A 72,089-nucleotide genomic window follows, 5' to 3' on the forward strand; every position below is an offset into this window, starting at 1 on the left:
TCAGAGAAATAGCCTCATCTTAAGGATGTGGCTTGTAAGCTATTTGTCAATGAGAAAATGCAGATTCTCAAACTTCTACCTAGGAAATCCAGTTACCAACCAAAGCATAGCACCTGAGGAATGTGCTCAGAAGAGCATAACTGGGATCTCATAATTATTAGAGAGAGTTATGATCATCTCAATGATGCTATAATGTACCTAGCAAGTAGCACATCACAATAATATTGTCTTATGTCTGAGGTAGAAAGGGTATTGATTAATAAAACTTTGTGTTTAGCAAAGTTGGGGTGAAAAATAATTACATTTGGTGGACACAAGTATCCTCATCATTGGAAAATTATACTCTATGACAAAGGCGAAATAATTCACTAAACTTTAATACAATTTAAGCAACATGTTACTATTATAGAATAATAGTCCTTAAAGTGGACCTCCAAGCCACAGCATCAGCATCATGTGGGAATTTGTTAGAAAGGCAAATTCTCAGGCTCCTCTCCTGACCTACTACATCAGAAACTCTGGGGATAAGACCCAGCAATATATGTTTTACAGGGCCACTAGGTGATTCTAAGACATACTAAAATTTAAGAACCACACTATAGACCATGCATATGTGCTCTGATTCTGTGCTCATAAGGAACCTGGAGATGAAGGAGTTGATTTGACAAGCTAGTTTAAGAGGACTCTACTTACTAGAAAACTGTATTTCGCTCCTTAAGTAATTGGCATTCTGGTGCATAATAATCCCTGAAACTTTTTAGTGTGCAAAAAATTCCAAGAGCCTGACAATCCTAAATATATTGACAAGCTTCCTTCTCAACCTACTAAATCTTCTGATAGCATCTCTCTCTTTGGTCAACCTTATATAATGATCCTTTCTGTTGAAATTAAAATAAGAAAAAAGTCAACTAAGGTAATACGCATAAAGAGTAAAAGATGGGTATCTCGCCATAACTGCCACCATCCATACACACATACCCACCCCCCGAAAGAAATTATATTTGGTGCTGATAAGAAGAACCAAAACTAACTGTATCCCCTACACCTGTTTCCAAATTCACTGCACACGATAAATTCAATGGGAAAGGATTCAGCTTGACTTAAACATGCCCATGGTCTAAAGTGTGTGTGTGTGTGTGTGTGTGTGTGTGTGTGTTTGTATGTATAACAAGATACCATTACAGGGAAGCAATGTTCTTTCCTAATATACCAAATAAGAACAAACAGTCTCAGGATCATCACAATAATAAATAAATAACTTCTAATTATTCTAATAAATAAATAACTTCCTTGTATGCCATTTTTACTGATGAGGAAATGAAGGACAGTGGCAGAGATGATGTCAAGAAAAAAAAGCACCATTTTAACTAAATCTGTTGCATCACATTGGTTTACTTCCTTTCGAACTGTGTTTTAATCAAAGCAGGTTGATTTCCACTTCGTGGAAATGTTTCATTTCAAGCCACTGGAGTTTTATGAGTTTTTCTACCACATTTTACTGGAGCCTTGTAAATCTTATGAAATTCTGGAATGTCTAGACCATAAAACCTGTCACTTGAACGTGTTTTCTATAGAGATGTTTCTCCCCTATACAGACTCACATGCTTTGCAAAGATTCATGGAAGAAAAAAAAAAAAAAAAAAAAAAACCTTTAAGATATGTCCCATAGTACCTGAGTTAAAAGATCACCTTTTCAGTTGACTGGAATTTCACCTGTCACAGAAAAACCTTTTATAGAACTATCTAAAAGACTGAAGCCATTCATAATAATCATGATCTTAAAGTCTATTACCTTTACCCTGAATGCCTCTTGCATTCAATCCTGTTAAAGACACATAGTGAAGGAACATTCATCGCCATTATTAAAGGAGGTAAGTGCAGCAAGAACTGAGAACCAGCTTCCAAGATTGCTGAAAAGAGGCCTCCCCAAATACAGACACTGCTACAAGGAAAAACTTCTACACACTTTAATGAAATAGTACCAATTTCTGAATACTGCTAAATGAATCACTCCTTCTTACTCATGAACTTTATCAATTTGGCCTCAAAGTAAACAGAAACAAATTAGCATTATTTTCTATTTATTCTTCTAAAACATCGAGGACTGCTAATCATGCATGAGAGTTTCTGTATCGAGATTCCTAAAGCTGTTTGCGTCAAATCCCTCAGTCACCCATGTAAATAGTTTCAATGCATGGGCAAATGCTGATGGATGAATCCAAACATTTATTTCATGCTAATTTTATGAATTCTATGTGAAACCACTTTTTTATACTAAATATGAAGAGAAAGGTGCTAACATTGGTTACACTTTCTTCAGATGGTTGGTGGTTGGGTTTAGGGAAGTCCTTTGTAACAGGAATTAATTCTCTTCCTGGAAAGGAGGGAATAACGGAAACCCTGTCACTGAGGCAGTAACCTGGCAGTAGTTACATCAGCTAAGAGTGGACCAGAATGTCTAGGTTAAGACAATTGGAAACTTGTTTTACCCTAAAGAAACAACCTTACATTGTTTCATGTGGGACACTTGTGAGTCCTCACCCTGGGAATAGGTGTGAAAGCCCTGAAAATAAACATGTTAATTGAGTTATCTCTGAACTAGGATATACTTAGTACCATGTGATTTCCAGATCCTTGCTCATTTCACTAAGGATGTTGCCCGTCAATTTGGAAACAGAAACCTAAGTTTTTTTTCTCTAACTTAACTTGTTCTGTGACTTCAAATCACTTACTACTACTCTGAGCTTGATTTCCTCATCTGAACCAAAATAAGGTTGGCAGTTTTTAAGATATCAATGAACTAACTGAAAAGCTCATTGAATGACCTCTGATTCCCTTAAGCCAATGGCCAAAAGCTCTGGAGTGCTGTTTGATCTTGAAGTGACACAATTAAGTGCTCTGTGATGAACATAAAAACTGTTAATCCCATAACTCTTATAAATCTACCTCATAAATAATATACAGTCTGAATGCAATAATAATATCACATGTGATTGCATTTTATATGTTGCATCAAATCCTCACAGCCACTCACTGTAGTATGATATTAAATGAGGAAAACAAGTTCAAAAAAGGTTATGAAAATTGTTCAAAATCACAGGAAGGCACAGACTACAATTTCTCTGATTTTTACTATATCAAAACTAAAGGAGGTGGGAAGAGAAATTAAGAAGTGCTTAATCTTAAGACTAGACAGGCAAGGAGCACCTGGGTGGCTCAGTCAGTTGGGCATCTGCCTTGGGCTCAGGTCATAATCCCAGGGCCCTGGGATGGAGCCCCACATCAGGCTCCTTGCTCCTTGTGGAGTCTGCTTCTCCCACTCCCTCTGCCCCACCCCACCCACTCGTGCTCACTCTCTCTCTCCCTCTCAAAATAAAATAAATAAAATCTTAAAAAACAAAAAGGACTAGAGAGACAAGGTTATGTCTACTTAGCACCATATGCAAGTGAGCCCGAAACTAAATGTTACATTTTTACTAAAGAGGGAGTCTCAGATAAATGAGTGATCTTGATCTCGTAGTTCTCCATAAGATTCACCTATTTTTACCTATACATAAATATAATCTAACTCTCAAAAAAAGCATTGTGGTATATTGGAAAAAAATATTCTGGAGTTATAAGGCCCATCTTGACATTACTACCCTGCTATTTACCAATCATCTCTCACTTAGTGTCATTTTCCAATCATTTCCCATTTTGGTGAGTCAAAAGCACTCACCAACTATATCTTCTATTATAAGTATTGATGATTATTATTAATAACTGTGAACACTAATAAAATACATGGAGTAATAACACAACAATAATTTCTTTTAACATATGTTTATCTGTCATCAAAACACATATAAAATAAATTACATTAACTTAAATGAAGGGGAGGGGAGGAAAAGAATCATGTAGGAACTAGAAAACGTCCAAATTATAAAGCACATTTGGAAAAATTAACTTATTAGTTTTAAATACTACTTTAAGTCTGGGAACTACAGAAGAATTACTGTTATTCAATTTTCAAAGAACCAAAATTAATGAAATTCTATTGAACAGTTTTAAATTTATGGCCCTCCAAATGCATAAAGTAACCCTAAAATGGATATTTGAGTATGGAGTAAATAATACATCTTGGCATAGTAAAATAAATAAAGTATCCTTAATATTGTATTAAATTAGGTTATAAAACACACAGGAAACAATGAAGTTACTAAAGCAGCTTCTCTAACTGCTCAACACGCCTTTTATAATGCATGATCTATAGTCATCACAGTCCCAAAGTAAGATGTGCGCCAAAGTAGGTGTCAGAAAGGAACAAATACCTGACACCACTGAAAATGAATATACATAGAAGATAAACTGGGGGAACAGTAGCAGCCAACTGGAATGTGACACGTGGTGGACAATGGAGAATAGGAAAAGAGAGGCTGAATTTCAATCTGTAACTGACATTAAAAACAAAACAAAACAAAAAAAAGGTCTGGCCCAAAGTGAAGTAATAGGAAATATATATCGGTCTCTGCCACCCTCCATTTCCTGACACAGAGCTCGTAAAACCCCTGTAAACAGGGGTGTGATTTCCTCAGTGACAGTAGTGTGTTTTGTCCTATTGAGGTGGCTTTTGCTGGGCTCCTGGATAGCTTCTGGATATGAGCTGGTCACTAGAAAGGCCAAGCCATGATTAGGAACTTGAGCTTTCAGCCCCACATCCCATTCTCAGAGAGGGGAGAGGAGATGAAAATGGAGTTAATAAGCGATCATGCCTATACAACGAAGCCTCTATAAAAATCCCAATAATATGGGATTCAAGGAGCTCCTGAACTGGTGAACACGTCCGTGTACTGAAAAATGGCCCACCCCATCCCACAGGGACAGAGGTTCCCGGGCTTGGGACCCTTCCAGATCTCACCCTATGTATCTCGTCATCAGGCTGTTCATCTGTATCCTATATTATACAATAAACTGACATGTAAGAAAACTGTTTCTGAGTGTCCTAGCAAATAATCAGATTCAAGGAGAGGCGTCATGGGAACCTCCGTTTTGTAGCTAAGTAGGACAGATGTTGTGGGTGACCTGGGACTCTACTATAATAGTCCCCTCTTACCTACAGGGGATAAGTCCCAAGACCTCCAGTGGGTGCCTAAAACTTCAGACAGTTTTGAACCCTACACATATGATGTTTTTTTCCTGCACGTATATACCTAAGATAAAGTTTAATTTATAAATTAGGCACAGTAAGAGATCAGCAATAATAAAATAGAACAATTGTAACAATATAAAGGCACACCACAGCAATTCTGCAGGTCTGGTTCTAGATCATCACAATAAAGCAAATATCACAAGAAGGCAAGGCAAATGGATTTTTTGGTTTCTCAGTGCATGTGAAAGTTATGTTTACACTATTCTATAGTCTAATCAGTGTGCAATGGCATTACGTCTCTAAAAAATGTTTTTACATACCTTAATTCAAAAATACTTTGTGGCTAAAAAATGCTGAACCATCATCTGAACTTTCTGCGAGTCATAATCACTGATCACAGACAACCATAAACGAACACAGTCATAATGAAAAAATTTGAAATGTTGTGAGAATTGCCAAAATGTGACACAGAGGACACAAAGTGAGCAAACACTGTTGGAAAAAAACTGGAGCCAGTAGACTTGTCCACACCCGGTGGCTGTTAAGTCTCTGATTGGTGAAGAACACAGTACCTGCAAAGTGTAATAAAACAAGGTATGCCCGTACAATAATAAAAGTTGTGTAAACGTGATCTCTCTCTCTCTCGAAGTACCTTTTTATACTGTACTCCCCCCTTCTTGTGACTCAATGAGGTGATAAAATGTTGGGGTGATGAGATGAAGTGAGGGAACGACGCAGGCCCTGTGACTAGAGTTAGCCTACAATTGCCCTCCTGAGGATTCGACAGAAGGAGGCTCATCTGCCTCCTGGCCTGAGTGATGGTGGGCAGTTGAGACTGCGGAAATCGAAATCACAGGTAAGTGGGGCCACACTGCAGTCGGGATTGGCATCTGAAGCAGAGAGTCAGTTTTGTGTGACTGAGCCCTTAGCCTGTGGGGTCTGTGCTAACTCCAGTTAGCGTCGGGATTGAACAGATTTGCAGGGCACCAAGCTGGTATCACAGAGAATTGCCCGGTGTGGGAGAAAACCCTACACATCTGGCGTCAGAAGGGACTTCTCGCTCTTCTTCACCATGTTATCTTTTTGTCTCATACTGAAATTTTTTTCCAAATTGGACCAAACATAGAGAGAGAATATCCTCTGTGGAACATTCTCAAGTCACATCTTTTGTTATAAATTAGGACATCCTCCTATATGCTTTCCTGCCTAACCATAACACGTGCATTGCCTCATTGGCCCCAAATCTAATCCTACTTTAACAAAGCAATATTTCGATTCCTGGATCTGGTGGTCCTCTACCAAAATACAATAGGGCATCCTCATCTAAATGGCCTCCTTCACTATACAGAGACCAAGTAATTTAATTAGTAACTACACAAACTAATATTTAGAGAATATCCACTAGATGCATTATTATACTTGAGAAAGGACAGTAGTAGAGAAACCACAGTAATCAAAAAGCTTTCACTGTATCACCAGGAAATAGTGTCACTACCAGATAAGGGCCTACCATGAACTTAGGTCTCAGATAAACCTGGATGAAAAGCCAATTTCTACCACTTGCTGGCTGTGTTATCTTCAGCCTCTCAGAATTTCAGTCTTCACACTGAAGATTAATAATACCCATCTCTGAGATAATACAGATAAAGCCTTTTTTCGTACCAAAGACTGGTATAAAAAAAAAAAAAAGATCTGTTGTTTGGTATTATTATTAATGTGCTCTTTCTATGTAATCTCTTAAATATTCTTTCAAAAAATAGTTCATAAAAAGAGATTAGATTAAGTAGTCCTAATGAATTGCTAGAAGTATCTTTACCATAACGACGTTTTCATATTGTATGAGAAGAGTCTGAAGGAAAATACTCTTCAAAGAGATTATTTCCCTTCTTAAAAAACATGAATAATTTGGGATGTCTGGATGGCTCAGCGGTTGAATCTCTGCCTTTGGCCCAGGGCATGTTCCCAGGGTTCTGGGATACAGTCCTGTACTGGGCTGCTCGCAGGGAGCCTGCTTCTCCCTCTGCCTATGTCTTGGCCTCTCTCTGTGTGTCTCTAATGAATAAATAAAATATTTTTTAAAAAGCCACAAATAATTTAAACTGTTCTCCTACCTTCCATCTTCCCCTACATAAATCTACCCGGGCACAAGTAAGCACCATTATGCCAGAGTGGTTTGAAATAACTTAGGTATCCAGGGCTATCACACATTTCTCAACCCTTGAGACCTATGGTATACTGTATTTCCACAGAATAAAAAAGGAAATGTTGCATGCTGACAAACCTGGTATCATATGCATTGGCTATGGGCATTTCTAGTACAAGCAATGTCTCTTTAAATAAGTCTTACATTTAAACATTTTCACCAACTAGCATGATGCCAGGACTTTACCAGTTTGCCTCTGAATATCAAGACAAGAGTTTCCAAATCAGATAAGACACAAACTGTATTCCTTCCCCCAACACCCCGCACAACCCATCTCAGTAGGTATTTGTCCAGTAGTTGGTTTCCTCAGGGCAACAGAAAAGGCTTTAAGTAACTGACATTCACCACACCAGTTAGAACAAAACAATGAAGTCTCTCATTTCCTTCCAAGCATCATTCAGAAAGTATAGAAGAGGATTCTAAACTCCACACCAAAAAAAGAAAAAAAGAAAGAAAAAAAAAAAAGAAAAGAAGAAGAAAAAAATCCACCAAAAACAAAACAAAACAAACACACACACACACACATAAAACAAAAAAACAAAAGAGTACTATAACTGAGATCAAAGCTTATATGTTTCAAGAACATACTGTTAAGTGTTCAGGTTAAAAGAAAAGTGTTCACTCGTTTAGAAAATATTTACTGAGCATCTAGTGAATAAATATCAGACTCTAGTCCCCACTCTGGGAGTGTGCCAGTGAAGGAGACAGACAATAAGTGCTCTCCTTCTATTTAAAATGGCTTCGCCGTTGGAGCACTGGCCTTGTGAATCAGCAGCTGCAAGATCAGACTGGGCCAGGAAGGCAAATAATGGCAGTGGTGAACTTTGGACATGAAGTCTCGATGGTCAGGGTTCAGTTCCTGGCATCCCTTTATTGTAACCTTGGCCAAGTTGCTTAACATCTCTGAGTTTGAGTGTCTTCTGTTGTAAAAATCAGGATAGCGAGCATGCCTGCCTCATAGGACTATTGTGAGGACCAGCTGGTTCGGACTGTTGAAAGTGCCTAGAACATAGACAACACTAAACAAAACACTATTTCTTCCATGCCCTCGTTCAAGCCCAATTAGCCTCAACGGATAGTGGAAACACATAAAGACAAAACATTTGATGTAGTAACTTTGGGTTGTCTCTGAAATCAAAGTGGGGCTCACCTTAGATCAGGTACTGTTTAGGTTTGAGTCTTCTATGAGCCATGTGGAAGAGTGCAAAAGAAGAGGAGCACACCGCTTCCTTGCATCATTCTTTATTTTAACCACTGACGCTTTAAGAAGCTTAAAGTAGAAATTAGGAAGTCACAAAATTCCGAGATGCCTGAATCTATAAATGCTCACCAAAGAAAGTAAACTTCCATCGTCTTCTACTAGAGACCTACATGAGACCTGAGACACCACTTTCTTCTCACTAACCTTCCTCGGTTTTGAAAATAAAGCTCAAACACTTTGCCTCCGTTCAGCTCAGCAAAGGTAGCAGCTTAAACATAAAAGTGCAAACACTGCAAAGAAAAAAAAAAAAAAAAAAAAAAAAAACACCACCCGTGGCTGGCTGCCAGCTCTTGGCCAATCAGTCCTCACAAGGAAGGTTGCGTCAGAGGCTTCCAGCCTGCTGGAACCTCTGCAGCTGCCTGCAACGCAAGCTTGGACCACCCAGGCCGCAGTGGACTGGCATCTGGAGAAACACACAAACAATGGAGAACGTTAGAGCCTTGCATTTCCGAGCCAGAGATTCTGTCCTGGGCTGAGCCTGGTCTTTGAGAAGTCCTCGGCAAAGAAGAAATCTAGTATATGCTAAATGGCTCTACTATTAAATCACTGTCTCGGGTCGGCAGCATAACCCCCAGGATGGAAAAATATTTTTTCAGTGGAAAATCACCCGTATTGGTGTTCATGGATCTAGTTTTCAACTGGTGTTGGGCTCTCACCCAGTGTAATTAACGTCTTACCTGTGGGCGGCCGGTGGAATAGCTTTACACCTCTCTCATCATCCCAGCCCCAGTGCTTCCTGAAATGCTTTATACAAACAGATAGGAGGTGATGCTTCTAAAGACAGACTATTTGGTTGAGGGCTCTGTGGCAGCCCCTCCATTCTGCTCTCGGCAAATTTATTTTTCTAATTTAATGTCAGAAGGCAGGCCTACATCACTCAAAGGTTTGCTCAAACGCAAGCCATGCCAACTTGTTATAATTACAGTGAGCTACAATAGCGGACGTGGGGGACGCTAATTAAAGAGTTGGACCTCGAATCCCAGATGGAAAGCCAAGTACGTGGACTTCTATCAGATCTGAATGGAAACTCTGCCCCACTGATGATGGATGTCTCTGGGAAATACGCACCCTCCTCGCACCCAAAGTACAGATACTTGGGAAGGCGTAGGAGAGAAACATCCTGCTAAGATTGAAATTGAAACTAAAACCTGGGGGAAAGCACTGATCCCGATCCAGACACTTGGATTTAATTGGTCCGGATACAGCCCGGGCGTCAAGACTGTCTTTATTCACCAGGTGACACTAATGGCAGACAAAGTTGAGAAACCCTACAAAGATTCCTTAGATAATCCTTACTGCCTTAATGGAAAATCTAACTGGGAAGTCAGTGGATCACGGCACAGTAATTTACTAGATCTATCAGAACAAAACAAAGCAATAATTTACTACATTGCACTATATATGTTGACTTTGCCTCCTGAACTAGACTGGAGGCTTCAGGAGGGTGTTGTATCTCTAGCTCCTGGGAGAGATCTCTAGACATAGTAAATGGAATAGAAGCATTTGCCCAATCGTTGGACAGGTGCTCAGAAAATAGTACATTGTGTGTTTAAACAGAAAGACTAAGACTTTATAGAAACGTGTTTTCTACCATCCTCTAAAGCATTTATTTTCAAGTTTTAGTGTGCATGAGAATCTTATTAAATACGTAGTTTCTACGCCTCCCTCAGAAAGTAATGTCAGACCAAGAAAATTCAGTTCGTTTCAGCAATAATTTCATATGAATTCCTCTAGTGCCTAGGACAACCCAGGAATAAAACAACAAAATGGTACGATCTATGCATCATTATTATCAGAAGTAAAGGTACCAAGGACATAAATGAATTGTGTAGCTCAAGACAACTCAACACACAGAGAAAGCTGCTCTTACCGATTTAAGATAAATAGTAGAGAGTCGGTGGACTGAATAGTCTGGATGCTGTGTGGGATCCTTGGCATCAGAGGTAGTGTTTCTGGCTGAGGGCTGCACTTTCTACCCGGTGAAGGGAATCCAGATGAGTTCCCTTCTAGAGTGCATTGCGGAGCTCTAATTGAGGCTGCATTTCTTAGGATCTTAAGAAGTTCTGCAAGAGCCAAGTTACAGGAAAATCAAGAAATCAAGTAATCTTATGTTATCAGAAGAGATTGGGCAAAATACACTGTGGCATAAAGTTCTAATATTGTTGCAAAACAGAAAGGTTCCTGCTTACAGTTCTCCCTCTAGAGTTAATATGGTCCAGGATTTAAAGTTTTATCTTCTTTAAGTCACCGGCTTAGAACTTAATGATGCCTTTATAAGGACTCCATTCCAATGCCAGTCTACCTATATATTTGGTGTTTGACCTTGGATAAATTACTTAGCCTCTCTGAATCTTGGTTTACTCATTTTTATCACAGGGAAACTATTGGTTACCTCACAGAGTTATTGTGAGGATCAAATGTAATGTACCATATACAGTGCTGACACATGTTAGCTGATAATAATAATTATTATCATTATTATTATTTGTCTTCCTTGCCTCCCTCTGGTTCTAGGCAAAGTGAAGTTCTTCATGCCCAGTTGTCCAGGTGCAATATCTGTGCTTACCCTATATTATTTTATTTGATGCTTTGATTTATTTTCTCTCTCCCTCTTTGCACAGAGGACCACCCAGAATCAGCCCAAACGAAAGCTTTAGATTAGCTTCTGTAACAAATAAACCCCCCAATTTTAACAGCTTAACACCTTAAATGCTGATTTCTCAAATAGCAGTCCAAAACTGGTGTTCCTGTTTGGTATGTAGTTCTACTCGATGACTGGTGACTAAGGGACCTGCTCCCTTCATCTGTAGCTCACCATTCCCAAGGCTTCAAAGGATTCTGCACCCAACTGGCAGACAGGGAAATGAAAAAAGAAGAATCTCAACCTGTATCTTAAAAGCCCTTCCCAGAAGTGAGTCCCCTCCCTGCCAGGCCAGTTCCATGGGTAAGAAGTGTCATATGGCCACACCTAGAAGGGAAATAGAAAACAGAGCTGGGGCAGCCCCGGTGGCTCAGCGGTTTAGCGCTGCCTTCAGCCTGGGATGTGATCCTGGAGCCCCGGGATCGACTCCTACATCAGGATCCCTGCATGGAGCCTGCTTCTCCCTCTGCCTCTCTCTCTCTCTCTCTCTCTCTCTCTGACATGAATAAATAAATAAAATCTTAAAAAACAAAAACAAAAACCAAACAGAGCTGTTGGCTGAGCAGCTGCCCAGACCAACCACTCCACATCCTGCAAGAACACAAACGTTTGGTGGGTCATCACCCATGTCTACTGAAGAGCTTTTATTTAATTTGCATGAAGGTCGGGCCCTGGAAACCTAAATTGAAAGGAAAGTTAGAGATCTTCTCCTGCAGGTGCAACAAATGCAGATGTGCCTCAAACACCTCAGAATGGTCACCCAGGCAGCACAAGATCATTGTGAGAAACTTTGAGTAGAAAAGTTTTCCTTGGGGTTCCCTGGTTGGCTCAGTGGTTCAGCGCCTGCCTTTGGCCCAGGGTGTGATCCTGGAGTCCCCAGATTGAGTCCCACGTCGGGCTCCCAGCATGGAGCCTGCTTCTCCCTCTGCCTGTGTCTCTGCCTCTCTCTCTCTGTCTCTCTTTCTCTCTATCTATCATGAATAAATAAATAAAATCTTAAAAAGAAAAAAAGAAAAGTTTTTCTTTCTTTTCATGGTCCCCATTGAACCATCTGGTGTAACAGAATAAGCACGTACTTCACCAGACCTCAAATGAAATAAATGTAGCTGACTATTTGGTTCTTTTTCCCCAGTAAATGCCCATAGCTCTTCAAATGTTCTTAATATACCATGGTTTTCAGACTCTTCACCATCATGTCTTCTTCTCTCAATTGAAAGTGCACCATTTGTCATGGTCCCAAAAGTATTTGACCCCTGCCAGATGCATACAATATTCCAGACACATGACTGGATATCCCATTTGGAATCATCTTTTCTAAATTATACTAACCAGAGTCATAGTTCTTCCTTCACCTTTGGTTTCTTCTTTCTCCCACATTTTAATTTCTCGAGTCACAGTTATTTAACTGGTGGCTATCTTTAGCTTCAATTTGTCTGTTCCCATTGTCATTTAAATTCCTGCTGGTCACTTTCTGGCCCATCACCAAATTAGCATTCTTGCATCAAACACACAAGGGCTGCTCAGAAAGTGAATTTACAAGGTGTTTTTATGAAACTGATTTTAAGAGAAGGCAACTAATCCCTACAAGTATTTAAACAGCAGCTGATTGCCACTTTCCCACATAATCCAATAGATTCACACATTTGTTATACCACAGAACCAGCTTTTTTTCTGCCAGCTGAGTAAATTGCAAGGTCCTTGGTTATTAAATCAACTTCATATCACATCAGTGAACACAAACTTTATTCGAGTTCCAGGCTTGTTGCAAATAATGTCTCTAAGAGAAAGAATGAATTTTGCTTGAAACTGGGGTACAGTTACTTTTCCACATCTTTGAGTATTGATTTGTTCTGTGATTTGTCCTCTGTGTGTTTGCAGGTCTTCGGATTACAGGGCTTTGCTCCCTGCTGTTCTACTTCCTCTCCAGGACTGGGCATGTCATTCTGATACACTTTCAATTAAAAATGTTCTTGCCATAAATTTAAACAAGTTGACCATGAAATTCTGCAGCAGAAACCACTTTTTTTTCATTAAAAAAAAAATGGAAACACATGTTATAAAAGAACAACATTTAATGACATGGAAAAATATTCAAGATATATTGGTAGACGAAAAAAGCAGATTTCTAAAATGCAAACACAATATGAATCCATATTTGAAAAACAGAATATGTGTGTGTGTGCACATGCACGCCTATGCTTGCATCAGAAAATTCTAGAAGGATATTCACCAAAGTATTAACAGATATTCTTTGGGTGGTGAGTTTTCAAAATAATTTCTTTTTCCTTAGCCCTATTATTGAAATCTTCTATAATGACATTGGAACTTTATTAACGACAAAATTTAAGGTTACTTATTTCTTTAAAGCTTCATAAAGGTAGAAACATAACTCTAAACAATTAAATACCATACCACATGTCCAGAAAAAATGATTTTTTTTATATTCAGAATCCACATCTTTGGTGTCTTAAGAAACACTGTTTTGGACTAAATGTTTGTGTCCTCTGCCCCAACCCTCAATGTGACTGAAGCCCCAACCCTCAATGTGACTATATTTGCAGTAGGGCCTTTACAGAGGTAACTAGGGTTAAATGAGATCTTAAGGGTGGCACCCTGATCTGATAGGATTAGTGTCCTGAAAGAAAGAGACAAGAAAGAGCACTCTCTCCCTCTCTTTTCCCCTCCCCTTCTCCCTTTCTCTTTCCCCTTCCTCCCTTCATCCTGTGAGGACACAGCAAGAAGGTGGCTGGCTGCAAGCCAGGAAGAGAGTCCTCACCAGACACCAAATCTATAGGCACTTGGATCTTGGACTTCTCGGCCTCCAGAACTGTGAGAAAATAAATTTCTATTGTTCAAGCCACTCAGTCTATATGGCATTTTGTTATGATAGCCTGAGCTAATACAAACACCACAGTGCAACCAATTCTTTTTTATCATCATGCATAAGTATTTAACCTCATAGGTAATTTCTTGAGCAATCACAACACTTAGATAATCCTCATCCATTGTTATCAAGATGTTGAAGCAGAAATATTCTTCCACAAACACATGAATTACAAATGTTCCTGAACTACTTTTCTTTCCAGACTTTTTGGTTCTTCTCTATACACAACTTATGACATCCTTGGGGTCCTAGTGGTTCACACATGGTCACTCAAGAATTCAGGAGGCAATGAATTTAGCAAGCATGGACAGAACTGAGGACACACAGATGATGGTGGTGGCAAGAGGGATTTTTTTGTTATGTACCTGATGTCAAGGTAGAAATCAAAAAAGCAGGTAGAAATAAAGAAAGGAATGTGGAAGGGTCTTGCTGAGTACATCTTAATTTATGAACCCAAAGATATTTGCTGTAGGGCCAGAATATAAATTCAAGTTAAATTAAGCCCAGTTGCTCAAAGCAAAAACTCCTCCTACATGATCCCTCACCGACCTGAAAGGTAGACTGGAGCTGTAGCAGAGAGGTTACAAAATGTGCTTGAAGCTGTACTTAGAGTCAACAGAGTAGAATTAAAGTTGTGAAATCCTGGAGGTTGTGACCCCAGAGAACAGAGTAGACAGTCCCCTTCCTTAACACCCCCCCCCCCACATAAGCATCCCTCTGAAGGTTTGTTGGAGTGAGCGTCACTGGGTGTGCTCCCCAGTCCAAAGACTCCGGATGCATCAGTGGAAACAAAGCTTGCTACAGAGCATACCTCCCTCCCGCTCATTTCAGGAACACATTTCAAAATGCCACTTTATTAGCAGCTAAACAAAAACACCTCTTCGACAGGGATGAGGGAGCGTGGTGTAAACATGTCATCCCCACCTATTGTTCTGCAGAGTTGAAATTCTCCTATGACTGATTATAAAAGGCAGTTATAGAGGAAACTGTTTGAGTCTGCTGGATGAAAAACAAACAGAAAGGCATTCAATGACGAACAGATCTGATGGATTAAAATGCACCGAAGAAAGACATCTCAGGCGATGCCTGAATAGGCCAAGTCGGAATGAGAGGAAATTCGGCCTGCAACTTCCAATCAAGAGAAAACTGGCAAAGCAACAGAATTTGAGGCTCCCTCAGATTTACACTTTATCTGCTAATTAGCATTAACATGCGTGGTAGAGGTATCTCACCAGCTTGTGGCACAATAAAAAACGAAATGTGTTATCACCACAGAATGTGTAATTACTTTAAGCACTGGCTGAAAATTGCAGGGTACTTCATTTCAGAATTTGTATATATTTATTGTTAGAGATAAACTTGTTGAAGTATATCTAATCTAATTTTATGTTATAATTCCTGTTTAAGATAATTTTAGTGTCAGCAAGCCAAGGACTGAAGTAAACACTGCCATAAATTGTAATACATTAAAATACCAGAGCATTACATCCATTCGGCCGTGACTTGATTCGCTTATTGTTTAAAGACAAAAAAAAAAAAAAAATCTCAGATTACATCAAAATTAGAAATATATCCTGTGGGGTTGCTTCTACCCATGTCAGGTCATGCAGCCGATGGAGTCTGCCAACAGAGACTCCCTACTTCAGCTCCTTGGAAATGTGAATCACTGTTAAAAGAATTGTAGATTTCCGTTTCCCTTAGGTAGAATTTATTATTTTTGTAAAATCTCTTTAAATTGCCCCGTACCTCCCCACAAGGGAAATGCATTAGGACAGATTATTTGGCTTTAAATCATAACTAGGTTAATATTTGTTTTAAGTTTGAGTTAAGACCTAGTTTAAATTCCTCCTTAAATTGTTAAACAAGACAATTTGGGGCTATGGAAAGGAAACTATAGCATGTTTTTCAGTAATACGATATTATGGCAGAGGCTACCAAATCATGCAAAAGCAATTTCTTATTTTCCTACTAAATAGAGGATTATAGCAAAAGTGTTGCCTGCATACAGACTGTTCATTTTTGAGCAGCATTCTGTCGAGGCTGCTATACTTGGAAAGACATGAAGATAACACTGCCTCAGAGAAGGGAATGCTGGATCTAACACTATTTCTGTTCAGTAACTAGCAATCTCTCTGCCTTTTTATGCCCTTGTTTCTCTAGAAGAGAAAAAAAAGGGGGGGAATAGGGGAGGGGAGATGTAGATATATGGATATACAGATATTTGTGGTTGTGTTGTTCACAGCGGCAATGCTTTTATTCATGTAGTTTTGTGTTTATAAGATATAAAAGCCTTTGCAAATTTTCTCTCAGTTTTCTATCTACCATTTCCTTAGGAAAGCACTGAATTCAAGGATCCCATGGGATATATCTTACTATGATTTTTTTCAGAAAGAGCCCAAGGATTTTAATGTGTGCCCATTGGCCTGCCTGCGGTGTGAAAAATGGTGGGAGCTAATGAGGCCTTGAATGACTTGGCCCATCTCATAACACTGATGTATTGGTCCTCCAAGAGCCTTTCTACATGTTGCAATAATTAAAGCATATAGATTGGAAGTCTTGCAACTTTGAAATTCTTTGCCTGGGGAAGCAACTTCACTCAGCACATTCAAAACACAACTGGATTTTCCTTTTCATGGATGCCTTTTAACTTGGGAAATTGATATTTTATATTTAATGATTCCTAGAGATAACTTTGCACCAAGCTCAGCGTATTAAACATGGGGCCAGTATGTAAACAAAATCTAAGCTGCCCTATAATGTAAGAGGAATGGACAGAATGGAGGAATGCCCTGAGGCCAAGGGAACCGGGGAAGGGCAAGAAGCAGCAATTTACATGGTTTACCTCAAGTGGCCAAAAACACTGAACAGAGGTCTTGTCCCTGCTGCTCTGGCTAAGGACCAGTTAAGTATTTACAAGATGCTGCCTCTGATTCCTTCTATGGCTTTCAAACATTTGGGGGAGGAGGATCCTTTCTTCTCAGACCCCATTCCTTCCCTGTTGAGCCATGCTGTGAGGTTCCCTTGAAGGAGCTATCCTTGTTTCTGAAGTTGTTTCCACTCCAAAGACCTGTGATTCCTCTTCCTCTCTCCCTATGTGTGGAAAGTAGTCTGGAATCTTGCCAAATGAAAGCAACTAAAGACAACTGGAAGTCACGATTGTCCATACCATGTGAAAATGAACTCTCTTCTCCAACCAAGCTTCAACAAGGAGTTAACTTGTGTTGACCTGATGCTGATATGTAATTTTAAGGTCTTTTCTAGGGATGCATTCAGGTGAAAGATGTTTCCAAAGTAAGACTTTCTCTGTGTGCACCGGGACTTAGCACAATTTACAAGAAGCAGCATGAACCATTTGCAGTAGCTTGTGCTTTTTTCATCTGGAATCTTACCTTCTACCTTGTGCCATGGCATGTCCTAGAAGCCTAACACCAAATCTTTTTTTTTGGCCAACCCAACATTAACCAAAGGGACAAGGCAAAGTCTGCCATCAAACACCTGCTGGGTGTCCTGTGTCTGCCTCTTCTATAGACTCTCTAATGTAAACACCCACATGGCTTTGCTTTCATCTCATTCAAGGCAGTTTCCATATTTGCATTTTGGCCAATAGTATCTTTTATACTATTTTATTAGAATAATTTATAATAATTTGAAAAATTACTTAAAATCCTTTCTGTAGGCTCTTAGAAGGGCTCTGCAAAGTAGCCTGACCTGATCTGCTACACAAGGTCAAAGTTGAAGTTCAGTGAGTTAGCAGTCAGGAAACAGAGGGTACATTCAAATAGGGAATTTAAGGAGGGCTTTTATAAAGGGGCAAGATACAAAGATGCAGGAAGAATCAAAATGAAGCCCACTGGAGCTATCAAGCACTAGGAGGTCTTGCCATCCTTGGATGGTCGCATGAACTCATCCAGAGCTGTAAAAAGTACAACACTGATAACTGTGGCCCTTGGTAGAGAACTAAAGACACTGACAAACCAGTAGGGAGGTGGCCAGAAGAATTAACTTCCCGACTACACTCTTCTTCTGCCCTCTTCTCTCCTGCTACTGCCTCCATTACCCAAGCTCAAGTAGAAGACAGAGAGCAGGGGAATCTTGTTGATGCCATTTATACAGGTCAGCAATCCAGAGCATGTAGCAGGGTATAGAAGGTAGAAGCTAATCTAGAGGGGCAAACTAGGACTACCCAGCACGAATGGGTTGCTCGGGTCATTTAACTTATCAGAAGAAATGCTTGATGTAAAACAGGCTTCTCATGAGTTCCTATACTACTATAAAGCCCACCAGTAAAACAAATTTGTTACCACTTCTCACTTCTTATGGATTTTCATAATAGTCCTCAGAGACTAACAAATACTGTTAACTACTGTTGTCACCAACATCTTAATAGAAACACACATTCCTGTTTTACATATGTCCAAACACACTAAGTGGTCTTTTAACTACCTTTTATCAAGAGCTCCTTTTACAGGCTCTTAATTATTTCCTAATTATTTACATTTTCCTTTATGACAGTGCCTTGTTAATCACACATTAAAAGAAAGTTCTCTATCTTCGTGATTTCAGACATAATTAATTCCATCATCCTACGGATTTATTAATGGGACTTATTTGTTCCCCCTTTCTTTTTTATTTCTCTCTTGCTTTGTTCATAAGACATCCTCTCCCCTACACTGATACTTTTCTTATGATTAACTAACTCTCTCATTCTCTCTCTTTCCTTGGCAACCTATGTTAGATCTATCATAGACCATTTTCTTTCTACTCTTAACATCTCTTCAGTGGCTTTACTGAGAAGATATTTCTGCAGTTGAAGCACTGACATATCTCTTCTTCCTATGCAGCATTAGCTATGGCTTTGCTCTAAAAGATCAGGAATATACTATCGATTCTAACTGTAGTTTTAGCCCAGAAGGTTCATGTTGTATATGTTGAGCAGCCCTTGCTCAAACTCACCTGGATCTGCTCTTTGGCCTGTATTTCTACATTTGAGGGGTTAATATTCTTAGTGACTAAAACTAATTCCAACTTCTTCACTGGAAATCCTTTATTCAATAAAAGGGATAATTTAAGTTGCAATAATACACATTTATTCTATAGTACATGATAAAACTATTTTAAATCTACATTAAAAAGAATGTGATCAAGAAGTATTTTAATTTTCTCCAGGATTGGACTTGGTACAAAAACAAAAACAGAAACCATTATGATGACAATCAGTGTGGTAGGAAAGTGGGAAGAGTTTGGCTTTGGAGTCACATAGCCCTGGGCTTGAGACCCCAGTCTATAGCTAGTACTTATCATCTTGGGCAAATTATTTAACCTCCAAACCTCCCCTTCATAACTCTAACCTAATTGTAAGAATACCCCTTTGTGGGAGATCTTTATGTTTATTAAATGGGATAAGGAGAGTAAAATGCCTGGAATATCTAACAGCAATCAGTAACTTTTTCCTCTGGCTCCTTACTCTCCCTCCCTCCTGGGACCCCATGTTGTTTTTAGTGGACTTCTGCTCCAGGCCAAGCCGTCCACTCAATGGTTCCAATTCTTTGCATCCTAGGCAGTTCTAGCCTTCTCTTTTACTATCTCTGTTTGTTCTTATTCCTCTTTTTCCTTCCTATGTCTGTCAGAGCTAAGTGAAAGATCCATAAGACAGTCAACCAATATAAACATGTGAATTAAGGAGTAATAAGATAAAAGTGAGTGATAAATATTGTAGAAAACTAGAGAATGTTTGTTCTGTCTACAAACACTCAAACACAACACACACACACACACACACACACGCACGCACACAATTTGCCAAGCAAAATACACCAGTATGTTGGATTTGGCTCTCCAGCAGCCATTTTGTATACTGGCCTTCCAAAGGGGTCGATAGCCAGTCACTGTTCCCAAATCTCAGGTGCTGCTGACACCTGAATTTGAGTTTTAACTTTGAGTAGTTTTCTGATAAAATTCCCTTCTGAAAGCATTCACACATGATATATAAGAAATCCAGGCCAATTTGCAGGTATACAGGTATAATAATCAAGGTTTATATGCTTTTTTGTCTCCACAAAAAAAAAGCTGTAATTATAGACAAGGATTTTCCCAGTTACATGTAACCATATTTTTTAAAATTGAGGAAGCAAGCTGAATCTCTCAAGAAACAGACACACACCAGGCAGCTATGCAGTATCCATTCCAAGTACCTCTATAGGATGTCAACACTGCCATGACAACATTTCCATAAGGCAGGAATTGCAATAATTATGATGTCTTCTTCACCTTGCATCTGGGTTCATGATCAAGTTTTTCATAAACAGGTGCCTTGCACAGTGCCTGGCAATGGTAATCATTCTATAATTATTTCTAAGTGAATAAAGTCAAAGAATCCTTAGAGAACTCCCTCCAAGGGCAACATCAAGCTCCTGGACAAATGGATGTGGTGTGTGGTTAGTAAAAGGAGGTAGTCTCTTGCTCAGAGACTCAGCGCACTCTGGAATGTTGTGAAATGATATCAGGCTCTAAAGAAGCATCCATAATCACAAACTCAGAGCCAGACTCTTACTTGCGTGCCATGTGGAAAGGAATGTGGGTCTTACACCTGTGGTGTTTGCTTTTTTCAGACAAATATGCAAACTGATAACAAGACCATCTGCTTCTTCATCCTGATATAAAAGATGACTACACGTGCAGAGAACTAATCATTTTGCTCCCTCTCATTGCTTGTCTGATTTCATAAATATCTTTATACAGTTCATTTTAATAACTATTGCCTCAGAATTTTCTGATCCTCAGCTTTGTTTATATATTCTTAACTTCCCAAGAATGAAAAACTATCAAGTTTTTTCAATTACCATATCAACAACAACAAAACTGCCTTCTTAAGAGGAACTGAAATCCAAACTTCTATCTTTCCAGTATTTGCTTTCCAGGAATTATGGGGACTAATATTTGAAAGTTTCAAATGAAAATAGATGAGCAAGGGTGAATTGAGGATTTCTGACAAAGTAGTAGGAGCCTGAAAGAGGAAATCTTGTTGCCACCTCTGCTTGCTTCACTCCTTCGCTTGGGTTTTTCCTGTTCGGGTTGGCTCCAATCCCAGCTACGGTTCCTGGTACCCTAAGTCAAAAGGCTGCAGCACCAGCACAGCTGACATCCCTGAACCTCTGCTTATCCCCAACCAATCATGGTAGAAGAAATCCCCTTTCCTATTAGTTTTAGTAAGACTGTACTGGAATCTTTCAAAAGGGCATCTTAACAGGAAACCAAAAATAAAGAAAACAAATACAAAAGTATAGACCTCAAAACATTTGCAGAGTCCATGAGTGTTATCCAAAAGTAAGTCTGCTATACACAGGTACAGCCAATAAGATTCCCTACCACCACCTGTATTTTTTCCCCACCTCCGCTCTATCTCTCAAGGAGTTTGAGATGCAGAAAAAAAATAGGGTGCTGGAATCTTGTAAACAACCCCAACCATGCTAACTGTGGCTGGGCTTTGGTCAAGTCAGTTTAAGAGATTGTGTGTTTTCCTTTGTTTTTTTTTGTTTGTTTGTTTTTTTTCACTTAGTTTCCAAGTCAATACTACTTGGAAAATAGATATAACCTTACCTTTGTGAAATAAAGGAGAAAAGAGCTCTTGGTACAGATAACAGGAGCAGTAGGAACTGTCTAGAGTGGTGGTCTCCAAAATGGATCCATTCACCCTACGGAGTGACGCAGTAAGAAAACATTAGAACTTGTATGTTTATTTTATCTTATCCTTTTTAAATATTTTCTTAGCTTTTCCTTCAGTTACAAAACATATGTAATACGAAGTCCGGTGGAATATGTATATAATGTTTAAATAAATGCCCACGTGTCAGTTTGAAGACCACTGGCCACAAAGATTAATACTGTAATGACAGCTTCCATGGCAACTAGGATCTGGGGAAAATCAGGTGGAGCTAGAGCAGATCAGAAGTGAAAACCCAGGCAGGAATGAGCCCAAACACCTGACAGGCTGATCGCTTCCTTTTTGGTGTTTCCCATATACCATATTTTTTGCTTTCTGTAGAACCCTGTTAAGGGACCAGGCTCTGCAACCAGACAGACCCCTTCTACGTTCTCTGTAAACTTGGGCAAGTTCCACAACTTTTTACACCTCAATTTTGTTTCTGTAAAATGGGATTTGTGGTACTTACATCATATAAGGTATTCTAAAGACTAAATGAGATCATGTATATAAAATACTCCACATGGTGCTTAACACGTAGTGATCTCTCAATAAACAGTGGCTACTATTACTTCTACTTGTTCCCTACATTAAAGCCCCCTGAGCCCATAGCTCTAAGCAAGGGGAATTCCAAAATTTTAGCTTGAGATTTATAGGGTAGTAATTCCTTACTTCCCAAATAAGAGTAGGGGACTTGCCAGGGACAGTTCTGCTTTCACATGAGTTAACTGTTCAATCCCTACGAGTTAAGTAATATTTTCATTTAACTTATGACAAAACTCAAACACGAGGAAGTTGAGTAGTACCCTACTTAAGGTTGCATAGCTGCTTTGTGGTGGAGCTGGTATCTGGACCCAGGCAATCCAGGTCCAGAGATTTATTTACCGGCAACCAAAGGCTTTCTCAACCTTAGCATTATTGTCATTTGGGCTGATTAATTCACTATTTTTGAGGGGGGCTGTGCTGTGCATTGTAGGATCCTCACCTTCTGCCCATTAGATGCCATTAGCACTCTCTCCTCAGTCAGGACAATCAAAAATCTCTTCAGACACTGCCAAGTGTCCCCTTGAGGGCAAAATCACTCCTAGTTGATAACCATGCCCCACACCAACCAAACCTTTTATTATTCTAAAGGTTATTCTGCTGTGAGTTAGGTAATATTTTACTATTTTACTCACGACAAAACACGGGCGCAAAGCTCATTCTTGATCTTGGTTATACAGTAGAATCACTTGGGGAATTTTTAAAAGCCTTGATTCCCTCACTGCCTCCAAGGTTCCTTGCATCAGGATCTCTGGGGCAGTTTCCAAGGGGGAAGGAGAGGACCCAGGCATCTGTGCTTTCAGAGCTCCCCCAGGTAACACCTGTATGCCGCCAATGGTTAGAAACAAAGCTCTAGTCATTCTTTTTAAGAATCAATTCACAAAACTATTTATTTCCTATATAATTAGGAGACTAACTCCCTAATAACTATACCTGTACAGTCCCCTCTTCTTTTGAAATCCCTTCCTCTAAATGCTCCCACTCAAGGTCTCTTTCTCCAGTCACCTAGCTTGAACATGTCTTTTCTCCACCACACACCTCTCCCCTGCATACGCCTCCCTGTTTTTTCATGATAGTCCTTCTGAAATGCTCTTCCCATTTTTTCCTTCCCCGGACTCTGCCACCATCACCCTTCCTCTGACTTTAGCTGAAGTCAGCTTTGACATCACCCACTCTGAAAACCAGTTTTGATCTACCCTCTAGCTTTAATCTTCTATACCACCCTAAAAAGCCCTAGAATAGCTTCTATCCACATTACATTGCCATCTTTGATATTTCTCCATCTCCCTTCATCCTTCTTGCTTCTACAATCACAGTTCTCAGATGGATCTCCAAAAGGGCTAGATCCGCTTCCTTTGTCTCTGACCCCCTAGCACTTACCTGTGTCTGATACATTACAAATAGCTTAATGAATGTTTGCTGAATGAGTAAATGAGTTACCCACATCTTTTTTCCACCCTTCACCAATCTGTGTGGATCACCAACTCACTCTTTTGCTAGTTTCTCCTTGCACATTTCATCACTGTCAAACCTCCTTCCTAGTTCTGAGCCATCTGCTCACTGGTGCAAATAGTGGCTGACCTGGTTTCACTTCGTGGGACTCAGGAGCAGAGCCAGGGAGCTGTGGCTGGAACTCATCTCTGGCTTTGAAACCTAAATGAAGCTATCATCGGCAAGCTCCAAGTTGTGGTGAGCCTTGTTCATACTCAGATCATCTTCTGTCTTCACCACAATTCTAGGCTTGCACATTATAATACAAGAGTGTTAGTGAAACTGCCATGTTCTCTCCGCACTCCATAACTGAGGACAATCCAATTTGTTTCCCATAATGGAGATGCACATTACCTACTGGCTTTACTCTGTAGAAAAGTAATTTCCTTCTGCAAGATCCCTATCATTCAGAGGATTTTTAAAGATGCACTAGTCATGTGTGGGAAAACACTCAAGCTAAGTATTTTTCTTCTTATAATCAGCTCTCAGGGCAAAGTGCAGCATGCAAAACATCTGTGCAGAGGAGGAACTCATCCATATGAAGAAACTCCTCCTCATAGGTTCATAGGCCAGGGAAGGAATGGCGTAGGGGAACTAGTCATGTCAGTACAGTGAATAGGCAAGTGCTCATCTCTGAGACTCCCCTCCACTGCCAGTCTGACCATTGCCCCTGACCAGATGACTCTAAAACTGGGCAAGGATTGATCTAAACTCAAGTGGGGCTCTGAGAATGGCTAATTCCTAAATCTTGCTTAGTCAGGAACTCCTCACAAACCTGTTTCTAGAACAGTCCTCCCCATTCTTCAATTCTCACAAATATTGATAAAGTGCCCCTGAATTCATAACCCTTTAATCCTCAAAATAGAGTGATTTCTCCCCATGTGGAGAAAAATTTTACTTCAGATTTATCAAGTATCATGTTGATCATACTCTATGTTATCTGACAGACATGTTCTAAAGAAATCATAATTAAAGTTACCATTTATCACCTAAGGTAGAATTATTCTAGCTAGTGTTTTTGGTATGATTGCTAATTCTAATAATGTTTGTTTCACTGGTCACCCTTTGAACAAAAAGAATCGATGAAGTTGGTGATTTTTAAATAAGGTAACATTTACAAGAAAGAGCAAGATTAAATCATGAGTAAAACCCTTCCAATTTTTTTTTTTACCATTTAAATGGAAACTATTCTGTGAAGATTAGATAATTAGATAAATAACAGTTTCAGTAAAATCAACAATGAGTAATATATCAAATGAAAGTTTCTTCACTTTATAGAGAAGTCACAAAAGCTGCTCTATCAGATAACTGCCAAATACTCCCCAACTTTTCCCAAAGTTAATAAACTATAACCTACTGGGTATTTCAAAACTGTAAACTAAGGAACTAAATAAAGTGACTATTTCTATCTTTTCTGTACTTGTTCTTTGGGCTCTTTTCTTCTCTAAGGCATGATTGTTTCAGTTGTCTTGAATGCATTTCAGTGTTTTTTAACCCAAAGAGATAACTAGCTGCTTTTGTACAGATTTGTTCAAGAATAAACATTAGCTGGCATTAGCTGGTAATACAGCTTTCATAGTATATTATGCATACTACTACTTGCCAGAATAAAGTTTCAGTTATTGCATGTACATTTATAGATATACACATATGTGTGTCTATATACAGACAAGTGGAATTTTATATAGAGAGACTCTGTGTATATGAAAATGAGACCTTTATTTGCTTGTGTAATGTGCCAAAATATTAAAATTAGATAATTCAGCCAAGTTCTTCATGGTTTTGCTTGAAAATACCTTTTAAAATTCATGTAAAGTTGATACACTTTCTTGAGACTTTCAGAAGAATTATGGGTCAGTCTCAGTTTCAAAAATAATCTATTTGATCCTCAAGAATACAAGAAGAAAAAGAGGTGGAGGAGGAAGAGTTGGAGGTGGAGGAAAAGAAAGCGGGTGGGGGGATCCCTGGGTGGCGCAGCGGTTTGGCGCCTGCCTTTGGCCCAGGGCGCGATCCTGGAGACCCGGGATCGAATCCCACGTCGGGCTCCTGGTGCATGGAGCCTGCTTCTCCCTCTGCCTGTGTCTCTGCCTCTCTCTCTCTGACTATCATAAATAAATTAAAAAAAAAAAAAAAAAGAAAAGAAAGCGGGTGGGGAGGGGAGGAAAATGAGCCACAGAAGAAAGAAGTAGAAACTAATCAGTGCCAATTTGTTAAAAGATTTTATTCATTTCAGATAGAGAGGGAGAGGGAGAGAGAGCACACAAGAGGTGGGGGAAGGCACAGAGGATGAGGGAAAAGCAGATTCCCCACTAAGCAAGGAGCCTGCCAATGCAGGGCTGGATCCCAGGACCCCAGGGATCATGACCTGAGCTGAAGGCAGCCACTTAACCAACTAAGCCACCCAGGCGCCCCTAATCAGTGCCAATTTACAGTAGAAGGAAATCACTCCTAAATAATCATGATTCTCCTCTTTGATCAGAGAAGTGGGGACCAGATTTTTCTGTTTCTCTAAAGTTCTCCCAACTTCCTTACACAAATCTTATCTGAAGGAACTAATACCCAGCTGGTAATATAAATCTTGAAAATGAGACTAGATCAATTAAATCCCCAGAAAAGTCATTCATCCCCACACAACATCCCTTGAAAACTTGCCCGGCCCCTGCTGCTCATCTTTCCTCTCCAGACTTTCATCACACACTTTCAGCTGGTTTACTATGTTGCGCATCTTCACAGATGTAAATTGTTTGTGCATATGCTACTCCAACGGGACTAAGAGTATAGGTAAAATCTGAATCAGGTCAGCTTTATAAAAAGACTTAAAAGAGTGCCTGCCTCCTTTGCCAGAGCATTCAGAAATTCATACTGGAAAAAAACTGGAAATACAGCTGACATCTATGTCTTCAGATGGCATAGTTCACTGCCATCAGACATTGCCGTTAGTAGTTGCAGTCCTAGGACACTGAAAGGCACACCGAGGGTTGGTCATCATTTCAACACTGATTAACACATTTTTGGAAGAGTAGAAACTCCCCTATTAGTTAATTGCAACATCCTTCCTCATCCTACTATCTCCATAAATTCAGTTTTACCTACCTAAGTAAATTACACCAGGAAAGAGCCTTGTCGTGAGATCAACCTATAAAAAACTATGCTACAAGAAAGTGCAACGTACGGAGCATATCCATCTGCTCACTCATTCATTCTGTTGATTATTCTTTTATTTGTTCCTTTCTTTGTTTCCTAATTTATTTTTCTAATAATCAGATACACAGAATTGCAGTAATCCTAATCTTCAGTTCACACATGTCATCACCTGTGTTTCATGCAAGGCTCTATTTCATCTCCTTTAATTGTTGGTTTGTTCTAACAATACACGAATTCCCTTGATCCTAACACCCAACTACAGAACTAGAATATTGACAATGACTTCTATCTAAGTATTCCCTCCCTATTTTGTTTCCCTTCTCTCCCATGTGAGGAAATTACCCAGAATTTATTAACCTCTTATTTTTTTTAGTTTTATCACAATTTATGCATTCTAAAGAATATCTTCATTGTTATCTACTCAAAAGTACTTCTATTAATGTTTCCATGTCATAAAATAGCAGTGATTTTGTTTTAAAGAGATACATAGGAGCTTTAGTCGATGTATGCATGGCGCATAGGCATGGTTCAGCAATCTCTGGGTGAAGGCTTCAAGCCTGGGGAGAATAAAACCAGTCTGCATTTTGGCTGGCCCCTTGTCCCGATGCCACAGCTTCACATGCCCAGGAGCATGATGGGAGCCTGCATCTCTCGCAAAAAGCACACTTCCCTTTGTTTTGTCATTGCTAGTCCTCTTAGGTGGATGACTTTTTTTTTAAGTTTATTTATTTAAGTAATCTCTGCACCCAATGTGAGGCTCAAACTCATGACCCTGAGATCAAGAGTTGCATCCTCTTCCAACTGAGCCAGCCAGGCACCCCTCAGGTGGATGACTGTTAATGAGGGCTAAATAAACTTATATATGCCATGCAAATGCTTGGTCTATAGTGTCATACTCAGTCCATATTACTTCCTCCCTGCCCCCTTTTTATATTACTGCTCTAGAAAGGTGCCTCCATGCATACTAGTATTGAATCTTACAATTTAAAAATATAATAACCGATCACCTGCAAAAGCAGAAGTGTTCCAAATGATATAAACAAATGCTTAAAGAAAGAATAATCCACTGTGGAGTGATACCACACCACTCTTCATCCTAGTTCTTTTCTTCTTGGACACTGTCAGCTCAGTCCTGGCCAGGCTCCAGTGGCCATCTGAGGCTCCAGCGGCTTGGGTGTCTGTCTGTCCTCTCTTGTCTCTCTTTCTGTCTATGGTTCTACTTGGATAAATAGTACCTGAGACTTGTAGCAAGAGGCAAGAGCTGACAGCAACTTAAACCATATGAACAGGGACACCTGGGTGGCTCATCAGTTGAGTGTCTGCCTTTGACTCAGGGCATGATCCCAGGGTCCCAGGATCAAGTCCCACATCAGGCTCCTGCATGGAGCCTGCTTCTCCCTCTGCCTATGTCTCTGCCTCTCTCTGTCTCTCATGTATAAATAAATAAAATATTTTTTAAAAGCCTTATGAACAATATTGTTCTCCTCTGTATTTGAATCTCACTTTACAACTTTTCAGTACATTATTTGAGGTTCACAAAGGTCTTTGTGACACATGGATGTGAACAATGTAGGCATTTTATAGGAGACAAAACCAAAGCTCAGGGCGGTGAAGACATTTGACCAAGGTCACATGGTGACAAGAGTAGGTAGGATCTAGACTTTCCAACTCCTGTAGAATTCTTTTTCTTTCTACCCTCTTCTCTACCTGCTCCAGGCCCGTATCAACAAACCGGTGATAGTCATCAACCTACAGCCCTCTCATGGAGGTTTGGAACTGTGCCTTCCTCATTCAGCTATTGTTCTTACAACATTTACAAGAGAAATGCTATGGGGCAAAACAATCTTTGAAAAACTGTCTCAGTTCATTTGCAATTTCACTCCTGGCTCCTTTACATCAGCCTTCCCATTGTCACCTTTGAAAGACCCTCCTCAAAGTAATGTAACAAACAATCCTGAGAGACAGTTTAAAGCCATCTATTCCTCTAGAACCAAAGGAAATCGAATTTATTCTATTAATCCAGCCTGTGGGGGTTAATGGAGTCCCCTCATTCATCTTATCACAACTGGAAAGACTCATGATGGGTCCCCCCAGCACAGACAACAAAACCACTCTCTCAACTTCACCTCAGCCCTGATCCAGCTCCCTACCACTGTCGTTTCTTGGTTCATAGAGTCTTTCACCAAGAACAGTACTCTTTAATTATTCTCCACAACTCGTAACTAATCACTGGCATTGTACAAAGGAATGAAATATAAAGATTCATTTGAAAACACGGATAATATGAACCATTATATTTCTGTACCTTGAACATCATCAACATTCTGGATTGATTTCACTTGGGTTTCCATTTTTAATACTAGCATTGCATGTACCGGAGGCATAAAAATCTGCCGTTAAATGCAGCATTAATCTGCACTTGCTAAGTGCCCAACCCACTCACAGCTGACTCAATCTAGGGCATTACCTGACATTCAGCTCCGTGTCCTTCTGGCCTCCACTGGCTATGGAAGCCCCCACAGGGCACCTGCACTTGCCTAGCATCTGCGAAACTACCCTGATTCCCCAGGGCTCTCCAGGCTCATGTGGGCCTGAGTAAACCAGGCAGGCGGGTGTGCCAAGCAGCCGGTTTTTATTCCGGCATTTGCCAGAAGGGAAATTGCTAAAATGTTTTAGGGCCCCCTCAGGAGAATAAAAATGTCACACTGCCTTTAGCTTTTATCCCTCAGCTAAAATCAATGTTTTCTAAAGGAGAGAAGCTTTTAATACTCTTATAAGAATATTGCTTCAGATCCAGCTTATATTAATTAAGCACATACTTTTGGCAAGACTCTTAAATAACTTCGTTCCCATAGCAATCAGCTATTAATCGTCTTCACCTCACATTGGTGGAAACTGAACCTGAGGGACTGACTGGTCCCTGAAGGTCACACAGCCTAAGGGACAGAAGCAGAATTTGCACTTGGCTCCTGCAATTCTCTACTCGATGTCCCATTCTATGTCACAGCATCTCACCATAAATCTGATCAGACATCTATAGAGGTTAGGCTAAAATGAAACATGCTATGGCTGAGCCCTATATGGAACTGTCGTGACTCACTTACTCATTCTTTCAACAAATATTAATTGAGAAACTACTGTGCACCAGGACTTCTTTTAGGTGCCAAAGATCCAGCTGGGATTAAAAGAAACAAAATTCCCTGCCCTCGAAGAGTTTATATCTACTGTCAGTTACAGTCAACAAACAAGATGCGAAAAGTCAAGTGTAGAGATGTTAGTGTGCATTAAGTACTAAGGAGAAAACATAAAACATGAATTAGGGAAGAGGGATGAAATGCCACAAGTTGGAAGGGGGGCAAATTTTCAGCAGCATGGACAGAGAAGGCCTCGCTGAGACGGAAACTTAAAATATTTCTTTGGTATTTCAGTTGCGTTTGATTATTTCATTGATATTTGCCTTTCAGGATTGTTGTAAGGAATCACATCATTTCATTTCTGGGAGATACACCGTCAGAATCAACTTGATAGTATTGATCAACTGTCCTATTATTTGCATATTAATTTTGCCCTAGCTGGTGACTTATGACACATCTAATGACCAAAAACTTGGGTTCTTGGGTTGTGGTTTGGATAGTTCTTGGCCATTGCAGAGAATGCAGAGTGGACAAACATGAATTTGTGTCTCACCCTTTCTACAGTCATGTTCTGATGGCTCCGCTACCAGCTTGTAACTTTCAGCATGTTACACAACTTTTTGGTCCATTAAGCTAGAGACATTATGGCCACTCACCACGTAGGACTGCTATGGGGGTTACATGAGAGCAATCCTGATGAGTCTCTACTCAGATGGGAGTCTGCTATGTCACTTATACATGTAATGTACATGTACAAGTGTTAATTAATGTAAGAGACATTACTCTTGATGACATATTCCTTAAAAATAAAGCAGTAACGCTACCCATACAATCCTATTGCTTTAAAAGAACACTGATGTGAGTATGGATCTCATGTGGCAAATATCCAGCACTATGGAAATGTTTTTAATTTAAGGTGTGAACATAAAATAAAAAGGCAGAGTTTCTTTAAAAAGAGTTTTGAAGGCAATTTCATAATCATCTTAAAGCCTAACTGACCTCAGATCAGCATGTTGAAAAATACTATGCATTGAGACACAGGTATAACCGTGGAGGTGATTATTTTTCGTTAGTTAAAAAAAAAAAAAGGAGCAAACCCATCAACAGTAAGGGCTGCATATGGCCATCATCTGCATATCCCTGGTCACCAGAGCAGTGCTCACCAGACAAGTATGAGGAGACCCAGGAAGTGTCTGATGACAGCCGGTATCTGAGCATGGCAAGCCAAAGCTTAGCTGTAGGTCTGTGGTTTCAAGTTCTGTTCCAGATTGCCCCAGGGTTTCACAGGGAAGCCTGGGGACTCTAACTGGCCCAGGCGCTGAGAGCAGTCCTCCAGAATCCTGCCTGTGCTCTGACTACCTCTGCACCTCCACTTTTGTTGATTTTTATATGCCGGAACCCAGGTCAGAATTTATTATTTTTTTAAAGTCCTACTGCTTAAAAAAAAAAGTTTGAAATCTCTGAAAACCATTTTTTTATAACTAGCACATGGTTTCCATACTCCCATACTTTCAGTATCCAGCTCAATACCTGCTCCATGATACTTACTCCATGACTATTTGCTAGGTAGCTGGATTACACCGGAAAACTGGGGTAAGCGCACAAACATAGCTAATGAGGAAATCAGCTCCATCCAAACTGAACCGGTACAAGCCACTCTGGATTTAAATATTGTACCAGAATAGATAAGATAGCTAAGGATAAGGATTTAGTAGATTTCATTTATTTTTTTAAATGACCAAGTCCACTCAGAATTTTAAGATGAGAGGCAATGTTACAGCAGATGAACAATTAGTTAAGAGAGGAAAGTAAGACTCTGAAGTCTGTCAAATTTGGCCTGAAATTCCTTATTAGCTGTGTAACATTGGACGACAACTGACTTAATCTTGCTAAGCCTCAGTCCAGTTGTAAAATGAAGACAGTAACAGTATTTATGGTGTCATGGGGTATTGTGTAGATAAAATAAGATATTCTATAGAAAGTTCCTATACAATTTGAGGCACATAGAGAGCATTCAGTAAATGTTAGCTGCATATACACACACTTTATGTGTACATATATAAATACACACATGCTATATATACATATATACTATATATGTACTCAGTAAGTGGATATATGTGTACATATATGTTTAATATAATTTTTAAACTGAAGTATAAAAAAATCAAATATATACACTATACACACACACTAAATGAATATGTGTATACATATATGTTTATTAAAATGTTTAAACTAAGATATAAAAAATCATATAATCCTGTGATTCTAACGTGTTTATTAGCAGCAGAATTCCTTATTCCAATACATGGGAAAATCCCAAAGTATGGGTTCTCTGGCTAAATCTAAAGGTTAGAAAGCCCATTTTCCCTCACCCACACACATGTGCATGTGCCCACACCTGCAAGCATGCATGCACACACATATGCATGCACACACTATGCTAGCCCAACAAGCACCCTATGTCTTAATTTCTCTTACAATCACCCAGCAAGACTCTAAAACTCTTTGGAAAAGATTTATAAAGTCTAATTTTCTCACATGTCAACAGCATAAACAGGTCCAGAATAAAGAAGGTATTTGTCTGATGTGTATGGAATATCCAAAAAGAATAGCCAGTACTTACTGAGCACTAACTATACAGCAGGTACCATGCTGAGCAGTTTACCTATATTACCTTAATCTTCTCAATAGCCTCCTGAATTAAGCATTGTTATCATTACCATTATACACACATGCACAGATTAAATAAATTGGCCAAAGTCTTAATGCCAGTAAGTGCAAGTGGATTTTAACCAGGTTTGTATGATTTCAAAGCTTTAGCTCTATTACCCTTCTGATTTGTAACCCAGACAACATGATTCCCCATTCCATCAACTGAAGTCCTGCTCTCATATTGTTCCAGAGGCCCTAATTGATGTCCTTCTTTTCCTTTCAGAATATGAAACTCCATCTCTGATTCATAAAAGACTCAAGGCACATTTTCCAGAAGTCTGACGTCCCTGCCAGGGAATTTAAGCTATGTCTACACAACAGTACTTTTGGAGTCAACTTGATCAGCCTGTGTTAAGCATGATGTTTAAAAATTTGATTTGGGAGAAAATGAAGCAACAAGAGGATTGCCCGAAGTTTTCACTTTTCTCCTGGCCATTTTGGTTTCATTTCAGAAGAGCTCCCTCTCGAAGAATCAACAGCATATCCTCCTGCACCCCCGACTTGCAGAGAGCACTTCTGTGATCAAATTCGCAGTAAACAGCCCTGGCAGTCTTGAAGATGGAGTCATCTGGTAGATTTCTGTGCGTGCTCCCTTCCTGTGAGCCCCAATAAAATAGGCATTTGCTACCATACTTAAAATTCATTACTGATCATGGGAGCCAGCACAGGCATAAGTGATTTTAAAGCAAGAGTACCACCGCGATATTGGGTTTTCCTGAATGAATGAGTAACACTGCTGGCAATGTGTTTCCTTGACCCTTTGTATTTCATAACTCTCGCAGGCAGCTATGACAACTAAACATTTCGGTCATTCATGTATTAGGAACTGGTAAGCACTTCCTCTGTGCCAGGCACTGAGCAAGAAACTGAATATTAATTTTTTAAATAAAAATATCTTTCTTACTTGAGTGCCTTCCAGGGTCCAGGTACTATGCTAAGTGCTTTTCAGACATCGTTTCATTTAAGTCTCAAAACAGGGAGCTTGAAACTGTTATTACCCCTGGCTTACAGATGAGGAAACAGAGTCTTACCAAGTTAAGTAATTTGCTCCAAGTCCCATAACCATGTAGTAATGGAAGCTGGGACACGTTGAGTCAGAATGGGTTTTCTGGAGTTTACTGAGTGACCTCACTGACAGAGACATACACAAGGTTTGTTTTTGTTTGGTTTTGGGGGTTTTCTTTGTTTGGGTTTTTTGTGGGGTTTTGTGTGGTTATTTTTGAGATATGGATAGATATTTTGTCCTCCAAGAAGCTTTCAGCTTAATTGTGTAGAGCAGTGGTTCCCAAATGGGGAGATCTTGCCTCCAAAGGAACATTCAGCAATGCCTAAAACCAATTTTTATTTGCACAATTGGGGTAGGAGGAAATGCTACTTGGATCTGGTAGGTTGAATCCAAAGATGCTAGTAAACATCCTACAATACAGGGGGTGTCCCTCCACAACAAAGATTTACCTGCTGCAAGATGTCAATAGTGCTAATGTTAAGAAACATGGACATAGATAAGACAACCCATAGAAAATTAAAATCAAAATCAATAATGTACAATTATGCTAAGGCACTGAAAGGAAGAAAAAGGTTGGAGATTGTGGAGAATGGTTCAAAGAGAAAAGCTTTGGAGTGCAAGGTCTAGAATACAAGCTTTCCATTGGACAAACCAGTACTTAATCCCAAATCTGCCCTTAACAAATCATATAAGAGGCAGAATTGCAATGTCCTCATCTTAAAATGGAAATAAAAATACTGACTTTACAGGAATATTATAACAATTGAAATGAAGCATAAGTTGTCCCTGCTGCCCTAAAAGAAGTGATAACCATCCTGAAAGGTTTTACTTTTTGAAGTTACAGGTATCGAAGTGCCTAAAATAGTTGGACTGGGGTTACTATAATGTGGTTATTTCAACTATTTCAATAACATAACAAGTCACTACTTAGTCTCTCAAGCTGGTTATTGCATAAGCCATTACATTCTTGGACAAACCCAGAATAAGAGTCAAGATTCTGGCTTTCTCACCAATGCCTTTGGCTTCTTCATGTTCTTGGTAAATAATTGCTATAGACCGGATGCTTGTGGGCCCCTCCCCCAGATTCATTTCTTAAAACCTAATTCTCAATGGTATAGCATTTGGAGGTGGGTAAGTGATTAGGCCATGAGGGTGGAGCCCTTCTTAATGGGATTGGTGCCCTTATAAGAGACCCCAGAGAACTCTTTCAACCCCTCTCACTGCATGAGAATAGATGAGGGAACAGCCCTCTGTGAGCCAGGAAGCAGGTCTTCACCAGACACTGAATGTGCCAGTCCCCTGCTCTTTGACTCTCCAGCTTCCAGAGCTATTGATAAGCCACCCAACCATTTAGACTTGGACACTAACTTCTCTATTTAAACTACTACACAATTCCTAAGTTGTACAATCCCATGAAGCCCCAGTGATTTAAAAAGTGGGCAACATCCTGACAGCTGTAATGGGCACACTGAAAGCCTACACTTTCTCCTTCTCCTTCCTACCTTTTCCCTTCCTCCCATTGCCACACAACATGTCTTTATGCGACCAAGGGGTCAAACTTCCCAACAACCTCCCACAAGGAGATCTGAATCTTTAAAGGATCCACCAGAGTGGCCCTAAAGACAATCAGGATGAGCACAGAACTCTCTGGACAGAGTCAAGCCCAGGTCAGCCTGAGACCAAAGAGCAGAGATGGGATTGGGTTCCGGGGCTGAGGATGAGGTTTACGGTGCCTAAAGATCTGGCAAGAGCCAACATGGTGAGAATGCTAGGCCACACCAGGACCCAACAGGTCAAGAGCTGACTTTTTTTCTGAGAACCTTGAAATCATCCCACTTTCCTGAGGAAAGGAAACTGGAACATGTGGGAATTGCTCCTGAATAACTTTGGAAAGAGTTCTCCTACGCGAGTCTGAGCATGTTGTTCTGCTAATCAAGAGATAGTGGCTAGCCCTTGATGAAGCAGTGGATGGGTTTCCATTGCTCTCAACTACCCACACACATGGCTCAGCAGGGCTTTGTTTCACCATAGTCTTGCACCAACTCATCTATCATTGATGTAGAACCTGTTCACTCCAGGCTTCACACACAAGGCCCTGCTCCTCTGCCAACTTGGCTTGGAGCACATTTGGTCTCTTTGCATGAAACACTTTCTGAGACTTACCATTTCTATGTGCTACAACATTTCTGTCATACCAAAAGTAGATTTTGCCTCTCTTTCCATTCCTACATTACATGTGCTTCTGACGTAGCCTTGCTCTCTCATTCTCTACAGTGTAAAGAACAGTAAAAATTAGACAAGCAAGTTTCCCTCTAGGAATGAATGAGCTTGACCACATTGCAGCATTTTTCTCTGTGAAGTATACAAAAATGGAACTACCTCAGAGGTTTGCTCTGAAGATTAAATAAAGAAGTAAAATGATATTTTTCAAGTTCCTCACTTAATGTCTGGCACTATGAAGGCATTCAATAAATGGTGATTGTAGTTGCTATTATGATGGTTATTACTGTAGTTGTTCAGTTTCCTTATCTGTAAAACTGCACGTTTGATCATTCAATCAACACCAAACTACACTCCAGGGATACAATGGTGAACAAGACAGATGAGGCTCTTGCTGTCTTGGAAACTCTCCCAACAGTAGAGAAACACAATAATCAGGTAAATGAGCAACATAATTTTAAAGAGAGGGAAGTGCTATGAAGAAAAACATGGCAGTGAATTGTAGAATGACTGGTTGGGAATTGGAAACTACTATAAATTCTATAATCAGAGGCAGTTTCACTACAACAAAAAAAGAAAAAGAAAAGAAAAAAAGAAAGAAAGAGAAAGAAGAAAGAAAGAAAGAAAGAAAGAAAGAAAGAAAGAAAGAAAGAAAGAAAGAAAGAAAGAAAGAAAAATAAGCATTTGTGCTGAAAACTGGACAGCAAGAAGGATTCAGCCTAAGAAGGAGTTCTTCCAAAGAACCCTTGGAAGCAGAGGGTTCAAGCCTGAGAGAACAGCAAATGCAAATATCCTGCAGTAGGAACAAACTTGTAGTGTTAAAGACAGGAAGGAATATCAGTGTGACTACAGGAAAAGTGAGCAAGAGAAACAGTGACTGAGATCAAGTCAGAGGAGCAGAAAAGAAGACCAGTGGAGTAGGCTACTGAATTTGGGTTTTATTCCAAATGTGGTGGAAAGCTTTTGGGAGTGTTGAAGCAGGAAAGTGATGAGCTTTGAATCACAATTTTAAAAGATAATTTAAGCTTTAGACTTAACCAGAAGAGGGCAAAAGTGAAAGCAAAAGCTAATAATTCAGTAACCAAGAGTGAGATGATGATGGCTTCAACCACAAACAATTCTTTCCTTCTCTAGGTTTCTGCAAAGAATAAATGAGAGAACATAAATGCACCTGGGACAATTCCTTGCACAGAGGAGATGCTAACTAAAAATATTTTCATTCTCTTCTTTCAACTATTTTCTGTAGCAGAGACTATTTCCACAAAGACCTCTGAGAAACAGACATAATGCATGTAACTGGGAATGCCAGAGATTTGAATTCTCATCAACTGAATGTTGATACAGCAACATTATAATAAGGCCGAGCAAATGCCAATTTAAGCCTGGTACATATTGCCTTGTGTTGCCATTTTGTTAGAAGTCCAAAAACTATTATGCTGGAACACTGTAAACTCGTTTTTTAAAAAAAGTAGCACAGGGACCATAATGTGTTTTGAATTCACAATCTAGGATCACCATTCTCCTCCGGTCCAAAGAGAAGATTAAAAAAATTTCCAATTTAAAACTATACCAGATTTGTCTTGCAATTAATGCTGAAGGCACAATCCGGCTGTCTTGAATTAAAGCTGCATGCTTTGCTGCTATCAGCTAATGGATACTAGAAAGGGTTTGTTGTAAAATAAGTGCAAAGAATACATATTAATTGTCATTCAGATGAGGGATAAGAAGTGTAAGTGGTGCTGGTGAAGCCCTGGATTAGGGCATTGACAATGAATCAGAAAATAGAAGGTATCGTCACATAATACTTAAGAATCGAGGTTCTAAAGAATAACTTCTGGGAGTGGGTCTGTCCTTCCCTCTGTGTTCTCATGTGTGCACAACCTTGGGGGAATCTCTTCATTTCCCTAAACGCCAATCTCTTCATCTGTGGAATATGAAAAATAATAATACCTCTCTCATCAGGCTACAGTAAAAAGTACATAGGATCATCTATTAAACTGTTTAGCATGATGTTTGCATAAGGTTTAAAGAAATATCAGTTATCTTTACTACCCTCCAGTACCCTGGGGCGCAGGTGAAGGAATTGGAATTATTTATTCTGGAATTGAGAAGGCTGAGTGTGTAATTTAGATTTTTACGATGAAAATTGCCACAATGTATTGAATCCTCAGGGGCTAGAGGCCATGCCAAGGGTTTATGTTTTTAAAAAAGCAAAAAACACAGCCCCCGACATTCAGAAGCTAGCCTAGCACTCCCAGCTAGGCCTTGTTAGTCTCCTGTTAGGCATAAACCATCTCACAAAATACTGACCTCAGACAAGTTTGCTCTGAGACCATGATAAAACGACACAAAGCAAAGTCACTTTATAACCCTGTCCAAGCACAGACACAAGCAAAGCCACTGTGCCGCGCTAAAATCCCCACACCTCCTCCCTCCCCACATGAATGACTGCTACGCGTTTACCAGTTACAGCTTTATACTCTCTATAGATAAGTTTTCTTGAGATACACAACCATAGAACTGCCTCTGCTTTCTGACAGTATCTAATCTAGAGCAAACCTTTCCCCAAGTCACCCACCCAAAGTCCAAATTCTCTAGCAGGTTCTTTCTAATGCCCTCTTATGAGACATTCCTACAGTTGCTATATGTTCTCCTCTACTGCAACGAATAATAAATTCAACCTGTTTAACTACGGGTGTTTTCCCAGGATCTTCAGCTGAAGGGCATTAATCCTTAAACAACCCTCTAAGGCCTGTATCTCTATTCAACAGCAAAGGAAACTGAGGTTCAAAACAATTAGATGGCATGCCCAAGATCCTCCACATAACAAATGAAAAAAAAATAGGCTTGAAATCAGGTTTGTCCACACTGCAAAGCCCAGGTTCATAAATGCCCCAATTTCATCCTGGTCTTAAAGAGTGATCACACTTTGGTTATAGTCCAATGTATGACTAAGCAAGAGACAATTGTCAAGAAGTGACAGGGTGGATTCCATGGGGACTTCTTAATAGGGAAAAAGTATCAGAAGTATTGGAAAGGGGAGATAATTTTCCCACCAATGGAAGAGTATCCTTTTTAATTCAAATATATTAAGATGATACAAAGAACGTAAAGGCAGAGACATTCTAACTTTAGATAAATGTTGAGCAACTAAGCAGGACAGGTTGGGGGAGAGAGAGGACACCATCGCACCCTACAACTTTGTTCTGTTATTGATTCAGAAATAGCAGTCTATAACTGAGTGATACTTACATTAGAAACAAAGATATGGAAGCCGTTAGGAATAATATTATCCTCTAAATGATTGGAAATATTTCATATAAACAAGAAATAATTATTTTTACATTTCAAATTTATCTTAGTAATTGGATAATGCAAGATTTAGTTTAATTATTTTCAGGCAGAAAGGGAAAAACCGGCAAGTGAACATTTAATGGGGAGAATATATAGCTTGCACAATTTAAAAATAAAATCTAACAGTTTGCATGCTTAGCACCTTTCATGCAAGAATTTCAGAGTGTTTTGTAAAATGAATTACACTGCCTTCCCTTCCCCCACCATCCCTGAAGAAGCTTTATTTTATAACTGCAAGGGAAGGCTCATGAAAGCATGACAAATCTTGCATGCCCAGAGATGTAGGGGTATGCTATGAGTTGAAAGGAGGACTTGGGTTGATCTTTGGAACAGGAGCCCACTCACATATGTTATCCAATCTCTAGGGAAGTAGAGTCTCTCCTTCTGGACCTGCCTTCCCCTCTCACCCTATGCCCACCTCAGTCACTTTAACCTTTTGTCCTCCTCCCGTGGAACCCCATATCTGCTTTCCCGCAATTCAAGTCAGTCTTTCAGTTCTATCTGGTTTCCTTTGAATAATCCCCTGCGACATGATGGGGAAGGAGAAGTTTCACAGGAGAGGCCAGCTTTGACAATCAGGTCTTTGGAGAGGGCATCTGCAAGATAATAAGTCTTCCAAGGGACCCTGTAGGCTTTGTCTTAGCAGTCAAAGAAGACTTCATTTAGAAGATTATGTTCAAACAATCTGAAAGAAGTGAGGAAGCAAGTGAAGGAAAGTAATATTCCTAGGCAGATGGAATACAAGAATAAAGGTCTTGAGCCAGAAGGATATCTAGAGCATTGAGGTGTAGTTGAAGAAGAGAGAGAGATTTTTTCTGAAGGGCAGAAAAATAGCAGTCAGAGGTCAATGTGTAACAGGAGCAGACAGGTTGTGTAGGGTCTTGTGACCACTATAAGACCTTGGCTTTCCTTCTGCAACAGAGGCAGAGACACTGGAAGCTTTTAGAACAGGAGTAACATCAACTTAAAATTTAAAGGGATCTGAACGATGTCTTCAAGCATAGACTAATGGGAGGCCAAAGTGGCAGTGGAGAGTTCACTTAGAAGTTTATTCCAACAATCTTTGTAAAAGATGGTCATGGCCTGGCCCATAACTTTCAGAGAGGAAGCTGGAAAAGGTATCAGGAGTCTCAATATATTTTGCAGAAAGAGCCAATGATATTTGCTGACAAAATGGGTGTGGGGCATGAGATAGTTGAAGAGAACTCCCAGCATCTTGGCCTGAGCAACTGGGAGGATAGAAATGTCATTAACCAAGATGAGAGAAACTGGACATGCAGCACTTTGGTGAGGAAGGATCAGAAGTACACTTGTAGGGATGTTCCCTTTGAGATGCCTATTAGACATCCAAGGAGAGATGCCCAAGAGGCATGTGGATAGACAAATTTGGAGTCTGTAAACGGGTTCAAGTTGCAAGTATAAATTTAAGCACTGCATGTCCAGAGACGTAGGGGTATCTCAATATGTCAACATACTGGCAATATGTAGAGTCATGAAACTAGGTGAGAGCACCAAGAGAATGGGTGCAGGTGACAGAGATAAGAGAACCAAGAGCTAAGCCCATTAGATGTTGGGAAGATGCAGAGGAATCTGCAAAGGAAACAGGAGGAGGTGAAAGTAATGACAAGAAAAGACCCAGAATATGAAGATCCTGGAAGCCAAGTGGAAAAAAAAAATTTCAAGAAGAAAGTGATCGCTCTAACGTTTCTGATGGGTCAAGCGTAGCCACTGAAAGTTGACCAATGAATTTCGTGATGTGAGGTCATTGGCATCCTTGAGGAAAACAGTTTCTTTGACAGTATATTTATATGCTGGAGAGAATAACCCAAGAGAGCAGAGAAATGATTGATATGAGAAATAGCATTGCTGAAGCATGTCCTTGAGCAGTATGAGAGGAAACAGAATTCAGCATACACATGGAGCAGCTGTCCTTAGATGGGAGAATGGGCATTTTCTCTGTACAGTAACAGGAGCAAAGGGAGAAATGTCGCTACAGGTGCGGGGAGGCAGGTAAATGTGCTGGTGATCTGTGCGAAGTTACCTTCTGTTTCTATGTTTTCAGTAAAAAGGAATCAAAGCCATCTCTGGTGATACAGACAAGCTAGAGGTTTGAAAAGAAAAGGAAAGATAGAATACAGCTGTCCAGAAAAGCAGGATGAATAAATGAAGAAATGTAGCATGAATTCTGGAAAGTATTAGATACTCACATAAGGTTCATGGCCATTATGTCTGCATGTGTGTTTTCCAGCCACATCAATGCACAGACAGGTACACGCATAGAATAGGCAGAGAGTTCTGTTTAACCAAGATTAGGGTTTTGCCCCATCAGTACATGGAAGTAAGAAGGGCAAGAGAATTGAGAGTATGTGGAAGATAATGATTATAACGACTGGGTGCGGTATTTGAGTTGGGAAGGGAGGTGTGTGATTAAAAGGAAGGGTGAAGAATAAGGTGATAGGATGGATGGGTTTTAGGATGAGTCAGGAATAGAAGGGAGGAGGAGAGAAAAAGTAGTAGGATCAATAGGTTGCAGGTCCAAGAGAGTTCGGAGTGATGGTGTCAGGCTGTTAGAGGAGGAAAACTAGAAAGATTAGAAGTAGGAATCAGATGGTGGGATGCTTGAAACTGAAATTATGGGTGTGTTACATGTCTAGACTCCAGACCATAACCCTGGGAGGGAGTGACTGAGGGAGTGGGTCAGGGGAATTGTGCTGGAATGAGATCCCTGGAGGAAAGGAGTTCAGGGAGCTGAGGGGCCAGGATACAGGAAGTACCATCTGGATATTAAAACAAGGGAGGATTAAGAAAAGAGAGAATAACAGTGAGGCAGAGTGAAAGTCTTCAACAAGTGGACAGGGATGATCCAGGGCATCTACAGAAGACTACAACAAAGATAGCGGTGGGTGGGATTGTCTGATGACAAGAGAGTCAAAGGTGCAGGATTTTAGGGAAGAGGAAGGGAGAATGAATGGCCTAGAAATGGAAGTGGTGACCTAGGAAGACACCAGCTGTGTCTCTAGCCCCAGGCACAGGAGGTGTGGGAGGAGTAGAGCTCCCACCAGAGGGGGCTGCAGGGAGAGCAGGGTGCTCAGGGAAGTCCAGGTGTAGGGTAGTCCGGTGCACACATGCACACATACCTGTACATACACCTCTTGCACACACAAATACACACATACAAGGAAACACAGAGATGGGTGTACGCTTACATGGGCGGATGTTATGGTGTGTGAAATATAGCTTCCTCTTAAAGGAAGCATATTGGGATCTTTAACAGCAGGGAAATCAGATCCATTTTAAGAGAGGTCAAAAAAAAGTCTCTTTAAGAAAGTATCTGATGGGGATGTCACAATATGAAAAAAATATATTTTTAGCAATAATGATATTACCCTTCCCTCCTTTGAATTCACAGTGCTCTCTTTGAATTTCCTTCATGGCTTCTCCATCACATGCCTCTGAGTATCTGTCCTAAATTGTCTACAAGACTGGAAGGCCCCTAAGAGCCTGGAGAATGTTCCCTTCGGTTTGATACCCTCTATATGATGTAGCACCATGTCTAACACACTGGAGACCCAAATAATATTTCTTTAAATGTGTTGAATTAATTTAAATATTTATTACTTCAAAGTATCAAAGAAACACCTACTATATTCATATAAAGAGTAAATCAAACAGTATTTTATTAATTTTCATTAACCAATAATCATCTTAGAGTCAGAGACTGAGAAAGAAATGGTAAAATAAATATCAAAAATGTGTCCAATATGCAACTTTTAGAATTACATGGTGAAAAAAACTAGTATATAATTGCCAGGAAAGCTATTTAAAGCAGAAATATGCGATTAAAAACGCCAAAGGTGTAAACAACTTTAATCTGCTGATTTATTACTCGTGTCTCTTAGAGCCAAGTTTTATTTTAAGATTAGATCTCGGATTTTTTCACTGTGTTGCCGCAAATGAAACCAGAATTTTCTAAACTCGGACGCTGTTCATTTTTCATCTTGTAGATGTCATTTCATCTCTTCTCAAACCAAGTTCATTTCTATAACTTAAGCAATGTGAATATTATAATGTGAATATATAGAATCTTTTAGGGACTTTAAGTCTAAAAGGCACTGGAACAATGCTTACCCGTGTCTGCATTCCATCAACAGACCATGTTAGGGAACAGACTGACTATAGAAATAAATAAAAGTTACCTTTTTATTATTAGACCAGTAAACATGGCTTTAACTAACAGAGATGATTCAGGGCCACTTGCTGAGGAAAATCATCCTTTCAATCATATGTGGAGGTGTGAAAGTGTATTATGGATCCCATATTTCACACCGGACCCAATTACCTTCAACTCTTTCCTCTCTTACAAGCCACGTTCTTCTTGGGTTTCTATACATATCTAATTCTGACTGTTAACTTAATCCTCTAGCTATATAAGGGAGCAGCCACAATAAAAAAAAAAAAAATGAGGTCCAATCAGTTATTTAAGAAATGATTCACTACCAAAGGTAGTGGCTTCTGAATACATCTATGTTCTCAAACTTTCCAGCAAGGCTTTGCTTCGTCTATTCCTAAGAAACAGTTCTCCAATTACACCACCATGAAATGTGACCTTTCTCTCCAGCTGGCACTGAGGGTTAGCCATAATCATTAAAAACGTACAGGTGTGCTGACAATTCAAGCCAACTCAACAGTGGCATGGTATGAGACTGAGTGGATGAGAAGGGGAAATTTACAGGAAGGCTTGCACAAAATTGAATCCTTAATATGATCTTAATAACGTGAGCTCCTTAAGCCAAATATTTGGTCTCCACACCTCCCCCATGAAATATGACTGAATGAGAGCTTATATAAAACTGCAGTTTAGGGATATTGTAAGTTTTTAAATGTATGAAGTACAAGTATTTGCGGCATGTATGGCTTGTCCAATTTGACTCTATCTTGTCTCTTTCAGAATTTTGTCCCCAAAAGGATGGGGCTGGGTCACTGGCCAGTGACCGTTAACCACTGGAGAAGCTTTGAATTGTCCTGGTGACCAAAAGGGCCAGAACAAGGACCAGTGATGAGAAGCAGAATGTGGATTCCTTTGCCTCCTATGGAAGGACTACATTAGAGGTGCTAAAAGAAGAATAGGCTTTCTTGAGAAGCTTTCCATCACAGGAGGTGCTCCGGAGACAATGAGTTGTAGGGCATCTTGGGTGGCTTAGATTAGATGACCTGAAAGATTTATCCAAGCTCCAAGATTTTATTCCAGACCCCTAGGCAAGGCACTATACTGGGGTTGGTATGGTTCCTGTTGTCTGAAAATGCTATTCTTCTTCTCACCTCTGAGCCTTTGTACCTCCCATTCCCTCTGCCTGGGCACCCTTCTACCCTTCCAAGCTCAAATATGAGTCTCTGAGTCACTTCCTTCTTCCTTTACTTACTCCTAGGAAGGCTTTGCTGTCCCAACAAATTTGGGTCAGTGTATTTTTCTTTTAGGGTACTCGATACCTCCCCTCTCATCACACTTGTTCTACCCAACTGTATTTCTTTAAGGGTAGGGAACATGTCTTTGTCATAATTGCAGGTCTCTTACCACACAAGACCTGCAGCAGAGCCAGTTTTCAATGAATGTATGTGAAATGACTAAATTACATTGCTATTAAAAAGCATGCTGTGTCCTCCAGAAATCCATTGCACCTAGAAATAATTGAACCAGAGATACTTTACCTTGCTTAGTTATACTATTTTATGGGTCTCAAATCTTTTTCCTACCCAAGGAGTGATCTTAAGAGAACTTATGATACTTATATGCTATCATATCACAAACGGTCTTCAGGCTACAGCAGTTAATTAATACGTTAATTAATACAGCAGTTGATTAATAGTTTAAAAGCTACTAAAAAAAGTGAATAAATCCACTTACAGCAAAACTGTAAGGCCACCATTCTCATTTTGGGTGGGGCAAACTGAGTTCTAATTAAGAATTCTGATGAAGCCAGTCCCAGGGAGAATCTTGCCTAGGCCAGTCCCCACAAGTAAATCTACGAATGTTCCAATCCAGTGAGAGAACACTGAATGACTGTGATGTACAAGACATCTTGCTCAGCTACTTCCTACAACTGCCTACCAGGGCTAATGGGCATAAATCAGAAACTGTGATGAGTGTTTGGACATCAATCGAAGACGCCTAATTAAAAGAAGATAGTTCAAACCACTTTTCCACATGATGTGAAACCTATCCATTAACCTTAATAATTTAAGAGGGAAAAAACAAACTGAATATTGAATAGTTTAAGTGACTAAGTAACAGTCAAATCTATAATTTCATCATTTCCCATCTACTGTCGTTTTTTGAACTACGACTTCTGTAACAACTGCTGTGTGCAACTGCTTTAATCCTTTGAAACCCAGGGACACCTGGGTGGCTCAGCGGTTGAGCATCTGCCTTCAGCCCAGAGCATGATCCTGGGGTCCTGGGATCAAGTTCCGCATTGGGCTCCCTGCATGGAGCCTGCTTCTCTCTCTGCCTATGTCTCTGTCTCTCTCTCTTTCTCTCTCTCTCTCTCTCTCTCTCTCTCTCTCTCTGTCTCTCAAGAATAAATAAAATTTAAAAAAAAATCCTTTGAAACCCAGTAAGTATAGGTTATCGATCAGAAGAATCAGACAACCCATGCCAGTTATTCCCCACATCATGACCGAAAATGAGACATGTCTACAGTTAACAATCCTATGGCAAGTCTCCAGCCATCACCCCATTTTCTGATAAATCTGTCTTCCTACTCAACCACAGTATTCCCTACACTTACTCTCTACCTCTTCAATACATGTCATAAAAAAGATCCTACCCTCATTCTTACTTGACTGTTGCTTACCTTGACCAATGTTTCTCAAACCTTAACGTGTTTAGGAATCATCAGGAGATTTTATGAAATGTAGATTCTAATTTGGTGGTTCTGAGATGTGCTTTCAGAGATTACTGATGCTGCTAGTCTATGAACAATGGTCTAGAATAGCAAGGACAGATGCCAAAGACTCAGCATAGGATCTATCAATCTGAGCAGCTTTAGCCAGTCTGCAAATTACTAAAATTTTTATATGTATGGAATTTTCCAGGGAGAGGATCTAGAATTCCCAAGAGATTCTCAAAGGTCCCTGCACAAAAGTTAGGAACAACTGGCCAAAGCTACCACTGTTCAACTCCTAGCTATCTCATGTCTCCTTTTGTTCTCCAACTGTCTCTAGGTGCTCTTGAAGTATTCATCTGGCAATCCCACCAGTAACTGGTTTTTCTATGCCCAAATAGATTTACATTACTCAAGGTACCTATTACGCTGGTCACGTTGATTTTAAGGAACAACAACAACAACAACAAAAGCAGATTCAAGATTAATGACCCAGAGACAAAGGGGGTTAAAGCAGCATAATGTTGAGCAAAGAAAAACATTTGGGGAAGCAGAAAGACCTCAATTTCAATCCTAGCTCAATAACTACCTGATTCTATGACCTTACACAAATTAGTTAGTTTCTCTAAGCTTTGATGCTCTCCCCTGTAATAAGATGTACTTGTAGGCCTTTTGTGAAGATAAAATAATAAGGACAAACTTCCTGGCACATAGTCCTCATACAATTAATTAGTTACCTGCTCCCCCCCAACTTTATTATAGATGAAGAATAAAGATAAATTAAGAACTAAATTATTAATAAACAATTTAAAACTAAGATCTAATAAGTTAATATCCAATATCTAGACTTGGATTCTGAATGGTAAGACAAAATATCTATTTCTAAAATGCATTTAGGTAGTTTTTCTCTAGGGCCTAAAATAACTAGAACTAAAAATTTGGGAGGAATTTTTAAGGGAAAATAAGGAATTCTTATGCCACATTTCAACCTTTTTTGGTTTAAGGAAATTGTGTTAGAAAATGCCTGCTAACTAAGAATTCACAGCAAATATGTATCCAATTTTAATACAACACTATAAAACTGTTCTGGAAAGTTAAAACTACTTATTAACAGAGTCTGGGTGGGAAAAAGTATTCTCTAGGGGTGACATGATTTCCCATGCGAAGACTCGGGCTTAGGGACTCTTGATCATAAGCCATATTACATAATAAAAATGCCATTGGTTCCTTATCAAACAGTTTCTCGGTCCTCACTAGCACATTTTCACTGAACCTCAGCACAGCTAACCACTGTAGAAATGATGTTAAACATCCCCCATTTCATGCTCAGTGTGATATTACACCTTTACCAGTTTGTCCCAGAAACAAGCATTTAAAATATTTCATGGCCCCAACACAGGATTTTAAGGGCATACTTATTATTCTATCACATTCGGTTTTTTAAAACTACTGAAGAATTTGAAAGAAATGCTATCTCTTTGGACCAATTTGTCAAATAATGAGAGTTCAAAGCTCTAGTTATCTCTTATTCTAAAATACTCTGTTATCCCTCAAGGATAAATTGTTCCATTTCTGATAAGGTCCTTGTCCAATCCAAATTATAAGCAGAGGAAGTCTTGGGGGAGAAATGTGTTTACTTATTTTTCCACGTAACATCTTCAAAGAAACTTTAAGGAAGAAAGAACTCCTAAGGATATCTTCCAAAAGTAAAAAATTCAGTAAGACATTTTCCTTATCCTCCTAAAACAATCTTTATCTCCAAGGAAATTGAACCAATACTCAAGATCCTACCTCTCAATTTTTTCCAAAAGAGTTGTCCTTATTCATCTAATATAAATATCATCTGTGGAGTCATTCTTTATACCCCCAAGATTCACATTAAAGCTAGTTTAAAAATAATTTGCCATTTACATATGTTTTCACTAGATTGAAAGTCAAAAGCTCTTCAACCCTTGCCATTCCGGCAACAAAAGACAGAACCACATTATCTTAGGGGTTTTATTCAGCAAGATAGAGTGCTGGGCTTCTGAAAGAGATACGTTTCTCGTGGTGAAGGGTTAAAAGAGGACACCAAACCACCCTCTGGAAGTCATTAAGTTACAAAGCCCCAAGAAGATAAAAGTTTCCATTTTCTAAAATGTAAATCAAAAACATATTCATTAGTATTGCAAAACAAACATGCAAATCTTCACCACTTGAAAAGCTCGGCTAAATATGTACAAGGGCTAAACCCAAAAATACATCTGGTCCTCGGTTACAGAACTTGCTTTTTTGGTTTTATCTAAAGAGTTTGTCTGTCTTCCATGGTTGGCTTCTTGGATTATTGCAATTCATAATAAGCCTTTTAGCTAAGGATGAAATAAACAAAGATAAAGTCTATGTCCTAGTTTTAAATGGTCCAGATGGGATGATTTTTCCATATGTTTAGCACACCCACTGTTTATTAATCATTGCTAGCAGAGCTTAGAGGATTACTGGGTTTAGTGCCTGGGCCAGGGCTGAAATTTACAGTTTGTATAATCTCTGCACACCTTTTTAATAGTCCATCCTTTCTGGATTGTTCCTTGTGCCTAATTCAGGTTGGGTGTGTGTCCAAATCTGTGTGTGTGTGTGTGTGTGTGTGTGTGTCACAGTGTGTGTGACATATTATAGGGCAGAGAATCTCAGCCAACTGATCAAGAGGAGGATTTTGTGCCCAAATTTGGATACAATATCAGTCTCAAGGAATGTGTTACATCATAACAATGACAATGTGGGTAAAACTGGCAATACTTGACTCACCACTCTTTATAGTGATTTACTTAGTGTCTGGCAATCTGTTTTTCATATGATGTTTGTTTCTCATAAACAGTTTCAACATGGGAGAGTATGGTGTCAAGATAACAGTCATATCATTCGTCATTGCAGAACATCTATGGGGTTTGCCAAAAAAAAATCAGATTCTTTAATCTTGGGCTTCTTACAAGTACTTGCATTCTGGTGATTATTTCTTCTCAACGTGCTGTATTGTGTCTTGAAACCTGACCATCACTATCTTGGTTATGTTGTCATTTCAATTTATCGTAAATGAAATGAAGTCTCCAGAAGGGTCAGCCACAGGGACAGTGGAGGATAAAATTACACGAGGGGAGGTGATCTTCAGACACGGTGCAGCGGCTAAAAGGGGAGAACCCCAAACAGTGAGTCAGTGTAGCAACAAAGGCACCAGGATCATTTCCGGTAGTTTTTTAAAAATGGATATGGTCTTAGATAAAGTATATTACTTCTATTTTCATAAGTGTACCAAGCTTTAAGCATATTTTTAGTTGCAAAAATGCTTAAAACAACAATTTGGGAGGAAAAAAGGAGAAACCTCTGTCTTTTTATATCATGATCATAAAGCTACCCTGTCAATCTGAGGGAATTCTGACAGAAGGCTTCCATATTTGGAACACCCCCTAAAACTTGGAAGGAGAAAAAAGAGGGGGAGATACTCTTTAAATTTTCTTTTAATAGAATTGGTTAAGACAGTTAATGTAGAAAATGTTCTATTAATCATGTATGCTTTTTATAGTATTTTTACATGGGTTTTGAGATGTGGTTTTATATCTTCAACAAATGGAAGAATGGAAGGCCTCCATAAAGCATAAGAATAGACAGCTGTGGGCACAGCAAACTGAATATTCAGTCATTCAAAAAGGCTTTGAAATCCCTCTGCTGGAGTCTTGTGTACAATAATTACACTCCGAGCAAATATCTTTTATGCTATCTTATGCTGTGGGTACATAACATTTGCCCTATAAAAGAAAGGATCTATGCTCAGGAACCAGCATTTTTTCAAATAAATTACCTAAAGGAGTAGCATTTAACTTATGTCCATGAATGGAAATGATCTAACTTGCTCTTGGAATGTCAATTCTATGACCCAGACAATGGCCAGATATTCTGGGAAATCTACACAAAAGAATCTCCTTCTGAGTCTACTTCGTAGTTTGTGTGGCCAGGAAAGCTGCTCCGTCTAAAGCGTTGTTGGCAGGCAAGTTGGTACCTCACCCTCTGCTACAGCGATAAACCCAAGCCCATTTTCCTACAAAAAAAAAAAAAAAGGTAAGATGACTAACGAAGGGAGGAAAATATTGTTCCTTTTAGAGCAAATCTGGCCCACTACCTTAACAGACTTTTGGCCTCCTTGCCCCTCAACATCGCCATATTGATTTCTTACTCTTGATCTCTCTTTTTTCTTCTCTTCGCCTCCCCCTCCCTAAACACAGTCTTATTTCAGGTCCTTCTGCTGAACGAGCCCTCTTCTACTGCCAAAGTCCATATTGCTGTCTGCCTTCTCTGGGCCACTAAGACTCACTCTGACCACCTATACTGTTTGTATAGATACATTATGAAATGCTGCCTCATACCACTAGTAAGAGTTTCATGTCTCTTTCCTTCTTTACCTCACTAGATACTCCTGGACGACCAGGGTTTTTTTTCTAAAATGTACCAATAACTACTTCATTGAGCATATGCTATATGCCAGGCACAGTGTTCCCTTAGTTATGTCACTAACTCTAGAATATAAATTCCATGAAAACACATTTGCTTTGCCCACACAGTGCTGGTAAGATGAACAGCTACGACAATTCTCTGAGCTCCAGTGCCTACATCAACATGTAATGCCTGATTTTGAGAATAATTCAAATGCAATACAGAAAGCCTGAAATCCATAGACATTTTAGAGGGTCACAGTCAACAGCCAGAAAAATTATTCCGACAGAATGAAAATATTCTCTCACCTCAAAACTACCTCAACGGTTTCATTGGTTTACTTTGTGTTACTTAAATGAACTTTGGTGACACTTCATTATTTCACCATGATTTTCTACGGCTATGCTCGTGAGTTTTAGTCATTTATTAGAACTTCCTGAGAGCACTCGCTAGAACTCAAAGTTTCTGAGTGGTCATTTTTGTCTTTTGAAAATACCTGACTAGATTATATCATTTAGTAATAGCTATTTTCATTTTTCCGCACATTTAGTAGTTCAGTTAAATCGAACAAGAAAAGAAGGTTCCCAAAACCATTGCCACTGCTTTGCACCTCACTTCTAGATTCTATTCCTTTCGTCTTGAAAGCACCTTTATACCCCTGTAGCAAGGTAAGAGTAGCCCATCGGTAACCGTCAAGCTGCTCCCTGACAGGCAAAATGAAAGGAAAGCTGAAGCTCAAAGCCTCTTTGAATTAAAATGGAAGTTCAGAGGTCTGGATGATGCAGACTGTATATCTACACTGGTAAGATTAGCCACATAAACCCCACCCAGCACTGTGCTTAACATTTTTTAGAAGAGTGAAGGCCATGGATGCCAACTGAAATGAGAAATTATAAAGCCAACCTTGGCCCAGTAGGAAGATATATTTTATCCTACCACATTTTTACATTTGCATACATGGCACCCTTCAAAGCCAGGAGTTTATATTTTCCCACCAAGGCTCAGCATGTGTGAAAATTGCTTTCCAAGAAACAAGGACTGGCTAAGATGCAAATGCAAATGTGAATTTGCGGGCAAGCAAATGCAGTTTAACCTGGACTGCGATCTTCCCTCCATACCTTGAATGAGTTTGGAAATAACCCAAGCCTCATCCAGACAAGAACCTTGAACCTCAAAATTAAAAAAAAAAAAAAAAAAAAAAAAGAAGAAGAAAACAAAGAAAAGAGTCACTGGAAAAGCCAGTGCATTTCTCAATAAACACTATATAACTTGAAGAAGGAAAAAAAAAAGAAAAAGGGAGGTGGGGGGGATTCAGCAAGAGATAAGCATGCTCAAGGCTGGGAATTATTTGCTATTTCATTCTATCTATGAAAAGGATTATATCTGTGGCCACAAATAAATTCCAAAGTCTCTGGTTCCATGAAAGCTTTTTTTTCTCTTGGAGAAGGAACAATACTAGAATTCTACTCTACTGATTTACAACTCTAAAAGGATTCTCATTGCAAGGGTTTGGACAGAGGGTCTTGTGCTTAAAAGGGTGATCAGATTTACCTGTTGCTCTCTTTCTCCACCACCACAAAGAAGGTTTTCCGTAGGTCATCAAACACATATATGCAGGTTCAGGTCTTAGAAGTTGCAAACTTACAGTACATATCAGAACCAGAAGGAAGTAGTTGACGTGGGCTGGCAGCATGGAGAAAGTTGGTCAAGCCTGAGATTCCTGCTCTATTATTGGACTTCATCTTGCCAGGACCTTGACCCACATTAGGTCACCCCTGAGCAACTTAAGATGATTTATGCTCAGTGGCACCGGCTCTTTCATTTTGTGTTTTTGGAAACAAAAGAAAAAAGATGTCCAAGAGAGATTACTTGGAGATTTGAAATTTTATTTAATGCATGATTATTTGCCTACATATGGCCTAGGCCTGTTTGGCATAAACTGCCAAGTATCTTAAACAGTTCCCAGGAAACTCCCAGCTCCAGCTCCATTGCCATGACTTTTCTGTACCATTTTAATTGTTCCAATAAGATGCTGCTAGTGAACAGCCAAGCACTGATAAACCAGTAATTTGCCAATCTGGATGTTAAGACCAAACAAGATATTCCCTATTCAAAGAAAAATGACTTTCCAGTGGTCATTTTGTTTTTAACGCTTTTGCAAATAACATTTTATTTGGATCAGCTTCAATTGCCAAACATGAAAAATGACAAAAGTAGGCAACAGAGAGTGGCATTGTGCCCCAGCACAGGGTCCTAAGAAGTAAACAAACTTTTCTGTGGTGTGGTAGAGTGCCAATTCACAAAGGAGAAGCCAAAATCCTAAATGATGCCTGAGCTCATAAAACTGTTCTTTCCCTTATCAAGATGAGGTTTTGGGCTCTCAGATTTCAAGGGTTTGCTTTGATTTTTATTTTTCTTAGACCAGCACATGTAGTTCTCACATGTTTTGCCTTGGGCATTAATTAATATGGGTAACCAACACCTCACATAGGAAAAAGCAAAATCAATTAACAAATAGGAGCTATTAACTACTCATTACATACCAGGTTCTAGTCTAGATGCTCAAAGGACACAAGAGAAGAGGCAATGTGGCTACATCTTGAGTTTCTATAGAGCTAACTAAAGAGCAGGAACGAGAAATAATAACAATACAATACACTTTTAGTACCAAAATAGAGTCAGACCAACCAGTATTTTAGGACTTGGAGAAGGGCCTGGGTCAGTTAAGAAAGACCCAAGAAAACAGTTGAGATTTGAGTTGAACCCAAGAAAGAAGAAAAGTCAGGCTAGGGAATAAAGAGGATAGATCTTCACAGCAACAGGTAAAAGAAAATTCTTGCTGAATCTGACACTGTAATAATTTGAGTTTATATATATTTTTCTTTTCTTAAACCAATTTGGAAATTACTTATATATGTATGCCCCTACAAAAGTAAGTAGCCTTCAGGCAAATCAACAATAAGTTTGAGACTGACCATGTAAACAATTTCACAGATACTAATGGGCACTGTAAGAACACAGGAAAAAAATACAAATTCATAATGAATAATCAGTGATATAAAGAAGTATAGTACATGTGCTGTACATTTGGTCTGCAAGCTATATTTTTTTCAGAACCATGTTTAGGGTAAAATGCAGCATTCTTCATACCTGTGAACAAAGTTTCCGATGAGTTCTTTGAATATTGAGCCTGTGTCATCCAGTTGTGCATATCTAGTGCCTAGTAAGTTTTCTAGGTTTATAATAAGTGCTCAGTTAGTATTTGTTAAGCTAAACTGGTCTAAATCACATTTCAAGCTGATCAAAAATGTATATACATTTATGAGCTATAATTTCTTCAATATTAATTGGTATTCAGTAAACTATGCCTAGAATAACCTCAGAAAGTACTTCCTTAAAATGTTACACTTTTAATCTGTCTTTACCTGTCATTATAAACAAGACTTTTTGATTCAACCCATCTATGCCATCTCTGGATGCAGATAAAGGGGTCAGGATTTGCATAATTCCCCTTATCCTGGTCCCTAATGTGTTTCTTAGGTTTTTGTGTAAAAAAAAACCATGAAGACCATTAGCATAGACCATGAAGGAGGGTAAATCTGACCTCAGCACGATGATGTTAATTTAAAAAAAAAAAAATCTTAGGGGATGGGATAATTGGGTGATGGGCATTAAGGAGAGCATGTGATGTAATGAGCACTCAGTTATATGCAACTGATAAATTATTGAACGCTACATCTGAAACTAATGATGTACTATATGTTGGCTAATTGAATTTTTTAGAAAAAATCTTAGGTCATGAATTAGTGGTGTGTTGTGATGGTGGCACTAGAGTAGAGAGAATATACATGCAAATGAGTTCCAGTCTATCTCTCAAAGCAATAACAATTCACAATAGAAATTATATGATGTTCTGAGGAATAATTGAGCCAGTCAGAAATTAAAAGAACTATGTGTACACAACATAATGAGCAGATTTATTAGGGGAAAAGGCAGATTTATTAGGGGAAAACACACAGCTGAAGAGGGAACTATTGAGCCAGCAAAGAAACTATGGAAAAAGTTGCCCAACACAGTTTCAAGGCTTCACATTGACTTCTGGACAGCCTTCTTGATGCCCCAAAGATATAAGCTATTGCAAGTCTGCTTTTGGCTTCTCGAGTCTTTTTTTTTTCTTCAAAGAACATACAGATCCCAATTTTAATAAAGATCCTATACATGCTGCCAGTTGAAATGTGGGTCCTGTCAATGATAAGGGAGTCAAAAGAAAAGCAGAAACTCATCTTAGGTCATCACTAGCCCTGTGCTCATGTGACCACTTTGAATTTTCATCTGGGTCATTAATGAACACACTCATGATTCATGACCATTATGTTTTACTTTCCTGGCACATATATAAGCCTGGCATTATTCAATTTCCTATCCTCCAAATCTTTATTGGACAACAGCCATGTGTGGTACCAGAGCAGTAGCTCCATCCCTAGGTCCCTTGGATACAATCATGAATAAGCTTTTGTAACTCCCCTCAAGATGCTCATTATGACAGATACAACCAAATCAAAAGTGATCTTCATGGCTGTGAACTTATAACTGAAGATAGAAGATATTAGTTTAACACACAGATGGATGCAGAAACAACACAGCAAATGATGGCAACGTGAGTGGCTTAATGTCAAGAGAACATTAGCCTCTGGGACCAACCAAGGAGTGTGATTATCTTGTGAGAACAGTGGACACAGAGAACCTAGAGGGGAATGAAAACTTGGGCACAGGGGCATTGAGACAGACTTACTCCCTCCGGGTCCCGTTGATCCTTCAATGACTTTCCCACAGGTGTTATTCTGCTGCCACTGGAAGAATCACTTGGGAGACAGCCAGTAGTAATGTTCCTCTTTGTCTTTGCAAACCACACCCAAACCCACAGTGAGAGAACTCCCAGGCAGAGGTGCCAACCTCAGACACAAAGGATAATACAGCAGATGCAGAAACAAGACTCAGGAGAAAGAGGAAAAGGCTGGTCAGACAGACAGGGCCAAGACACGCTTTAACAGAGCTAGTAATCCTTAATCCTGAGCTTCATGGAGTGACTGTCATCAAAGATTAAACCATCCCCGAGTTGCTTTGAGAGCTTGGAGGAACACTTAAGCAACTGACTCTTTCACACGTTGAACCTCATGTAAACTAAAAACATATTTATATGGTTTTACAGTTTTCCAAAATCACCAGATCTTCCAAATACATATTTGGCCCTCAAATAAATTTGAAGCTCATCCCCAAAAAAAAGGCAGGGAGCTTCTTCAACTCTCCCATTGTCCCTCTTATCCCTTGCTGGATAGAACATAAGCTCTTACCTTAGCCAATGGACCTATAATTCTCCTTCAAACATCCATGGGGATTAAGCATCTGGTTCTTTCAAATCTTCAAGTTATTCCTTTTATTTGGCACTGTTGCTTTTAAGGCTGGTGTTTTCGAGCCAGTGCTGTTGTTCATGATCAGTTCTGGTGCATGCTTGGCTGTCATGAAAGAAGGCACTCATATTCTCAAGAGCACCTCCACTTGGCCTCCCAGCTATTTCTCTCCTATATGTCCTTGTAGGAAAAGATGGCAGTTGCCTTCCTAAACCTCTAACATCACTTTCCTCTCTATTATCATCTATCTATCTATCTATCTATCTATCTATCTATCTATCTATCTATCCATCTACCTTATTTCCTCTATATTACTCTCTCCTCCCCCTCTACATGTCCCCAACCTCCCCAATCTTTTAAGGGCCCTCCTTATTGCCCTAAGTTTCTCAGAGCTGGCAAAGAGAGATTGCTTTCAGTTTAAGGCTGGTTCACTTGTTAACTCTATCAAGATACTGATTCAATACTTCAATTACTTTATGTAAGTGGCCCTGTTAAGTACTGTGACATAAAAAGAAAAATTGATCATCTAGAGCCTCCTGCTTTTATTTATTTATTTATTTATTTATTTATTTATTTATTTTTTAAAGATCCTATTTATTTATTCATGAGAGACACACAGAGAGAGAGAGAGACACAGGCAGAGAGAGAAGCAGGCTCCTTGCAGGGAGCCTGACGTGGGACTCGATCCTGGGTCTCCAGGATCTCGCCCTGAGCCAAAGGCAGCCCTAAACCGCTGAGCCACCCAGACTGCCCCCTCCTACTTTTAAACAGTGAGCTATCTAGCAGGAATATCTAAAAGTAAGTAAAAAATGAGTTGCTACCATAATTGGCAAGTTGCTATGTGATTTGACAAGTATTTCCTCATTTATTATTTTGTTTAATCTTTAGGCAAATGTTATAAGATAAGAAGGTTATCATCCTCTCCATTTTATCAGAATATAACCCTGAAGTTCAGTGCAGTCCAGTGACTTTTCCTGAGGACAGTCGTCAGTACGGGAGCAAAAATCCAACTTGAATCCAGGAATTCCAACCCCAAACCCGTTTGCTCTTTCCCAAGTGAGGTGATGTAAAAAAAAAAAAAAAGAGTACAAAGAAGGTGCTGTTGGAATTCAGAGGAGGAAACACCATGAAAAACCAGGATGTTCTCAAAACCACATCACAGATGAGTTTCTCCCCCAGGCATCTGGCTGCAGTGTCTCCAGTAACTCGTTTATCAAACAGTTGCTACAAGTTCAGCCAACAGGGTCCTTCCCTGGAGCTGCTTCTCTGCCACACAGAAGAGGCCTTTGTGGTCTCCCCATTGTTCTCAACTGCTCTGGAACATCAAGTTTATCTTTATAATTGCAAAGATGTTAAGGTTGCCAGATCCCTGTATTGAACAACAAGAGGACGGTGAATTATCAGATTTTTAGTAGGAGACTTAAGACAAAGAAGAGACCCAAAGTCCTTAGGATGATTTAGCCTTCTCTAAACCAGGACATTGCAACATCAGAACTCTAGTAACTTCAGTAATTTTTTACATTCAACAAATATCATTAAGTTTCTACTTCGTGCAAGCCACTGTGTTAAGTGCTGGGGTTATAAAATTGAAGTAGCGAATGGTGTAAGGCATGTGCATCAAGTATATGGGCCTACTTCTGAATTATACGTTACACATCTGAGACATTTTGCTTTTTTGGACAGTGGGAAAAGCCATTGACAAGCCATTTCAATTTAATATAACCCTGTCTATAAGAGACTGCTGCCAGACTGAGTCCTGTTGTCCAGTCAATAGTCTTTTATAATCAAATTCCTCAAATAAAATTTTATCTTCCAATATTTCCTGATGATGTACTTTGGGAACTCCTGTTTAGATAGACGTCAAACCCTTAGGTCTTCCTTGGGAAGTAGCGACAGCTATGTCCGGTCTGTCCCTATCCTGCCCCCAAGCAGGTTTCTCTCTGACCTTCTTAGAGTTATGGCAACCACTTACTTAAAACTAAACCCAGGGATGCCTGAGTGGCTCAGTGGTTGAGCATCTGCCTTTGTCTTGGGTCATGGTCCCAGGGTCCTGGGATCAAGGGCTGCATTGGGCTCCCCGCAGGGACCTCACTTCTCCCTCTCCCTATGTCTCTGCCTCTCTCTGTGTGTCTCTTATAAATGAATGAAGAAAATCTTTAAAAGTATTTTAAAAATAAATAAATAAATAAACCCAAACTGACCATAATTGCTGATAGTAAAGTTGAAAAGCCAGTATTTCTGGCTCTTCCTCCCTCTGCGAGGAAAGTAGTGGGCACTGGGACTGCCTCCCAGTGGAAGAGGAGTGGAATAGCGAACTCCTCTTTCAGCCTAGCATTTTCCATCACGCAGGTAAAAACTTTCCTGGTCTTCAAGTCACGGCAATTGGGCTATGAAGAAAGTGGATTCATTATTCAGAGGAGCCAACTTTTCTGGGATCTTCTCCTTTTCTTCATCTTCTGCATCGTCTCCCTCCCCCATCCCTTCTCCTCCTCTTGCTCCTTCTCTTCCTCCTTCTCTTCTCCTCTTTCTCCTCCTCTTTGGCATTTCAGTTTCTGCATTGCTCAAGATGCAAAAGGAATTAAAGCTAAACAAACAAAGATATATTCTCAGAGTTCCTCTGTAAGATCGAACATTTCTCAGGAATGTGCATCACTTTCGCTGAGTTTACACAAAGGCACTCAGGTCTCTGAGTCAGACCTGCTCTGTTCTAAAATGGGAAGAGGCATTTTCAAACCAAGATCATCTGAATGGCATGAAAGGAAATTGGGGAGATCTTCCCTGAAGCAGCTCTTGAATTCAGAGAGGAAAAACTAAATAAAATAACAATGTGATTTTGGATAAATTATTTGACCTATATGCGTATTCATTTCTTTCAAGTTCCAAATAATATTTAGATATATCTAAAACTTATCATGATGATAACTATTATGGAAACTACTCATTCTGATAAATGCCAAGAAGGCAAACATGGTAGAAACATTTTCATGAAAATTCAATTCTCATGGCAGGAAAAAAAATTTTTTTAAGGCAGTAAAACTTTACCCAAGAAAGCCAAGGAGACATTCAAATCACAAATAATTGAACCCTGGGAGAACACCAAAAGATTGTTTCCAAAGGTGTGTCTCTCAGAATTAGAATCTTCTGACATACTCTTCCAAAAAGTGCTCCGTGGTTTCATAAGATTGAGATACTCAACAAACAATAACTGCTCTTGGAAATTCCAAAAGAACACTCCCATAACAAAGATTAGGAAAGGTCCCATCTTAACCTGCATAGGTGCATCGAACTCTCCCTTCTAAAAATGTATTTGGGGGGTGTCTGGATGGCTCAGTCCAGTTCAGATCATGATGCCAGGGCCCTAGGATCAGGCCCCAAGTCGGGCTCCCTGCTCAGTGGGGAGTCTGCTTCTCCCTCACCCTTCCCCTGCTCCTAGATTCTCATGCTGGCATGTGCACTGTCTCACATGAATAAATAAAATCTTTAGAAAAAATAAAAATAAATTTAAAAAATAAAATGTATTTGACACAGGTACTGGGCTTTTAAAAGGCATTTTTAACATTTATACATTTATTTATTAACATTTCACTGGTGGGTAATATCAATGAAAGGAGTGGGGCGGAATCCACTTTGAAATAAGAATGGCTTCCCTAAACTGAACTGAGCCCCTCAGCATGTACCTGGCTTACGGGGACAGCAGTGTCATTATTATGTGTCTGTCTAGAGTCTACCAGACTGAAGTAATGGCTAATGCATTTTTCCTTCCATAATTGGCATTCTAAGCCTTGGCACCTGGTCCTTAATCTGAATCACAAGACCCCACCTTGCTCTAATAAAGTAGTCTTACTGAAGCCACTTCTCTCTTCACGCATATTCAGCCCCCAGTTTTTTTTAATATCCTTCCACGCCTTTAGCTCCACCCCAGAGACTGGTTGACCACTTCTTCAATCATATTTTATAGAAATCAGTTTTTGTCTAGAACACCTTAGCCCCATTTCAGGTAGGGAGGCAGTCAATAAAAATATAACTCCCTGGAAAGTGAGCAGCCATATGAAGGTGCTGTGGTTTGAAAGACAGCTAATAGTACCTGCAGCTGGCTGGAAAGGAATTAGAATGGGAAATTGGACTGAAAAACAAACTGGAGGTGCCTCCCTCCTGCCCTGGAAAGGAGCCGGATAAAATCCCAGGAAGGGGGCCAATGCAGTCTGATAGGCTTGGTGAAAACTGCTATGGGCCTGAGGTGAGCATTAGACACCCCTCTGGGTGGGTAACCTGTCTAGGCTCCGCTCTGTTCCCACAACCGCACACTGCCACCTTGCCCAGTTTACCACCAGGAGAGAAACAGTGCACTTTGTATTTCCATGGCACGTTATAGTTTTAAAGCACTTCCTTCCCTTGTGGTTTCTCATTGTATCTTAGCCCTGCAACTTTTAAGAAGTCATTTTCCTCACTGAGCATTAGTTTTTCTCATCTACAGGGTGAGAACGGTGGGGCAGGTGATCACTAGCATTTCTTCTAGCTTTGTATTCCCTTGCTCATTCCATGCAAGGATTTGCTGAGCATTCGGTAAGTGCCAGGCAGGGTGCTGGGCCTGGACTGGTGGCCCTGAGCGTCAGTAAGGGAGGCAGTTGATGGAGAAGGTGAATTAACCAACAAACACAATAGCACCAGATCCAAATAGCACCAGATCCAAATCACTTTAAACAAGACAAAGAGGAAATAAGAAAGATATCTGCAGCTGCCCAGCACTTCCAATACTCACAGGTAGTAAACAGATTGGGAATCTAAAACTTGTCGAGATATGAAGTGAGGGGTCTTCAGCCCTGCAGCTAGCTCAGGCTCCAGGATCCCAAGCTGTCACTTCCCCTTCGATGCAGGGAGACAAGCCACTGCTTGTAGCCCAGCAAGGAGCATGTACAGTTTTGAAAACTGTGCAGCTGCAAGCACTGTGATTTGGAGGGGAGAAAAAAGAGCAGAGGGAAAGGAAAGGAAAAAAAAAAAAAAAACAAGAAAAAGTAAAGAAAGAAAATTGCCAAACCTCCCATTCCCTAAAAAAAAAAAGAAAAGAAAAAAGAAAAGAAAAGAAAAAGAAACACCCCAAAAACAAAAAACAAAACAAAAAAACCCTCCTCCATCTACAATTCAGTTTGGCCTGACAGCCAGATTGAAAATCTAGGGCAGAACACAGGGGACCTCCTACCAAGAACTATAGCTGATTATTCCATTCTACATTTTAAAAAAGAAAGGGGGGTGGTACTTCTCGGAAGTGCAAATGAGGATTGAGTTGCGGTAGAGCACAACAGGCCACCATCTCTGAGCACCGGGGATTTTGTTCTCTGTGTGGAGATGCAGTCTGACAAGACAAGTTCACTGCAGTTCACATCACCGTGGAACACACGGGCCCAGGAGGCTCACATCTGGGACTCCCTGCACACAAGCTTTATCACCGTTACAGCTGCGGGTAATTATTAGTAATAATAATAGATAATATTTACATAGTCTGTTTCAACTAAAGATCCCAAGGCAGATGACAATACCTACACATTGAGGTATGCACAGCCCCCCCCCAACAACCTGCTGAGGGATGGCTTTGCCACCGCTGCACCGCAGATGAAATGCAGCAAATTATCACCAGGCGCTCCCACTCAGCAGCCGCTCAGGACTGAAAGCTACAGGCGTGAAATTTAAATATTAATTTTAAAGTTTGTTTTTTTTTTTTTAAAGCATGCATTCAGTCCTTAAGGGAAAGCACGGAGGATGGTGGATGCATGTCATTATACATACCACAGAATGAATGAGCAACCCCAAGAGTGAGCTCTCAGGTAAGCTATGGACTTTGGGACATGAGGATACCTCCATGTAGCTTCATCCATTGTAACAAACGTACCACTCTGATGTGATCTACTGATAGTGGGGGAGACTGCATGTGGGACATGGGGTGTACAAGAACTCTCTATGTTCAGCGCGAGTTTGCTGTGAACCTAAAAATGCTCTAACAAAGTCTATTGAAAAAAAAAAGAAAGAAGAAAGAAGAAAGAAAGAAAGAAGAAAGAAAGAAAGAAAGAAGAAGAAAAAGAAAGAAGAAGAAAGAAAGAAAGAAAGAAAGAAAGAAAGAAAGAAAGAAAGAAAGAAAAAAGCAAAGAGGTATAGAACTTCTTCATATACAGATGCAGTAAAACGCCGGGACACCTGCACCCCGATGTTTCTAGCAGCAATGTCCACAATAGCCAAACTGTGGAAGGAGCCTCGGTGTCCATCGAAAGATGAATGGATAAAGAAGCTGTGGTCTATGTATACAATGGAATATTCCTCAGCCTTTAGAAACGACAAATACCCACCATCTGCTTCGACATGGATGGAACTGGAGGGTATTATGCTGAGTGAAATAAGTCAATCAGAGAAGGACAAACATTATATGGTCTCAATCATTTGGGGAATATAAAAAATAGTGAAAGGGAATAAAGGGAAAGGAGTGAAAATATCAGTGAGGGTGACAAAACATGAGAGACACGTAACTCTGGGAAACGAACAAGAGGTAGTGGAAGGGGAGGTGGGCCGGAGGTTGGGGTGACTGGGTGACGGGCACTGAGGGGGGCACTTGGCGGGATGAGCACTGGGTATTATGCTATATGTTGGCAAATTGAACTCCAATAAAAAAAATTTTTTTAATATTCTAAAATGTATTGTGTTAATGGTTGCACAACTCCAAAAGCTATTAAATTATACATTTTAAATGAGAGAAGAAAAAAAAAACTTCTTCATGACAAGCTGGAGCTGGTTCGATATAAATCAGATGCATTCTGCTTGAATCCCAAAATCAGTTCAGACGTTTTTTCCTGAGGATTTCTGGATTCCTTCAGAGGCAGATTCTGAGATTCAAGTGTGGGTAGCCTGCTTGGGAAGTAAGCCTTGGAATCACCAGTCTGGAGCTGGAAACTGTTGCAGGGAGGGAAGAAGCATAAAGACTGCTTTGTATGGCCAGTTTGCACCTGGAGCTAAATCCCTCCAGGGACACTGGGAGACAGTAGGAATTCCCCACACTGAGTTATCCTGAGGAGCAAGGAAGCTGTAGCTTTTATCCACCTAATCTTCATCCTTCATTGGTTGAGGCTGCTTGGGGAAATTAACTCCATAGAACTTCCAGTTTGCCCCACAGACCCTAAGAGCACTTCACAGCCAGGAAAAGAGTCCTCGAGCAGAGAGCCGTGGGTGGCCCAGTGAGCAGCGTCTCTGTGCACAGGTGAATGCCAAGGGGGTGTGGGCAGGACATCCTCTACTTTTCCAGCCCCATATAGAATTATCTACTCCCCAACTCCAGCGAATGAATTGGGCAGAGGGATTAAATGTCTTTAACAGACCAGAATATTCAGGCTCCTTCTGACTTTTAGAGAAGGAAAAAGAAACATTTAAAATCCTAGATGACAAAATGTGGTTTCTAATACCCATAATTACATACTGCCATGCCTATCCAAAAGAGGTGGTAAATCATTTGTTTTAGTAATTAACAGAGACCTCTGGTAAATAATGAATCTCATTCTGTGACTAGAGAAGGGCTTTGGCAGCGCTGCACATGGAAATTCTCGCCATGGAAATATTTGGATGTGTTTAAAGCATTTCAGATTTCTAGAAGATATGTGAGCCGCCATGGTGGCACATAATGAGATTGGTCTCACGATGTCCCCTTAAAACAACCGTTTCCTTCAAGGGGGTAAGCAGTAATGTAAAACATGTTGTTTTGTGCTGTGAAGTTTTAAAGAACTGTGTTAACCACAATAATACTAAGGCTTTTCCCTTCATTAATATTCTAGTGAAATATATGCCATGCCCCACCTTATGATGTCTTGGGACAACTTTTTAAAACATTTTTACATGGTCTGCTCCAATGATTGTGTGTTGGGCACGAAAAAATAAAGGTTTTTGTTACTTAGAAACACAATAAATGAGATTTTTAAAGATTCTTCTATTTATAATATATATTTGAAGAATCAACATCCTACTCATGAAGAAGTGATTTGATACTAAAGATAAGGCCCCAAGTTGAAAGAGAGAGAGTAAAAGGTGATATAAACTGGACAATAAGCTCTTCCATTCAAAAACAACCTTTTCCATCTCTTCATCTCCCACTTCCCCAACCACCTGACTCCAAACCCACCAAATTGACACATGCATAAGAAATAGTGACAGACCAAGGAGACATGAAATATAAATACAGTTTAAGAAACGGTGGCCAATGTTAAGTAGCCTAGAGCAAAAGAAACTCTTGGGTATTAACATGGAATTTGACTCTTCTTAATGCAATTAGACATATCTGGATTGCTAAATTACAGTTTGTACAAATGCAGAAGAAACCCCCAGTAAAGATACGCATTTCAATAGGTTTAGCTATTTTGTGTCCTCTTTTCACCATTCCGAAAGAATCATTTCCAGCCTTGGAAAACTGCTCCCACTTAAAGATTTAAATTTACATTAAGGGGTTGCTTTTTGGTTTTGGTTTTCCTACTGTGGAGGCCAAGGATCCAAAAGAAAATAAACAACCTCATCAGAGCCTGTCTTACAAATTGAAGCTTAAAAGGAGACAATAAACATCATACCTACATTATGTTTCTGTTTGAAGCCATAGGAGACATCACTCCTTGCTTTTTTACCTTCCTCAACAGTGTTAAGCAGGGTGCCCACCACGGTGGGGAAGCAGTATATGTAGTCTTTTTGTCCTGAGCTGTGAATTCCTCCATTTTAGAACTGTGGTCTTAGAGCAAATATTTTAGTTGTTCATTTATTTATACATGCAATGATTGCTTAGTGGGCACTCATTATAGACAAAGCATGGCTCATAGCACGAAGAAGACAAAGTCTCTACCTTAATGGAGTTCACACACTGGTGGCTCAGGTCTTACAGGAACACCTCCTCTAGACACCTGGGTAACTTTGGTTCTCCTTTCATACTGAAGTAAAGAGGTATCTTGGACACTCTCAAACTCCTTGCCACCTGCCTCCAGGCCATTCTTCCCTGACTCTGCTATTTCTGCTCCTTCCAGTCATACCCCATTTCCTCCTGGATTTTGCCATTTGCTTACTTTGGATCCCAACATTGACTATCACAGACCAGGGGAATCTCTGCTCTTGGGGAAACCCTCTTAGGAATGGGCAGTCTGCACAGAAGCCTCAAATCTTCCCCACAGCCTCTCTTCATTGGATTTAAAGGAGATTTTGAAGTTATACCTGGGTTCAAATGCAAGCTCAGCTGCTTTTCTAGCTGGATATGCTTTGGGGAAAGTCATTGAACTTCATTATGCTTTCTTTCTTCTTCTTCTTCAAAAAGAATAATAATACCGGGCACCTGGATGGCTCAGTCAGTTGAGCATCTGACTCTTGATTTTGGCTCAGGTCATGATCTCAGGGTCATGGGATCCAGCCCCATGTCAGGTTCCATGCTCAGCATGGAGCTTGCTTCTCTCTCTCTGTCCCTCCTCACCCCCCACTCCAAAACCCCTTCATGCTCTCTCTCTAAAATAAATACATAAATCTTTTTTAAAAAGAGTAATAATATCAGCCTCATAGGTATGTTGTGAAAATTAAAGAAGATAACATTTAACACAGTTCTAGTCCCTCAGAATTCCCTCTATGTAGTGTTATGATTAACATGTAAAGTATAGAAAGAGATCAATTCACGTGTATTGACTGGTCCCTCAACCTGGGTAAGTAATTTTCATAATACTATAGAAGACATTTTTGGTCAATAGATATGTAGCTTTCACCATGGCTACTGGCCATGGAGGTACTCACTCACTTATTATTTGACAAATATTCACTGGTTTAAGTTTTTGTGACTGAGCTAGACTTTAAAATTTACATGTATAAAGCATGTGTTCTGTGCTAGGCATCGTGTAAATACATTACATCCATCATGTCACTTAAATCACATAAATCATGATTATGCTTGTTTTGCAGAGGAGCATGCTGAGACTCAGATGAGGAAATTCACCCAAAGACAGTTCTATGGCTAGAAATGGCACAGCCAGAATTTTAGCCCAGAGCTGCTTGACTTCCTAGCAAAAAGGTCAAGCTAACCACAGTGGAATTGCAAATTCACATTCCTTAGCTCATGATCTGAGCAAGCTCAACCCAAAAGAATGGATATGAAGAGAAGTTTCAATAGTAGCCTAAATCCATAGGCCTCAATTCGAAGGAAATTGAGCTGAATTGGAAGAAATGAGGCTCTAACCAGGAGAAAGTTTTACTTAAAATTGAAAGGCAATAGTTTTAGATTTTTTTTCAGACCACATTTCTTTAGGATTTTTATTTATGATACAGGTAAGGGTGGAAGAGCTGGTAGATATGACCTGCCATTACCAATGAGGCCTAGTTGTTCTTCTACAAACTCCAAGCATATATGAGAGAATTTTGCAGTAGTTGCTGAAGGCAACTTTTGTCTTCTCTGTAGGCTAGCTAGTAGATGTGAATCAAGTGACTTAGACTCAAGTACTTTGGGAAGAGAATAGAATCATGAAGAACCACAAAGCCATTTCATATTATCAAAGGTCACATCTGTTTCCCACTAAGAAGCAGGCCAGACAAGTAACAAAAGGTAGAGTTGTTCTCTTCGATGATGATATCTTGTCTAGCCTCCAGAAAGCTCCCCTCTACCCTGATTCTATGGAGTCTCTTGGACTTGGACTCTTACACTTTGTCCTATCCAGTCCCTTTTTTTCTGGATTCACCCCCACTATTTGGCAGTGCCCTAAGTATTAGACTCTAATCTTCTGCTAAAGTCTTTCTCAGATTTCACCCTTCCTCTACAGCAACTTCCTGGCACCAACTCCCTCCTAACGATCTCTATTTTTTGAACCTTATTTTGTTACTGGCCCTTGCATGACTTTGACATGGCTGGCTTCCCGTTATGTGTGTGTGTGTGTGTGCGCGCGCGTGTGTGTTTTAAATTTTTATTTACTTGTTAGAGAGAGAGAGAGAGCCTGCATGGGGGAGCAGTGGGCAGAGGAAGAGGGAGGGGCAGAGGGAGAGAAAGAGGCGGAGTCCCCACTGAGCCAGGAGCTCAATGCAGGGCTCCATCCCAGGATCCTGAGATCACAACTTGAGCTGAAGGCAGATGCTTAACCAACTCAGCCACCCAGGCAACCCCACATTGTGTGTTTTTTTTTTTTTTTTTTTTTTTTTTTTTTTTTTTTTAACCCACATTGTGTTTAAAACACCATCTGTGACCTCGGTTCCAGGCTCAAGCTGGGTCATCTCTTTAGCTGAAGTTAAAAAAATATGAGATGTGTTTGAAATAACTGAGACGTACTAATTAAAGAAAAGAAGATCCAAGGAGCCCATACCAAATGTCTTTAGATACTCAAAAGGTTTCTAAATGGAAGAAATTCTAAATTTATTCTGTGTTCTGTGGCTCCAGACAGGAAATTAGAACAACCAGGAAGACTGATTTTTGCTCAGTATTAAGAATTTTCTAACAATTATTGTGTCTAACAATGGAATAAGCTACTCTTATAAGTAATGTTTCCCTGTAACTGGAGATACTCAAGCAAAGTTTAATAACCACTTCCTGGGAATGTTGTAGAAGATTCACAAATCAAGTAAGAGCTAGCCTAAGTATAGCTAAGGCCCTATCAACCTTTGTAATATCATAATTTGAGATAGTGAAATTATTTTTCTCAACAAATGAATAAAAAGTATAACTCTCAATAAAACCCCATAGTGGTGCAACATTTCTTGTTACCCCTTCATTCTTTTTCTTTCTATGAAGTGGGTTCAGAATGTTGTTAGCCCCACACGTTTCTAAGACAGATGCTATTGTGAAATAGGTAGAAATTCACACTGCTCCCCCAAACACAATGCTTGCAGTGTCACATTCAAGAAAGAAAGGGAGCAAGGGAATCCTACGGGGTCCCTCTGTTAAGAATCTCAGGAGAAAGCTCTGAATGTCAAAAACTGAATTCTAGCTATTGTGGAAGAACACAGTTTGTTTGTTGCCTGTTTCTCATCTCCAATGGAAAATGTTTTGGATTTCAAGTTACAATCGTTTAAAATGTCAAAGCTTCCTTCTCAGCACATAACCTGAGGCTATATTCAGAAACCAAATGAAATTCCATGGAAACCACTTACACCGTTCAGTGGATTGTGAAGCCTCTCTTAACTGCTCCTTGCTCAGGAAATTAGAACATGAGTAGAGACACTTCTCTTAGATCAGTCACTGAACTTTACTGCCTCTACTCCAACTGAAACATAAAAAGGGGGCCCCACAGCACTCCAACACCTCTGCCTTAAGATGCTTTAAATGATTCTTCAAGCTGTAAATTGGGATATTTCATGGCAAAGGTTTTTATGACTATAAAGTGTCTCCTTAAAGAATGACCCCACTTACATTCGATGGAATATTACACAGCCATTAGACATCCTGTTCATAAAGAGTTTATAATAGCACGGAACAATATTGATGTTACTTTTGTCAAGTAGAAAGAAAGCAACTACACACAGTTTACTAATGAACAAAAGCCACTTATTAGAGACTGTAGTCTTCTGGTCAGGACACCATAGAAAGTCCCATCCTGCACTCCCTGTGCTCTGAATTTACAAAATCATTGATAAATTAAAAGAAAGGAAAACCAAAAGACATAGCTGGTTCAACTCAATAAGATGACAAATACATTGATAGACTACTGATGGGAAAGAATAATGAAATTCTAGATAGGCCTGAAACCTCAGGACTAGTAGGCTCTGGGTTCAATCATGACTACAACAGGTAGGTGTTTGTCTCATTCAAGATACAGGGAGATGGGACATAAGCCAGGCTCATAGCTTGAAGTCAGGGGCTAGAGCGGCTTTTCTCAGCTTCTTCACTCCAAAGGAAGCACAAAAACAAAAAGAGCTCAGCCCAACCTTGGCAGCAAGTTCCTCTCAATAGATGTGAGTCCAAGAAGGCAAGTGGAACCAGCCACCAACTCAAGCTACCCTCTGTCTCTATAATGGATCCACAATATCCCAATACCACCCTGTATAGGTTTCTAGAGCTGTCATAAAAAGGTATCACAAACTGCAAACAAACAAGCAAACAAAAATAGAAACAGATTCATAAATATAAAGAACAAGTTGGTGGTTGCCAGAGGGAAAGGGGATGGGAGGAATGGGCAAATAAGTGTACAGGATTAAGAAGTACAGACTTCTAGTTATAAAATAAATAGGGACACCTGGGTGGCTCAATCGGTTAAGCATTTGCTTTCAGCTCAGGTCATGATTCCAGAGTTCTGGACTGAGCCCCACACGGGGCTCTTTGCTCAGTGGGGAGTCTGCTTCTCCCTCTCCCTCCGCCATTCCCACTGCTTGTGCTCTCTGGCTCTCTCTATCTCTCTGTCAAATAAATAAATGAAATCTTTTTTAAAATAATAATTAAATTAAGTGAAAAAGTTACCAGGATGTAAAGTATAGCACAAGGAACACAGTCAGTAATGTTGTAATAACTTAATATAGTGACTATACTTATGATGAGCATTGCAAAACACGTAGATTTGTGGAATCACTATGCTGTACACCTGCAACTAATGTAAATTTGGATGCCAACTACAATAATATTTTTTTTTCAGACTCACAAACCTGTTGGCTTAAAACAACAGAAATTCATTATCTTGCAGTTCTGGAGGCTAGATATCCCAACTCAAGATGTCAACAGGATCATGCTCCCTCTGAAATCCCTAGGGAAGAGTATTTCTTTGCCTTGTCCAGCTTACAGTGTCTGCAGGTGTTCCTTGGCTTCTGCCAGCATAACTCCAATTTCTATCTCCTTCTTCATATAATTGTCTTCTCTTGTGAGTGTGTCTCTCTGCCCAAATTGCCCTCTCCTTACTCAAATAAAGATATTAGCCACTAGAATAAAGCTCACTCTAACCCAAGATGATCTCATATCCCCTTGATTACATCTGTAAAAACCCTATTTCCAAACAAGGTCACATTCATAGGTATGAGGTTAGGATTTCAACATACTTCTTGGGGGACACAGTTCTACCCACAATACACCCTGAGGCAGGCATCCCTACAATTGCCTTTACCGGACTTTGCTTTGACTTGGGGACCCAGAGAGTTGGATAAAGGAAACTGCAAAATCACTAGGGAAAAACAAACAAAATGAAAGCCCCCTCTACTCAAAATGAGTATAGAAATAAAAATTGCAAATGCAATTTGGGGAAACAAGCCAAAAAAGACAGCCAAAAAAAATAAACAACTTGAACACAACTTTACCATATATGAAATTTATTTTATAAAAATATCAGATGAAGGCTTTTAAATTAACTACATTAAAGACAATAAATGAAGCTGCCACATCCATTAAAAAGTACAAGGAATTAACAAGCAAGCAGAAATCAAACAAAAACAAGAGGCTATGAAAAATGATCAATTAAGCCTGAAAAATACATTATGGTCATTGAAATAAAAATGCCATGACAGGATAAATTCTAGACTGTTCCCAGCTGAGGATAGAATTCATTATTTCTAAAATAATCCTGAGGAAATCACCCTAAATATGACATAGAAAGATAAAATCACTTTAAAAAATGACAGCTAAGAAATATGGAAAAAAGAATGAGAGTGAGATGAGATATTCACCAAGTAGGAATCTACAAAGTACAGAATGAAGGAACTGACATAGAAGCAATATTCAAAATGATATTTGCTGGGCATTTCGAAGTGAAAGATGTGAGTTCTCAGAGCCATAATGCCTTCCAATCAATAAAAATAAGCCCATGTTAGCAGGACATGGAAGATAAGGAAATAATCTCAAAAAGGGCCCGAGAGAAGACACAGATTACACACCAATTACCAAGAAGTAGCCTCCAAGTTATGGCCATAGATAGCAAAAGACAATGTAATGGTGCTGCAAAGTGCCAAGGGAAAATAAGTATCAATCCAGAATTTTATACCCAGTTAATCCCTCGTTCTAATGTGAGGGCAAAATAAATATTTTTCTAACCATAAAAGAACAAGAATTTATACTCCCACACACACAGACACTCTCTAAAACAATCACTAAAGAATGCACTTTAAGAAAGAGAAAGATGATCCCACAGGAAGAACATGAAATGAAAATTTAAAAAGAAAAAAAAGAAGACCAACAGTGAATATACACAAAGATGTGCTAATATCTACAAATGAAATTAACTATTGCCTGTAACAATAATTATTACTGACTATAAACAATAACAATCATTGGTTTAAATTATAAAGGAGTGAAACTCCAACTCCTAGCAACTATAGCAGGAAGGTGGGATTTTTGTGAGTAGTTACACTTTGCTAGGATGCTGAGAAGACAGCATAAATACAAGAAACTTAGAATCATTAAGTATACATGGAAAAAAGACATAAAATAAAATGTTAGCAATGGCTATCTCTGAAAATAATAAAGTCTTTTTTCTTTTCTTCTCGTGCACTTCCGTATTAAATTTTATAAAACAAATATATTGTCGTTTTATGAAGAGAAAATTTAGCCCCCTCTATAAAATCATTTCACATCACCTCTCTTGTCCTCCCTTTGTCCTAAATGGAAGCCCATTTCTTAAAGGTAGAAAATGACAGTGTTGGCAATACTAGCTTTGGATAGTCAAATGGTATCCAGAACTTTCTCAAGATAATCTGACCATTTTGCATTGTTGTGGTGGACTCATGTCTTGGTTAGCTCAGGCTGCCAAAGCAAAATACCATAGATGGGTGGCTTAAACAAGAGAAATTTATTTTTCACAGTCTGGAGCCTGGGCAGTCCAAAATCAAGGAGCCAGATTATATGGTTTCTAGAAAGACCTATCTTTCTGGTTTGCAGATTGCCTCTTTTTCCTTATATCCTCACATAGCCTTTCCTTGGTGCATGTGTATGGGCAGAGAGAGAACTCTTTCTTCTTTAAGGATACCAATCCTATCAGAC

At 39.6% G+C, this 72,089-nt stretch overlaps 1 long non-coding RNA gene across 2 annotated transcripts; it reads right to left on the minus strand.

Moving 5' to 3' along the window:
* Positions 1-8,569: 8,569 nt before the first annotated feature.
* On the minus strand, positions 8,570-32,958 carry LOC112662344 (uncharacterized). Of its 2 annotated transcripts, none has more exons than XR_003138427.3 (6): positions 32,758-32,958; positions 23,941-24,099; positions 22,995-23,180; positions 21,714-21,808; positions 10,463-10,655; positions 8,570-8,995 (listed from the first exon to the last, which is right to left on the minus strand). It is a non-coding gene; the product is annotated as an uncharacterized LOC112662344 (long non-coding RNA). The 2 variants fall into 2 exon arrangements; XR_003138428.3 differs by having other exon boundaries at positions 23,849-24,099.
* Positions 32,959-72,089: the final 39,131 nt, after the last annotated feature.

The sequence above is a fragment of the Canis lupus genome, chromosome 13 (assembly GCF_003254725.2).
Source record: "Canis lupus dingo isolate Sandy chromosome 13, ASM325472v2, whole genome shotgun sequence".
Taxonomy (NCBI): Eukaryota; Metazoa; Chordata; class Mammalia; order Carnivora; family Canidae; genus Canis; species Canis lupus.